This window comes from Bos indicus x Bos taurus, chromosome 10 (assembly GCF_003369695.1).
Source record: "Bos indicus x Bos taurus breed Angus x Brahman F1 hybrid chromosome 10, Bos_hybrid_MaternalHap_v2.0, whole genome shotgun sequence".
Lineage (NCBI taxonomy): Eukaryota > Metazoa > Chordata > Mammalia > Artiodactyla > Bovidae > Bos > Bos indicus x Bos taurus.
In genome coordinates, this window is record NC_040085.1 from 52,483,308 (window position 1) to 52,555,396 (window position 72,089).

Here is a 72,089-nt window from a genome sequence, read left to right on the forward strand (position 1 = left end):
CTTCCTTTTCTTATTCTTGTTCTCAAAGGAAGTACTTCTGATGTTTCACCAGAAACATCAGTGATGAGGTTTGTTCTGTGTTGTAGGCAGATATACATTAAACTTATTTTGAAGTTCTAGTTGAAGAAGGAAAAAAAAATATATATATATATGCAAAAAATTCAGTCTGAGCTGCAAATGTAGATGTTTAACTTTGGATTAGGGAGAAATCAGTATAAAATTCACAGGAAGACTAGTTATTTGGAAACAGTGCAAATCTATGTAGGAAAAAAACAACTCACAAAGAACTCTAACGAAATAATATCAAAAAAGCATTGATTCAAGCTGATTAATTTCTGAGAACTAGAGGAAACTTCTAGAGGGGCTTCTAGATGAGACTTGTAGCTAAAGGGGCTTCCCTGGTGGCTCACCTGGTAAGAATCTGCCTGAAATGAGGGAGATCTGGGTTCAATCTCTGTGTTGGGAAGATCTCCTGGAGAAGGGCTACCCACTCCAGTATTCTGCCCTGGAGAATTCCATGGACTATACAGTCCCTGGGATCACAAAGAGCTGGACACAACTGAGCAACTTTCACTTTCAGTTTCAGAGGAAACTCTAGCTTTTTGATCACAAAAAGGAATCATGGAGAAAATCCTGAGAATTGTGTTGAATTTATTTCAGACCATTTTATAACTGTTTTGAAGGTGTTTTATGACTTGGGATTTCTTAAGGCTGGAAAAATTGAAAATAACTAGGGACAGCTTATAAATTAGTCCTGATAAGAGAGAAGTGGGATGGCTTATGGATCTTTATACATTTTTGGTGTTAACTTTTCCCCTGCACTTATACAGAGGACTTGGTCATTTTATGAAGCAATTCAGTGATCATTTTCTGCCCCTTTATGTACTGTTCCATCTTTTGGGAATCTCTGATTCTCAAAGTCATTTTCCTGTTTCCTTATTTAGGCCTGTCTTTCCCCATTTTATATCAGCACTTCCAAAACTGTAGAAATTCTGAGGGAAAAAAGGGGGTTCCATGGTCAAATGAGTTTGAGAAGTACAGTGTCAAGCAAAATTCAATCGCTTATTTCACTACAGGACCTTCTAGAGCCTTAAGTATTCTAATGTGCATTGTGACTCTCCAAAAGGCAAATAGAGATTGCAGTGTTTCCTCAAGTAATTGATCATGGAACCCTTTCCAAAGAACATCTAATAATACTGATAGAACCCAGTTCATTAATCTTCAAATAAAGACTGCCGGTTCTTCGGTAAACTTTTCTTTAGTGGAAGATATGCTCTATGCAGCCTCTCTACTAGACTTCAACTCGGAGGTCAATTTCTCCTGTTTTCTTGAAATATTACCCGATCTCCTTTATATTTTGGAACACTTTGATCTCCTTTACATTCTGCCTCTTTCTTAGGTCCTGGGATGGGCACTCTGGATACCACCCAAGAGTTCAAGTTCATCCATAGAAGACTTTTGCTAAATAACCTAAACAGCTTTCAGGATCTTTTTACTCCACCTCAATTCAACTATCAATACTTTTGATGCTTTATTCAAGGCACTGAGCTAAGTGCACACTGCTGAAGCTAAAAAGGATAAATAAGATCTAGTTTTACCTCTCAAGAGTATATATAGAAGAAATAAGACAAGTGTAGGACACAAAACACAAGTTAAATGCTAAGCAAGAGGTACAAACCACCTTGGAGTTCAGTGGAGAAACAGTAACAAGTGGGCATTTGGGGGGCAGGTACAGGTGGGAAGAATCAGGAAAGATCTCATTTGGGGATGTATCATTTGGGATGGACCTTAAATTTTTCTTAAATGTAAACAGAGAGACTGGAGAAGGGTTACAAGCATAGGGTATAGCATATGCCAGGCATGAAGGTAAGAAGGAGGGCAAGTTCAAGTGCTTCTGTCTGGCGGGAGCATATGGAGTTTGCAGGATGAGTTGTAGATGGGGTATGGCTGGAGCGTGAACAATAAAAATGGAAAAAAGGAGTTGAGTGCCAATGTGAGTTATATAAATACTGTTGTCCATAGGAAATCATTGAAGAATTTTTGAGTGGGATGGTGATTCGGGGACCACTTGTTCCTCCCCATCTCTTATCCTGTCTTCTGAACTCTAGTTCCTTTGTCTCTGTCCAGCACAGCCACATATCGAAACTTCAGCCAATGAATCAAATCTCCAGTCTCCTAATCTGCCAATAGGGTACCTCCTCTTGAAGAGCTGTCCAGAGTACAACAGAATCCCGAGTGCTAGATTCTAATAAACGTCCACCCACTCTGTGTAGTATACTATCAGAAGGCAGAAAGTTGAGGAGAGGGTGTTTAGATAAAGAATACAGATAAGAGGTGAAGTTAGTGATAAAATTTTGGGGAGTCATGATTTCAGGGTATTAAGGAGGAAAATGATAAGAAAAAACAGCGGACAGGTGGTAAATTCTAAGTAGTGAGCCAAGAGAATGGACTGTAGCTAGGCAGACTTGCAAGGCAGCGCAGAACTAAAATTGGCACTGGTGAGCAGTGAAGAGTGAAACCAGAACGAGTGAAGGGTTTAGAGGTCACACCAGGCCTTAGAAGCACTATCCTCCCCGGAGTGTTGAGGGCACCGAACCCTGAAAGGCTGTTGAGATGGGCCTGGAGAAATTATGTGTGTTTAATGGTCTTAATTTTTCTGTGAGGTCCTGGGGTAATGGGGGCTGGGAGAAGTTGAAGATATAAGAAAGCTGAAGCCTGCTATGGAATCAATAAAGGAGCAGAACAAAGCTTTGGTGTTTTGCTTTGGGCAGAGTGGGGCTTTGTCGGCCCGGCGCGGGATTCCACCTCGGGACCGAGGGCGTCTATGGGGCCCCAGTGGCTACACTGCCGGGAGCCTTAGCGCTCTCCGCCTGTCGCACCGCGGGGCCAGTCGGGTGGGCAGGGTGGAGCCGAGCGGTCCGCGGGGCAGCAGCCGGAGCTCGTTTCGCTCTCCCTCCTGCAGGTGCGCCTGGAAAGGCGGACGCGGAGGAGCGGGCGGCCACCATGGCGGGCCCGTATCTTCCCACCGAGGCCTCCAGCCCGCCGCCCCCGCGGAACGGCCCTTCGCAGCCCCTGTGAGGAGGAAGAGGAGGTGGCGGCGGACGAGGCGCCGCCCCTTTGGCGAGCTTCCCGACCCGGCGGCCGCCGCAGGACCCATGGCGGATTCCTCGCCCGCTCCGTCCCTGCGGGCAGGCGGCCCCCGTGAGCCCCGGCCCTCGGCCCCCTCGCCACCGCCGCCGCACTCGCGTTTGGGCTCCGAGGCCGAGGAGGCCGAGCTGTCGCTGAGCCTGGCACGCACCAAGACCCGCTCGTACGGTAGCACGGCCAGCGTGCGGGCGCCGCTGGGCGCCGGCGTCATCGAGCGCCATGTGGAGCACCGGGTCCGCGCCGGCGACACGCTGCAGGGCATCGCGCTCAAGTACGGAGTCTCGGTGAGCAGGGCTGGCGGCCGCGGGCGGGGGCGCAGCGGCTCGGGGCGGGGCGCGCGAGGGGCCAGGCGTCGAGGAGCAGCCAGCGGACCCCGGCGGCTCGGCCTCGAGCCGCTCGCCCAGCGCGCGCTGCCGGGACAGCGACGGAAGGCTATCCCGGGTGGGCGCATCGAGTTCCCGATGCCCTGCTCACACTCGGATAGGATCCGCCGCGTGAGGAAGGCCAAAGAGGACCAGGGCATCGGCACCACCTGGACCCAGATTCGCCCGATTTTCATTCCGGGTCATACTGCTATGTAATATTTCCTGAAAGCCGAACTGATGTGTGGGTTTGGGCAGATAATTTTGTTTTCTGGGTAAACAAGCACTATGATGGGTCAGGAAGGGTACAGTTGTTCCCGCCGGATGGTTCTGGTTCTATTGATTATGCTTCTTTATTTAGAAGTGAAATTACACTCCTGGGCTCACTGGCAACTGTGAATGTGACACCTGTCGCTAAGCAGTGGCCAAGAATGTGGTCCAGGTGAGCTGGAGAGCTGTGTTTATTATAAATTTATAAGTGCAGGTGTGCCTGTGCCTTGGGCCTATTGCATTACACCTCTGGGAAGAACATGGAAACCCGAGGGAGCATATTTTTCATTAAAATTACTTATAATTAACTCTAAACTATGTGATAGCCTTTTTACATATGAGTTGTTACCAGTTTTCACTGTTCTTCCCTGAAGCACCCGAGACAGCAATAGGAAGAAAGGTGATCTTGTCTTTATCTTTCTCTGCAAGTGAAACTCTTTCTGGCTCTTCACCAGTGACAGAGACTGAGTCATCTCGTTTGCACACCCAAGCTGGTGTGTGTTTACCTGGCAGGTCCTACTGTCATTTAAACAGTCTGAGAGCAGGGATCTTGCTGTGCAGACATGTACCGAGGATTTCGTGCCGTGGTTTGTCCTGTTCCGCCTGCTTGGGAGTTTCTAAATGTGAACATAGAACTTCAGTCCTTATATTTGCATTCATGGGGACTGGTTTGAGCCAGAAGAAGCAGTTAGGAAGTTATCAGTAGCTACACCTTCTGCTGAGGGCCTGCTGTGTGCCAGGCATTGCATTTGTCCTGTACCATCTTGTTCTTACTCAGTTTGATTTCCGCTAAGGCTTGGAGATAGGTGTAATTAATCTCCTTTTTACAGAGGAGAAGTAAGGATATTTTCCAGTATTCCATTCCAATATTCCAATGCTTATTCATTGAGATTAGCTTGAATTAGCACAGTGATAAAACATTTGCTTTGCTCTAAGTATTACTTCTGATTTCCATCCTTATTTTTATCCTAGTCTTATCAAGAGCTATCTTGCTCATTTTGATTCCTCCAGAAGGACGGTCTTTTCTCTGTGGTTTCTGTGCATCTTTTCTATTCAATACTAGGCCAGGCTCACTGTACCTAGGAATCCAAGATATCCAGAGAGTGTCATTTCCCTGACCCCTACCCACAGCAGTCTCTCTGCTCCTCATTGCCCTCCATGATTCCATTTGGGTTGCTCAGAGCTCCTGAACATCTGTTCACTGCAGTTCTCCACCTTTGATCAAATGCTTTCTAATCCCTGTTTTCGCTGATGTAGAGCCTGTTCTTGATAACTTTATCATCGCTTCTCATTAAAGTATAAGTCAGATTTTTTATTACCTTTATAAAGACTTAATTGTATGATGTTAAGCTCAAATATAGTGAATTGGGAACTATAATCTGTAACCACAATCTATTTTAGTGTTTCTCAACTGCACCCCTATAGATACTAGGGACTGGATAATTCTTTGTCTCAGGGGACTGTTCTGTGCATTGGAGGATGTTTAGCAGCATCTCTGTTCTCTGCCCAGTAAATGCCACTAGCACCACCCCCCCACTCCCATCTAGAAATTCATTGACATAGTCCCTGAGAAACCCTCCCTCTTGGTTGAGTACCAATGGTTCTCATTTATTTTGGACTTTGAACTCCAGTTGATGAAATTTTTAGAGACTCTTCCCACTGGTTATACAGAACTAGTAAAAGTGCAGATACTCACCATAACAGTGAAGTGATATTATTGCAGTTATTAACTACAGATGTTTGGATTTATTCATTGAAAATTGGTTTTATGTGGAAGTTAAAAAGGCAGAAAGGTTTTTCATTCCTCAATTAAACAGAAAGAAGTTGAGTTAGTTAAGTTTCTCATATTGATTGCCAAGATCACCCACATCGTATTTAAATTAAATTGCTTAAAGGAGTAGGTGATGAGAAATTGGAGATTTAGAGCTTATCTCAAACCTACTGGATCAGAATATCCAGTAAAGGAGCCCAGGAATGTTCCTGTTTTATAAGCATGGCCCCTTTTCTCATTCAAAATGCACTGTCCCTTCTTGGGATCTTTGAACTTGCTGTTCCATCCATCTGTGGGGAGCACTTTCCCTGATAGCTGTGTGCAGGGCCATGTCATAGCTGGGGGAGCTGTGCAGTCACATAAACTCCACGCTTAGAGGAATCCTGCAGTTAATGCTCTGCTGTTGCTGTCTTTAAATGTTTAATAATTTGTTAACAGTGGCCCCACATTTTCACTTTCCTTGTGCATGTGTGCTCAGTCACTTTAGTCGTGTCAGACTCTTCGAGACTCTGTGGACTGTGGTCTGCCAGACTTCTCAGTCCATGGGATTCTCCAGGCAAGAATACTGGAGTGCCATTTCCTTCTCCAGGGGATCTTCCCAATGCAGGAATTGAACCCATGTTTCCTGCATTGCAGATGAATTCTTTACCAGCTAAGCCACCTTGGGACCTGCAAATCATGTGGCTGATATTGGCTTTGTGACCTGCTCTCTCACTGCCTTCAAGTCTTTGTTTAAATATCTCCTCCTTGAGGCCTTCCAGGCCACTCCATGTCAAATTGCAAGCTTCCTTCACCCCAGTGCCCTTCCTCTCTTTCCTGTTTCGCTTTCTCAACAGTGTTTATAATTCATCAGAATTTTTTTTTTTCTCCAGCTTCTACCTTTCTGGTGATACACTAGTGAATAACTAAAAGTTCTTATCCTCATGGAGCTTATATTTTAGTCAGTGGAGACAGTAAGTAAACAAAGTATAGTATATGTCAGGTACTGACAAGCAAAATGAAAAAAAAAAAATTAAGCAGGGAAAGGAGATTAGGCTGGTGGCTGTGGCTGCAATTTTAAATGTTGTGTCCATGGAAGACCTCAGTGAGGGAAACTGAAACTACCGGGGATGAATTGAGAAGCTATTAAATATAGTTCAGATCTCAGACAGACTTGCTGGGGCTGGAATTTCCAGGGCTGTGCTTATCTGCACTGAGACATTAAGTCCCTTCCCCTAACCCAGTATTCTGTATTTTGCTACAGCTTTTTCGGTGATGCCAGTTCCTTTCATTGGGGGCAAGCCTGTGAAGGGAACTGACCAATCGGGCAGCTGCTGGAAACTTTTTGGTTTGAAGCCCTGTGTATAACTAGAAAGTGAGTGAGGGGCAGCAAGGGCAGCTATTATTTGCACACACTTTGTCTTTTTTGTTTACCCCCTCACAACTTCCCTGACCTCTACCCTCTCCAGACAGTTGTGCCAACCCCCCACCCTGTGTCCAGAGTCACTTCCTGTCCAGTTTTATTCCTAGGGTCTTCTCTTTGTCTTCCAATGAGCTGTTGAGCCCACTTGCTTTTTCACACTTCTCCTATCAGAAATCACCTTGCTGAGAAAAGGTGAAATGATTTTCATTTTAGGGGGAACAAGTGCGGTGAGTTAGAAATGTAAGTGTATGTAAACTTCTGTGTTTAGAACTTTAGCCCCTTCTGCTGTTACTGGAAATTGTTGACTTTGCTGGTCAAAGGGGAGAGAACCATAAATAAATGGTATTGCCTGTTGTAAGAGGTATGGTACTAAGGTAGCCCTTAGTAGCTTTAGGGTTTAATAGATTCTCATGCCTTTTTTATTTAAAACCAACTTTATCAAAGTATAATTTATATACTATAGAATTCACCCATCTTAAGTGTACAATTCAAGGATTTTTCAAGAGTTGTGCAGCTGATCTCGGGTGGCCTTAGCCTGCAGTGGCTTGGAGTGGGGCTTAGGTTCCCAGTCAGAGATTGAGGCCGGGTCACGGCAGTGAAGGCGCCAGATCTTAGCTACTAGACCAGTGGTCAGAGACAAGGGCCCTGACCCTTCGGCTTTGCAGAAAAGAATTTCCACGGAGACAGAAAGTACTGAGGCAAGTAAAGTATTTATTAGGAGGGAAAAAAGAGTACAGTATGTGTGGATAGACACATGGGCAGATTCAGAGGGAGAGTCCCTGAGTTGTGCCCTCGTGGCAGTTTGAATTATTTTGGGGGGCCTTTTCTCCAGTTTTCCTTTGGCCAATCATTTTGATCTGCCTGGTTCACAGTCCATATTTGGTGTATCTCAGGATCCACCCATGTGTCTGCACACATCGCTTAGCCAGGATGCATTCTACCCAAAAGGTGTCTGGGTAGAACATCCCTTGACAGAATTCTCCTCTGGCCTCCAAGAAGCCTTTCTGCGCATGTATGGTCAGGGAAGTCTCCTGACTTCGAGAAATATGTGGTCTGAGCAGGACCCAGCCTCCTCCCCTTTATTGTCCTGCTATTCTTGTCTTCGAGTTTCCATCAATAGAGAATGAATCTCCAATTGCTTTACTCTGGGGGGCCCATCTGCCTCTGGCCTTCCAGCCGTGACCACAGTCCAATTTTAGAACATTGCCATTACCTTGCAAGGATCCCTTACTCCCTGTTCCCTTCCGTCATCCCAGATAACCATGAGTCTGCTGTCTAATCTCTAGGTTTGCCTTTTCTGGACATTTCATAAATGGGATCTCATATATTATTCTGAGATAACATGGAGAAGAAATAAATTCTTTTCCTTATTAGCACATGGCAAAGGAGAAGTCTGATCATCACTAACCCTTAGAATTTAATAGGAGACAGCCAGGTGAGGAGGTTGAATCCAGCACTCACTAGGAAATGATCTTGAGAGAATCCTTTAACATTTAAGTCTTGTTTTCCTATAATGATAATAATAATCAAATGAGAGTTGAGTGTATATGAAAATATTCCATAAATGACACAATGCTGTGTTAAATGTTTATTATGTATCCTGAAATGTTTGGGAGGGTTTTTTTTTTTTTTTCTTTTAAATGAATGGAGAGGAAGAAAAAGAAGCTTTGAATATTGCATCTCCAGTTAGGTAGGTGGCCTGATGAAGCTGATCCAAAATAGCCTTTGGGGAGAGTTCTTGTTCAGGCCCAACAGCAGCTACTGAGATCACTTTTCAGGAGACATTTTGTGAATTCAGAGTGAATTCACCTTTGCACCGTGTATTTACAGGGGAGTCATTTTAAACAAGTTGTTGATAGATTTGTTCCATCTGATTTTACCACAGTGGTCCTTGGGGCTGTCCTGTCAGCTCTTACTCGATTATTCCATAATCTGTTTCTTAGTGAGCAGATGGTAAATTTCACTGAGTCATGCTACTCAGTCCTGATTAGGAAAGACTTTTAAAATGAAAACATTTGGCTGCTGTATCTCCCCCTCCTAGTCATCTGCCCTCAGGAAACAAAGGGTTGTTTTGCATTACTCTGAAAAGGTCACACTTTCTATTTTTATCACTCATAGGGTAGTTGGAAATACTGAAGGAGGGCAGGTGGGAAAGGTGTAGAGTTTTTCAGCTCTTCTCGGATTGGATCGTGACTTTTCTTAGTTTTATGTGAGGTGAAATTCCCAGAACCTTAGACCCATCTAAGTTCAGATGAAAGTATAAAACATTCCAAAGCAAATTAAAATATTTCACTGTTTGGGATTATTTATATCCCTTGTCTGTGCTACTGCAGTTTCTTATATAACTGGGCTTCCTGTTTCAACTAACACCTCTTTCTTACCAATCCATTTTCCATAAAGTGGGATGATCTTCAAATCATTCCGCTCACTTCCTCCACACACCCTCCAATGGCTTCCCATCACATTTAAAATAAAATCCAGATTTTATTTATTATATGAGTGGCCTACAGCTTGCTCTTTACTCTACATTTCAGCCGTGAAATTTCAGCTGGGGCCTTGTAACTACTGTCTCTGGCAAGAATCCTTTTTTGTTTCCCCTGACTTTTTGCATGGCTGGTTTCATTCCTTAACTTTACTATTGGTTACAGAGTTTGGAGCCTATACTTGTAAAAAAAGAACAAGTTAAGATCAAATTAAATAGCTTTGAAAAAGAAAAAAACTTAATGCTGTTACCTTGGGGCAGTGACAACATGTTATTCATCTGGGATTGTTTATATGAAATTTTCTTTATATATTTTTACTTTGTGGGAGAAGTATTTTTTATTGAGAGAAAATTCCTACCTCCTTTTCATTTGCTGAATACATGTTAGGATCTGCCCTTGTTGCTTTCTCAGTTTTAACCAAATTTAATGATAGTTGCTAGCATTTTTAAGTGCTTCCTGTGTGCCATGCATTGTTGTAAATGTTTTACATGAATTAACCCATTTAATTGTCATAATAATCATATTATATAAAGTACTATTATTTTCCTTAATTTACAGAAAATAAAACAGACATAGGGAATGATTAGAAAATGGTAAAGCCAGGGCCCTTGTTTCTGCTTGCAACCTTATATTAACCTCATTTATCTGTTTTCACCTTCAGTTTCAAATCTGCCCGTCCTTAGATTGGTTCCCACCTTGATGCCAACTGTGGATGTTGCTGATGTTCTTGATGCTGGCATCTGTGTGTCATCTTAGAATCTAGATCATCAGACTCAACATATAACTTAAATACTTGCTGGCAATGCTGAAATGGAGGTGAAGCAGTCCCTGACCTGGAGAAGCTCATAGACTTGTTAAAAGAGGCAGTTCTATTATTGCATCAATGGTACAGTGGCTTGCACGAGAGCTGGGGGCCCAGCCCTCACTCCCTGGGGACTCCCTGGCTTTACCCAGCTGTGGACTCAGTCGCTTGTCTTGTGCTTCCTGTCATAAGCCCCTTGCCTGGCTATGATGGCCTTTCTTGCTCTAAGTGATAGATGTATCAGAGTCCCCAAAGACCACAGCTAGCGTACTCCAAGGTGTGGCCCTTGAGGGTTTAATGCAGAGACATTTGTAGAAGTGGGAATAGGATTAAGGGATTAAGGGATGGTAAAGACGAGCAACAGCAGGGAGACATTACTCCTAGGCCTGAGGGCCGGGGGAAGGAGTGTGGTACCCGAAACTGAGGAGAGTGGGAGGAGTGGACAATGGGGCTCCAGGCAGGAACTCTACCACAGAGGGATGCAGGTATGGGAGTCATGGTGTGGCCATGCTGCTGGTGGCCTTCTTTTGGAACACCGACCGGAATTCTAAGAACAAGGGGCCTTGGGAAGTGCAGTTCTGATGAGGTCAGCCTCCTGGGGTCAGAACAGGCTCAAGAAGACTGGGGTATGGATTGGAAGCTGAGGGTGGGTTTAAAGGAAGAAAAACCAACACAATAGGTAACTTACTACTGCTTTCTGGTTACTTCTCTGGGTTCATCTTTTAGGCCTATTTCTCTGCACACGTGCGTGCATGGTTAGTCATGTCCAACTTTTTGTGACCCCATGGACTAACCCACGAGGCTCCTCTGCCCATGGAATTCTCTAGGCAAGAATATGGGAGTGGGTTGCCATTTCGTCCTCCAATTTCTCTGATCTATGTTAATTATTAATCCATCCATCCTAAGCACTTAGTGTGTATATCTTTGCTCGACCTGGGAAGCTGTAGAAATAACAGGTCTTGTCCTGAGTATGGTTGATGTTCCCAGCCCATACTCAACAACCAGATCCTGGTGTTCCCAGCTGTTTCTGCCTTCCATCATTATTTCCAGATCACAGTGACTATTAGCAATTATAGGCCTCTGCCAATAAGTATTTCAATGGGTGCTGTATCAATGAGGTTCTTGCATTTATAAGTGACAGAAAACTCAAATTGAACTAAGCAAAAAAAACAAACAAAAAAAAACAAACCCCAAAATGTGGCATTTACTGGCTTATTACTGGAACTGAAGGGCATGGGGGTATTTGGGCTTCAGGCTTTGGTTCAGCACTCTAATGGATCTCCTCCAAGGTGACCTTGTAGTTAAGTTCCTTGTGGTAAAGGATGGCTGCCAGCAGCTCCAGACCCATCTCTTTCTCGAAGGAAAAATAGAAGTCCTTCACTTCCCGGACCCAGCAGAAGTCTCCTTGCATCTCTGAATTGTTCTGAGGTGGGACTGTGACCTGTCAGGACAGCTTGGGCACCGTGATGCTTCAAAGGGCAGGAATGAGTCATGTGTTCACCTTGGAGCCAGGAGAGGGCTCAGTGTCCTCGGAAGCCCTTGTACTAAGAGAGATGGAGGACGTGGTGAAAACAAGAGGCCCTAAAGGCAGACTAGGATATACCTGAACCTGCTCTGGACACATTTTCAAGTTCTTAAAGTGCCTCAAATCTAAGCCTAAACTAGACCAGAGACACTTAATAATTCTGAGATTTTAATTTTGTCTCTAAAATGTATCTGCATATGTTCTTTCTCACCCTTGCCTTCTCTCCTTTAACTAGAAACTAGAACATAAACGACCATCCTACACAAAAAATAAAAGATAGCATTGAATGTGCTATTTTGTGGATTCAGCTTATAGTTAGAAAGCAGGAGGAACAGGGTGTATTTTATTTGACTTATTTTTTCAGGCGCTTTGAAGTAGAAATCTAATTCTTTCACTCAATCGATTTGGCATTAAAGGATCCCAGAATTGGGTTCCATTAGTCATGTACTTTAATCTTGGTGTTGTATGGACTTCAGAGTCAGACAGAAATTCTGGCTTATACAGAACCATGTACACTTGGTCAGATCAGTCATCTCTTGTGCCTTAATTTCTTCATAGGAGAATGGAAAGTAAGTACCATTTACTGCTAAATTGTCTCTCCCTTTCACATCTATGTCTTTACATCTGTGTCTCTATCCTGTATGCATATTTACATATAAACTCCCATTTAATCCCTCCAACTACCCTGTGAAGGGTAGATGATACCTGTTTTATACATGAGGAAATAGGCATAATGAGAGAAGTAACAAATTTATGTTCAGTTTGTGTTGGTGAAGCTGGATTTGAAACCAGATCTTTCACATCCCCAAGCCTGTGTGCTTAGCTATTATTCCAAGCTGTCTTGTTGACATATCTCACAAGATCAGATGGTGTAGTGCATGCAAAGAGCCTACTAGCATGGTGCAAGTTCGCAGGCTAGTTGGCTGGAGAAGCCTGCAGATGCATGATAGTGTGGTGTGATGAACCTAAGCAGGTGCTTCCCTGACAGTTCTGCACCAGCACAGCCGAGGATGCTGTCTGCACCTACCTGCATTTGGGGACCTAGGCATGCCACTTCAATCTCTTGAGTCTCCCTTTCCCCATTTGTAAAAGAGATAATATTGCAGAACTGTTAGGAAGGTTAAATGAGGTAACACATACAAATTCCATTTCCCCTTTCATCCCTACCTTACATCTCCATTTCTTTGGTTTGGAGGAATTCACAGGCTGTGAAAGAGTTTGAAGTTTTGAAACCTGTATAAAATTCTGGCTTCTGCATCTCCCCATTGCATGATGATTCCATGGCATATAATCTCCTTATTTTGTTTCTTTTATTTGTAAAGTGGATTTTCAAGTACCTAATCCATAAGGTAGAGAAAAATAAGATACTCCATGTAAAGAGCTCCCTACCTCTTTCCTTACCTCTCCCACTTCTACCCATTCTTCAAGCCCCCATCTAAAGTCAAAAGAGTCAAAACCGGAACCCCCACCTTCTCCGTGAGGCCTTAATGACGGCAGTCCCAGCCTACACCATTCTTCCTAATTTTTGTACTTTCTTCCTTTACCACCTTCTGTGTCCATTAAATTTACCAAACACAATTCTAGAGATGGGAAGCACTCCATAAAGAAAATCACTGTACTGTGTAGTTTGTTTAAATCAGATAATAGAAATGTTAAAATATGATTGAAATGTATTAAATAATTGCTAAATATTCTACATTTTTTAACTTCAGGGATTTAAGTTGCTTGGTAAAAGCTGCCTTAGAGGGGAAATAATACAACTGGGGAAAAGTTAGTCTTTCTTCTTATAAAATTGTGAAAGAGAATTTTCTGGCATCTCTTGAAATAACTGGGGGTGTCTGGGAATCAAGAATCTCAAATCCAGAGAAAGCATATTTTGCTCATGAGTATTTTTAGCTTATGTTGTGTAATAAGCCCTACTTTTGGATTTATTTATATGTAACTGTTTTTTTTTAAACATTTTAGATGGAACAAATTAAAAGGGCAAATAAACTGTTTACCAATGATTGTATATTTCTGAAGAAAACTTTGAACATCCCAGTTATATCAGAGAAGCCTTTGCTGTTTAATGGACTTAACTCAGTAGATTCTCCAGAAAATGAAACTGTTGATAGTTTTTCTCATGAAGAGGAGCTGGTAGCGGCTGGGGAAGACGTCTCTCCTCTCAGCCCTCAAGAATTGGATGTTCAGCCCATGCAGCCTGAGGAAGTATCAGCCAGAGATTTTCTGCAGAGGCTGGACTTGCAGATTAAGTTATCAACACAGGCAGCCAAGAAACTGAAAGGAGAGAGCAGGTAAAAATACCCTGGAAAAATGTCAGAGGCTGAGTAAATTCCTCTCAAGATGTCCTTGCTTGGTCAACTTGTCTTTTTTTGCCTTTAAAACTAGATTTTAATGCTAGAAAAGCATTTTTAATGTATAAAGTGTAAACAGAGCTACTGCATTCTATATAAAGCATTGTCTGTTGCAGTGCTTTTATTTGTGGTACTTATAAAAAATTTACTTCTTTGCTTTAATAGCATAACTATCCAGCTAAGCAATTCTGGAGAGTGTCCAAGTAGACCTCTAGTTGATACCATCAGAGGAACCAGTGTCCTAGAGAATGCTTGTAAAATGCTGTTCTTTATGAAACTTGTCAAGGACATTGTCTATATTGGTTACCAGATGTTTCCTAAATAAGGTCTCATGTGAACTTTTCCCTTTATTCTTTAATTTGGTACTAAGGCAAAACTTTCTCTTATAGAATCGATTTCCTTCTTCCTTTATGATTCCTAGAATGACACAACTTACTGTGTTTTCTTTTTTGCCCTGGCTACCAGAAAGCTTGCAGCCAAAACTGGTCCTCAGTTCAACTAACCATTGCTGATGGTTAATGTATTTTGTTGTTATTTACTTGCTCAGTCATGTCCGACTCTTTGTGACCCCATGGACTGTAGCCTACCAGGCTCCTCTGTCCATGGATTTCCCAGACAAGAATACTGGAGTGGGTTGCCATTTCCTTCTCCAAGCGATCTTTCTGACCCATGGATTGAACCCGAGTCACCTGCTTGGCAGGTGGATTCTTTACCACTGAGCCACCTGGGAAGCCCTTAATATATTTTATCCTGCTTTCCATAGTCCTGATTTTTAATTTCTGTTTTACCCATCTTATTATATATATATGCCTTTTGTTGTAGGTACCTCAAATCCTTTTGACAAAGAGGTAGACTATTAAAGATACAAACAAATATAAATGTGAGTTTAATTAACTTATAATTTAATATAAATTTATATAGTATAAACAAATACAAATATATGATAAATACTATTCTTTATTCCAATAACTGAGACAGCAGTAAAATGAGGACAATGAAGTATACCTTAGTGTTTGCATTTTGTACAACTTTCAAGGCATGCATGATGTTATAAATTGATATAACTCCTACCCTGGATATTAAGTTGTACAATGAATATATGTATTTTCTGAGTACAATTTTTAAACACTGATTTATGCTGTGTTTCTTTTTTTTTCAGAGATGAAGAAGGTCTCTATACAGCTTCCCTTTATCACAGTTAGATGATCAGGGGGCATAATCTAACCTGGTTAAGAGATGGCTGGATCATAAAGAAACCAACAACAGATGATTCAAAAGCATCCTTTTGGATTCTCATAGCAATGGCACCCCACTCCAGTACTCTTGCCTGGAAAATCCCATGGACGGAGGAGCCTGGTAGGCTGCAGTCCATGGGGTTGCTAAGAGTCGGACACGACTGAGCAACTTCACTTTCACTTTTCACTTTCATGCATTAGAGAAGGAAATGGCAACCCACTTCAGCATTCTTGCCTGGAGAATCCCAGGGACGGGGGAGCCTGGTGGGCTGCCGTCTATGGGGTTGCATAGAGTTGGACACGACTGAAGCGACTTAGCAGCAGTAGCAGCAGCAGCATACATCTTTAAATCACAAGTAATTAGTTCCAGCTACGGCAGTTGCAATGAAGTCACTAGTTTCCTCAGGCTTTCTATGATTTTCAGTCTTTATTATGGCATGATAGCAAAACTGTGTCTTAATGCTCATCACTTTTGCGGGTGGTGGTAGTTTTTAGACTAGCTTTTGTAAATACTAGCTGACATAAAGCCTCAAAGACTATTTACATATTCAAGCTGAAACAATGTTTATCTCCTGAGAAATCCTAATTATGTGAAAAACATGGTTGCTGTTTAAGTGATGCTGATTTTGCTATGTGTTTATAACTTAAGTGCTATATATATATATATTTCCATATGTATGACTATAAAGCAAATTTTGTCTGCTATTTTGTAAAAATAAACTACAGAAGCCTGAATGAGAAAATAAACTATGTTTTCATAATTGCGTCTTCAGTTTTTTCCAACAAATGGGAATACTAGATTTTTAAATTACAGTTTTAAATGGTGACAGCTTCTCTAATGATCTTTATTGTTATAATCACAATTTTGGAAAAGGTTTCAAAAATCTAAAAGCAAATAAATTGCAATTACCAGTAACTTTTGCATCTAAGTAATATCTGATTTGTGTTTCAGATATAGTGAAAACATGGGATATATCAAAGAAGAAGTAAACAACACCATGACTAGACACACTGGTAAATTCTAGCTTAAATTTCATTGATAAGTCATGTTATAGAATGTTGCAGTCACTGTTGCTCATTTGAAGGACTAAGGACTTAGTTAGCTTTTTAGTCACATAATTTGTCTTTTATATGTGTACGAGTTACAGCAGTAAACTTTAAGCAATGCATTATTTATAATGAAATATTTTTTATTGGAGTATGATTGCTTTACAGTGTTGCATCAGTTTCTGCTGTACAATGAAATAAATCAGTGATATATGTACATATATCCCCTCCCTCTTGGGTCTGCCTCCTATTCATCTCCCCATCTTACCCCTCTAGGTCAGTATCACAAAGCACCGAGCTCAGCTCCCTGTGCTACGCAGCAGGTTCCCACTCCTTATCTATCTTACATATGGTAGTGTGTGTATATATGTCAATCCTAATCTCCCAGTTTGCCCGGCTCTCCCATTCCACTACTCCCGGGTCCACACACCCATTCTCTATGTCTGCGCCTCTATTCCTGCCCTGCACATATGTTCATCTGTACCATCTTTCTAGATTCCACATATATGCCCTAATATATGGTACTTGTTTTTCTCTTTCTGACTTACTTCACTGTGTATGACAGAACTCTAGGTTCATCCATCTCACTACAGCTGACTCAGTTTTGTTCCTTCATGTGGCTGAGTAATATTCCATACAATTAAATATTTTTTTATTTCAATGTCTATTCAGGAATCAGGTTAAATAAATCTTTCAGCTTCCACAAGAAGTCCTTGTATTTATCCCTCCTAAAAGGAGTCTTCTTTCTTCTTTCTGTGAGGCAGCAAGGACCTTTTTTCCCTCCTCCCTCTTTTCTCTTTGCTCATTTTCTTCTCCATCTGGCTTCTCCAGGTGTTCCACGAAAATGGAAACAAGTGCCCTTGGGGTTAGTGCAACAGAACGTGCGGTACCAGAATTGCACAGACTCACCCCTTAAGGCTGACCAACAGGGTATATTGTCACCCTGCTTATTTAATTTATATTCAGAGTACATCATGAGAAATGCTGGGCTGGATGAAGCACAAGCTGGAATCAAGATTGCCGGGAGAATTATCAATAACCTCAGATATGCAGATGACACCACCCTTATGGCAGAAAGTGAAGAACTAAAGAGCCTCCTGATGAAAGTGAAAGAGGAGAGTGAAAAAGTTGGCTTAAAGCTCAACATTCAGAAAGTTAAGATCATGGCATCTGATCCCATCACTTCATGTCAAATGGATGGGAAACAGTGTCAGACTTTATTTTGGGGGGGCTCCAAAATCACTGCAGATGGTGACTGTAGCCATGAAATTAAAAGATGCTTGCTCCTTGGAAGAAAAGCTATGACCAACCTAGACAGCATATTAAAAAGCAGAGACATTACTTTGCCAACAAAGGTCTGTCTAGTCAAAGCTATGGTTTTTCCAGGAGTCATGTGTGGATGTGAGAGTTGGACTATAAAGAAAGCTGAGTGCTGAAGAATTGATGCTTTTGAACTGTGGTATTGGAGAAGACTCTTGAGAGTCCCTTGGACTGCAAGGAGATTCAACCAGTCCATCCTAAAGGAGATCAGTCCTGAATATTCATTGGAAGGACTCATGTTGAAGCTAAAACTCCAATATTTTGGCCACCTGATGCGAAGAACTGACTCATTTGAAAAGCCCCTGATGCTGGGAAAGATTGAAGGCAGGAGGAGAAGGGAATGACAGAGGATGAGATTGTTGGATGGCATCATTGACTCGATGGACATGAGTTTGAGCAAGCTTGGGGAATTGGTGATGGACAGGGAAGCCTGGCATGCTGCCATCCAGGGGTCGCAGAGTCAGACACGACTGAGCAACTGAACTGAACAGGGGCATGAATGGAAAGCAGCTGTTTGCCCTTGTCTTAAATTTCTCGCTTGTTCATAATGTACGTAATCCCTCGTATTTTGGGTTTCGTCCCCTAATTTTTTCTCATGCTTTTTCTCATGATAACTGCTCATATTTTCTCACATTATTATTATTTTTGCTCTATGGTTATCTCTTGATCATGCTTTGCTATTTTCTTGCAGCCACTACTACCTGCATTATAGACAGGGAGTTGAGAAAGCAGAAAAGTGGAAGAAAAAAAATTAGGAAGGGGAACAGTCATGTAATAAGGAAAGGTCGAGGCCTCTTTAAAAAAAAAGTCCAGGAATTAGTTTTAATGTAAAGAGTTTTTATGATAAAATAATATGAAATTTGAGAGTAATCCAAAAGATGCAAATCCAAAAATGCCATCCAGAAGACAATTTGGAAATGAAGGGCACGATCTCAGGAACATTTTTCTGAGTGTTTTATTTTTGCCTAAGGTCTCTCTTAGCAATTTCTAGCCAAAACATCTCTTCCCTCATCTTCAAGATACTGAAAACTGAATTCACCGAGGCCATGGTCAAACTGTGCTGGACTAGAGTCCTTTAGTCACTGCCTTGCACACAGAAGCACTGTGGAGGAGGAACCGAGACAAGAATCTGGGTTCTAATTCCGGCTTTATCATTTCTTGGCCATCAGAGTTTGGGTGTGTCCAGTGCCCTTTCTGTGAACCAGTTTCCTCATGTATAAAACAGGACTGACCATTTCCTTCTGTCTTGTTTATCAATAGGAGCTAATGAATGTCAGTGTGCTCTGAAAGCTACAATGAACTCCCCTAGTAAATACCTTATTTTAAAAATACTGCATAGATATTTAGGTAAACTATTAGACAAGTGAACGGAGAAAATGTTTGGGTCACAATCAGTTAATTCTCTCTAATGTAGAAGCAGCATTTTTGGACTACAGGCCATGGTGAAATCGAGTCATTTATCAAAGATGAGTCATTCACATGATCTGACTCATTGTGCTTTGCCAAGGGTAGTTCAGGCAAAGATGTTTTAGTTCCTTCTCACTATTAACCAATGGGCACTAGCTTTTCTAAAACATTATGAGTTTTGTCTCTCTGTGTGTCAGGCTGTGGTTTTTGTTTTTGCAACTCTAGAGAAGGTGGGGAGAAGCAGCAGTGGTCTCCTCCCTGTGAAAACACCATTTGTAGCTTCTCTGTATGTCCCCCATTCCTCACCAAAAACTGAATACGAGGTAGGGGTGTTCAAGATAGGTAGCAGAAGCCATCTGAAGTAAGATAGCCGATATACAAAGCATTATGTTATTTTTATGATTTTCAACTGAAATATATAGAAAATATATAATTAATTTATACCGAATAATACATTTTCAAAGCATTCTTTGGTTTGTTAATTCAAAGCATTAACACTTCAGGAGGAAGCATCACTGTGTGTTGTTTCTTGACTGTGTCTGTGGTGGTGGTTGAGGAAGAGGGGTTGCAAGGATCTAACATTCGTTAACCTTATCCTCCAGGGAAGCTCATCTACAAGCTTTGGTTCACAGGGAAGGAAACGATTTTTTAAAAAAAAACTTTTTATTTTATATTGGAGTGTAGCTGATTAACAATGCTGTGATAGTTTCAGGTGGACTATCAAAGGGGCCCAGCCGTACATATACATGTGTCCATGGTCCCCCAAAGGAAGGGAATGATTTTTATATTTACCCTTCCAAGCTTCCCAGGTGGCGCTAGTGGTAAAGAATCTGCCTGCCAATGCAGGAGATGCAGGAGATGCAAGAGAGGTGGGTTCCTTCCCTGGGTCAGGAAGATTCCCTAAAGGAGGAAATAGCAACCCGCTCCAGTATTCTTGTCTGGAAAATTCCATGGACAGAGGAGTCTGGCAGGCTACAGTCCATGGGGTTGCTAAGAGTCAAGAACACACATCTATCTACCCCACTCCCTGGTCCTCTTGCTCTCTGTTGAGAAACCTTGGCTTGGATCAAATTCAGTTTGGATAACTTGAGCCTGGCATCAATTTTTACCTTGCTTTATGTAGTATTTTACGACCTCATTTGTCTTCTTGGAGAGTACATAGTTCGGTATCCCTCTTAAGAGAAAAACTCAATTTCTGAAATCCCACTAATAGGAAATGTTGAGAGTGGGGAGAAATGGTTAATAAATCCAGCAAATCCTATGCCTATTTTTCAGGTTCCTTTTTGTGCCATTGGGCCTGATAAAGAGCCAGCAGGCGTAGCCAAAAAAGCTGATAGCTACACGTTAAGCTCTAGAGGCTTTGAGGAAATGTGAATTTATTTCAGCTCCCCAAGTGGAAGAGGTACAGAAGTGACATCTTGTAACAGATAGTCTATGAGGTGCTTTGGTACCCAGCATGCCTTGAAAACAGCCCCCCAATTCTTCAAGGGGGGGTATTTGTATGTGTGACACAGTGGAATGAGGGTTCAGCTTTTAAGTTCACTCCATTACAGGCTTTTCCGAAGCAACATATATCTGGTTATAAAATGTAAATCTATAAGGAAATAAGAATTCTATATACAAACTCTCAGCTTACATACAACTTTACTTTTCAGATAGTATTTACGGCAAGAAAGCTATTGTTTTAACCACTTTTAAGAGTAACTACTGTAAATTCAGCACTTTCTAATAATCGTTGGGTCAAAATAACTTTAATCACAGAATTAGAAGTGTTTTAAACTACACTACATTTTCTGAAACAGTTAAAAGACTCCTGGGTCGTTTGCCATTTTTACAGGCTACTGTAAATACGCTTAATAGCATCGGCTTCTTCTTTATCAAGGATGCCTTTCTCCACATAAGCATCAGCTTGTTGGTTGATGAAGTCCCTCATCTTTGAAAGGTCATAATCTGGAAAATATCATTCGAGTATCATGAGCAAAGATCAGGAAAGCACAATCCATTACACTGATTACTATTGGTGAAGCATTTTGTGCAACGCAGTTACCATGCCCATCTTTCACAATGGAAGGCGTTTTAGTTCTTGGCCTTGTTGCAGTAGTTTACAGCTTCAAATCATGTTTATATGCATTCTATTATCCCATCTGCTTTTCATCACAACGTTTTGAGGCATTCAGGTGGGGAGAATAGCCCTCATTTGACCAGAAAGGGAACAGGTTCATAAACCAGGGCTTCACAAACTTTAATGTTTATATCAATCACCTGGGGCTCTTGGGAACTTGCAGATCTGTATTCAGTAGGCCTGAGTAGGGGAAGGGGACCATATTCTGCATTTTAAACAAGGTTTCAGGAGATGTTGATGCTGCCGGTCCAGGAAACACACTGTGGGTAACAAGACCCTAAAGCTTAAGTTCCTTATTCAAGGTCACACAGCTAGTAAAAGTTATGATCAGAACCAGGTGCTCTGACTTCTTTAACTTGTTACACTGGGTAAGCCCATGTTGCTATGACAACCCACTTTTTTTTCCATATTAAGAATTACCTTGATTTTCATGTTGTTTGAATTGTATGCAGGGAGTGAAAAGCGAAACCATAACCTCTTTGTGGTTCCTCTGTCCTACTTAAACAAAAAATTTATGTAAACCATTGAACCATCCACAAAAAACAAAGAGATCCTCAACCAAATAAGGAGGCTGCTGGTGGCATCTTTCTGAAGGCTTGGAAAAAAACCCCCACATCTTCCCTTGATGCTTTAAGTATTATATACTTATTGTTTTAAAATAGGGAAAATATAGAAACACTAAATTAGTATTTAAATCACCTGGATTCTATTATCATTGATAACCTCAGTGGATATTTTGTTCTGTTTCCTTTTAGCTTTTCAGTGTATATCTCAACACAGTTGTGATCACAGGGTACATTTAACCTTATATTAATAACTAATTCCCTTCACTCAATTTATACAGTGAACATTGATATTCCTCAGAAACATCATTTTAAATCGCTACATACAATACATCCTAGGGAGGCATCAAAACGAATGACACATGACCCCCATGATTGGGCATGTAGGTCTTCCACAACACCCCCCAGGCCATGAGCTGCCTGAGGCTGAGTTTCTTGGGTGCCATGCCATTCATCTTGGCTGTTGGCAGCTCCTGGAACAAAGGTCTGCCTTCTGTCAGTTTGTAAAGGGAAGAGAAAGGACGGTGGGGGGGTGCAGGGTGTGGTACAAAAGCTCTGAGCATTCCATGGCCACCTTTAGCTAGCCTGACCAGAAGCTGAACCTGGGTCGCCCGGGCATCTTTAAGCCTCTGCATGAAAGGAAAACCAGACCAGAAGGACCCCTTTACAAGGATCAGGTGTTTATCATATCAAGGGGAGCTGAGGCGCAGAGAGAGGTTGTTAGGAGGGCATTTGCTCCTTTTGGTTTGAACACGGCCATGACGACCGAAGAGACAACTAGCAGCACCGAGCATTTTACAACTGCATCTTATTTGCTCCTCACAAAACCCCACGAGGAAAGCGTTAGTGTCCTCATTTCAGAGATGAACAGACGGGACAGAGGAGGTAAGTCACTTGCTCAGGTTATGATAGAATCAGGTTCTGAATTCAGGTCTGTCTGTAGTCACTGCTTTGATCGTTCTATGGCCTTGAAGTACTGAATGTGAAGCATCTAACACATGCAGGACATTCAATAAGTGTTTTGTTTCAGTTTTGACTTTCCATTCTCTCAGGCACGAGTTACAGAATCAGGCTGAGTGTATATTTTGTGCGCACCTCTCAAGTGGCTTCCTGATGGACTCACAGGGCACCAAGAGGCACTGGTTCAAATTATTTATAACACTGGCTTTTCAGAACTGGTTCTGGGTCAGTATCTTTAGTGGGACAAAAGGCAAACTCCCCCAAAACATCTGTGAACAGATGATTTGAATAGACAAACAGGAAAATATTTTGCTTTCTTTTGAAATGGAAAAATGGAAAAAACTCTTCTTTATAACATGGCTGTCACTGTGTGAAAATGGGGTGGAAAACCAGCATGGTGCAGAGGAAAGGCTGTCGGAGCCGCTCCCAGTTCTGCCCTAGCTGGCGGTTAGAGGGCACCAGGAGTAGCTACCTTGCTAACTTAAAAAGGTTTTAAGGTTGTTAAGACTCAAAAAGGATAAGGGCTATTATTCGCTTTTTGAAAAGTACAGACTTTCTTTTTAAGCCTGCTTAAGATTTCATTATTCTCCTCATTGTCACATCGTGTGGCCCTCCCTTTCCTGAGTTTGGGAAGTAGATTCAGGTCACCCCAGGCCCCTGTCAAGCAAAGGGCATCTGCAGAGGGTAAGGAAGGTCAGAACCAATGGTAAGATTTCCTGTTCACAGTGTCCCAGCCACTGTATGGCTCTAGGAACTGGGTCTCCACAGGCTTTGAGAGATGACCCAGACCAGGCAGAGCACATATAAATGTAGTGGAGGAAGAGCTCACTGTTTCTGCCTTGAGAAGGGGGAAATGCATGTCTCCCTCACTTCCTAGAGGCAGAAGGAAGCCCAGACCCAACACTATCATTCTGAAGTTTATTCATAAAGCCTCCAATATGCAAGCACTAGCGTTCCATGCTTTACTAGTTGGTCATTTCTAGAACAGAAAGATTGAATTGCAGGATGTTGCCGGTTATGACCAGAAGTCAGATTTATGGGTTAATCAGTGAAAGAAAGAACATAAATACTATGGTTGGTGTGTACAATTTACACTGAATTTTGGTACATACTGAATGCATTTTGGTACATACTGTATTATACTGATGCTAAGATAAACTTTATAAAAATAATTTTAAAGTCTTTGCCATTATTAATGGCATGTTATAATTTTTCTTCTCAAGTGGTACATGAAGCGATGGTGCATTTTTCAATCAATGACAGATTGGTGAAATATGGTTCATGTGACTTTTAATGGAAATGACAGCTGGCTAATTCATATCATTTTGAACCAAATGAAATAAAATATGTGTAAAGGCCTGATAATAATTTCCACCTTGCTCGACTTGTATGATCACAGGCTAAAGGAGTGCTGAAAACACCTCTTGTTCCCACTGTGTTCTGTCTCATTGGTTCTCAAGCTTGGTTGTACAGTGGAATTATGGGAGCTTAAAAAATACTGATGCCTGGGTCCTGCCCCTTGAGCTTGAGTTAGTGGTCCTGTGGGCATTAGGAGATCTGGCAGGTGATGTGAATGCATTTTCAAGTTTGAAAAGCCCTGCTCCTCTCATTTTAAAAGCATCAGCTACTCTGGCTAGACTCCTGGAAATCATACTAGAATCCTCTCTCCATGTGGCTCTGGAGTTTCTCCTTTCTTCTTTCTCCCCCTGCCCTCACCTTGGTTTAAGCCCCATCCTACCTGCTCCAAATCCTTGCCTCCTATCTCTTGCCTGGTTTCTGAGGTTTTATTTTTTCAATCTGTAACCACGCTGCTGCCAGAAAGACTTCTCAGTCGTTAACCTAATTAAGCCCTGATTTAGTCTCCTCTGGCTAAAATTAACCTCCTTTGCAGGGTGCACAAGCCTTTTCCTGACTTGGACGCTGTCCATCTCCCTGGCTCTGTCTGCAGGTCCTCCCAACAGAGCACCCCAGTGCTCCTGGGAAAATGAATGGCTCCAGTTCCCAGAATGCATCACTCTCTTTTGTCCATTTATGTCTTTGTGCTCAGTGTTCCCTCGGCCTCCATCTCTCCTCACTCAAAAATTCTTCCTTGCCTTTTCAGCACAGGCTTTCCTGCAGCCCTTTCTCCCAGTGTAAAGAGATGTGCCCTCTCCTCTTATCTCTTCACCACCATGCTTATCATGTTAGTCCTGAGCGAGGCCCCCCAGAGCTTTTTGATGGCGTGAGTCATTTGGCAGGGGGTGGGGGGTGCTGCATCTTATGGTCCTTCATATTTCTGGCACTCAGAACAGAGTCTGGTTCTGTGATTTGTTTTGAGTGAGTGAGTGACTGCCTTTGTGACTGCAGGGTGCACGCAATAGGAGCTCAGGAAAGGTTTAAGATACTTCAAGAAAAGGGGTGGGGGTAGACAAAAGAAGATGGACAAAATGTTGATAATTATTGAAGGTGGGTGATGGGTCTGTGGGGATTTATTATACTATTTTCTCTGCTTCTGTTTGACATTTTTTCATAACAATGGAAAAGAAAATGCCTTTGCTTGAAAGGATGATTTAAAAATTGAGAGAAATGGAGGTCTGTTCCCTTTTGCATCTGAGGGGTGGTGCCAAGTCTTTTGGGCTGAGAGGGGACTTTAGCCTAATTTGACTATGAGGGTCTTTAATAACAGTTCCTGCGAATTCCCTAGTGGTCCAGTGGTTAGGCCTCTGTGCTTTCACTGCTAGGGGCCTGGGTTCCATCCCTGGTTGGGAAACTAAGACCCTGAAGGCTGCATGGCTAATAAAAAACTACAAAATAAGAGCTCCTGACAAATGGGTGATGTTTGCAATTAACAACCACACTAAATCCTTACCTTCTTTATTTTCCTTTTTGTTGTGTTTCTTCAACCAATCAATATTTTTTCTGATGGCTTCCAAATAGGCTTCTGTTTTCCCTGAAAAATTTAAGAGCACCTATATTAAACACTCATAAAAACTATCTGCATCTCTTTGTAAAGATCACACTTCTGTTAGAGACCATGAACAAACATTGGACTTATCGAGCACTTGGAGAGTGTCCCTAACAGGGATAAGCATCCAGGAGGCAGGTCCAGGTTGGTAATATCAAGGGGCCATTATCCCCCACACACAAATAAATACAGTTTATCTTGGCAAAGAAGAGTTTGATTGAGTTCACTGGATGGGTTGGTTCCTACCAGTCTCAGATTGGTTCATTTCCAGTTAGGCATGGTTCTTTCAAACTAAGGTGTATTATCAGGTCAAGAACTGAATCAGAGTGGCAGATACTTAAGAATTCAACACCAAATAAGTGATAAGTCCAAGTCTATGGCTTTGGATAAGCTGCACACAGGCCTTCGTCCAATCTGGGAGGGAGTGTGTAAACACTGAGATGAAGAGGAGACCTGGACCTCATTTCAAGGCTTGGATAGAGACCTTTAGAACTCATTCTAGTATTAAAACTCCCCCGGATGTAAAACTCTCTGATAGGCTTTAAGTGTGGCAGGAGGATATGGGCATCACTGAAGTATCCGCTCTGTGACACCCTGTAGATGCACTGTGTCTGCAGTGTGTAGGTATTGTCATCAGCTTAGAGATGAGGAAACTGAGGCTCAGAGAGGCTAAGTGATTTCCTGAGGCCATACAGGAAATAACAGAGCTGAAATTATGACTCTAGTCTGGCTAAGTTTCTGCTACCTGCTACTTATCTAAAAGAAAAGACTGTATTCAGACATGGATACTGATGTAGCCTTGTTCTGTATCAAAGAGTCAACCATCTCCTTAATCAGGTGAGTCCCTAATGCTTAGAGTGTCTGCATCAAGAGATCAGGTGACCTGAAGAATACTGGATGACCCAAGAAAAAAACGCCTTCAAAGTCCAGGGCCTTTGCAGAAGCAATAGCTGCCAGGGCTCAGTGCGGGCACCATCTGTTCTGAACCCTCTTTGAGCCCTGTTGCCTCTAGTCTCCTAACCAGACCTCTTGGTTGAGCTTCCTGTACTACGTGCTTACTATGTACCAGTGGCTGTGTTTTGTGTTCCCAAATACTTGGTTTCTTTTACTCATCACAACAACCTTTTGAGCTAATCCTATTTAATCCCCATTTTAATAGGTGAAGAAACTGAGACTTAGAGACAGAAAGTAACATGCTGAAGATCACAAGGCTAGTAAGAAGTAGAGCCATGCTTGAAGCTGGGAACATCTGACTATAGTCCATGAATAGTAACGTTGCCTTAAGATTTGCTGATGTTTCAGTTTCCACCACATTCACCTAAGTGACTTCCTGAGCATCTTCCTGATCTTGTAAGCCCACTCTTACCTCCCCACTGGGTTGCATGTTAACTGGTCCCCAAAGAAGCACAAAGAAACTCCTTTGCAAAAAAGAGATAAGTGAACAAAAGAAGAAAGTCACAATTTCTAGTCCCTATTCACTTCAATTGCCTGTGTAGAAAAAGCCTTGATTTTAATGCTTTTCTTTTAAGAATGTTAAAGCGCATGAAAGACCAATGTCCACCAATGGATGTCATAACATCGCAACACAAAATGTAGAGATTTTCATTGTCTATTGCCCTTTTGTAAGAAGAACATCTGGATTTGGTAACAACAATAACAACAAAACAAACAAACGAAATAAAACCCAAAACCAGTGTTCTCTATTTTGTATTCTGTTAGAAAAGGCATTTTGAACAAGGAAAGAAATCTTAGTGTAGACTATTTCTAAAGAACGCAATTTCATTATTTTTAATGAGTTTAAATCAATTAGTGTTTCTCATAGGGTTTGCTTTAATGAACAGTTAGTAATGATTTGTCATTAGCACATCAGGTAATTAGAATTTCTAAAACATTTGAGGATGTGTGAAAATAGTCTTGTTCTTTGAATAATTTTAAGCATTCTTCCCACAATCTTACCTGTGATATCATATCCTAATATGGAGAGCTCATTTTTTAAAATTTATTTTATTGAACCATAGTTTTACAGTGTATTAACTTCTGCTGCACAACAAAGTGATTAAGTCATACATGTAGATACTCTTTTCCATTACTGTTTATCACAGGATATCGAATATAGTTTCCTGTGCCACACAGTAGGACCTTGTTGTCTAGCCTTCCTATATGTAATTGTTTGCATCTGTTAATCCTAAACGCCCAACCCACCCCTCCCCTCCCCCCACCTTCGCCCAGCAGTGGCAACCACATCTGTTTTTCATGTCTGTGAGTCTGTGTCAGTTTCATAGATATTTGTATCATATTTAGCTTTCCCATATAAGTGATATCATACAGCCTTTGATTTTTCTCTTTCTGACTTCACTTAATACAATCTCTGGTCCATCCGTGTTGCTGCAAATGGCATTTCTCCATTCTTTGCAGAGCTGAGTAGTATTCCATTGTATGTGTGTACCACATCTTCTTTACTCATTATCTGTTGATGGACATTTAAGCTGTTTCCTTGTCTTGGCTATTGTGACTAGTGCTGCTGTGAACACTGGGTACGTGTATCTTTTTGCGTTAGTTTTCCCCGATATATGCCCAGAAGTGGAACTGCTGGATCATATGGCAGTTCTATTTTTAGTTTTGTAAAGAACCTCCAAACTGTTTTCCATGGTGCTTGCACCAATTTACATTCCCACCAACAATGTAGGAGGGTTCCCTTTTCTCCACACCCTGTGGAGAGCTTATTTGAGAAAAGGAGTATCACAGCTTAGTTTCTGTTTATATATTGCATTAAAAATTCTCAATTAGAGTAAAATATAAATATGAGGTTTTGACCATAGTGTAGCAGACACTGTTGATTCTCTACCCTCATGCTTCCGTTATTCCAGATATGCTACTATAGGAGCCCTCAGCTGAGGGTGGACAGATTGGGCAGATACACACCCCAGCTTCCTTGGGCTCATTCCACATGGTCCCTGGAGGTCTGAGTCTCACCGACCACAGTTGAAGTCTGCTCATTAACACACTGTAGGGGCTCCTTTGCCTCCCCTGTCTCATAGACCTGTCCCTCAGTAGAGCTTCCTGAGGTCACCTCCCAATTAAAAATTCCACCTCAAATCCCCTTCTCAGCATCTGCTTTGAAGGGAACCCAACCTAAGACAACTGGAAATTGGGAGACCCAGCATCATCTTGTCAGGTTGGTTTTGCTCAGTGACCAATAACCTATAAAAATGGTGTTGAATTTTAAAAGTATGAAATGCATGAAAAATAATTTTATTTACCATATTAACATTATCAATCCACAACAAAGAATGAATTTACTGCAAATTAAAGAAAACTAGATTGTAATTCATTAAAAGGCATCACTTTGCACAAATTCTTTTTGTGTTTTTTTTTTTTTGGTAATCTTGAGACTTCCCTGGTGGCTAAGACTCTAAGATCCCAATGCAGGGGTCTTGGGTTCAATCCCTGGTCGAGGAACTGCCACATGCTGCAAATAAGAGTCCACATGTCGCAGCTGAAGATCCCACATGCCACAACGAGGATGGAAGTTCCCGCGTGCTGCAACTAAGCCCAGGTGCAGGCCAAATAAAGAAATATACATTTTTAAAGAAGACTACTATTCTGTGGATCGAAACATATGGATTAGGCTAGTTTCCCTAACTTAAAATGGAACCCCCCATCACCCTCATTCCCATTTTCTGCTTTATTTTTATCCATAATACGTATCACTTTCTATCATATAATTTATTTATTAAGTTTATTATTTATCTTCCTCCCTTAGAAACAGTTCTTGTTTGTTAATGTACCCCCATGCCTAGAATAAAGCTTGACACGTAATAATAGACACTCAATAAATATTTGTTCAACAAGTAAATGGATGAAGCCTTCTTATATAGAAGCTAATCATAATCAGAAGATTGTTTTGTGAGCATGGAATCCAAACCAGGGAAACTACAATTTTAAAGAAGAATAAACTGTATAGGTCTTCCTCCCTCCCTGCCTTTTTTCCTTCCTTCTTCAAAATATGAATTGCTTATTTACAAGACTTGAAATTTAATGGTTCTGAATTTAAATGGTAGTTACATCAGAAACAATTTAAAACACCTATGACTGTGCTAAACAAACTATATTCACATGGCATTTAATCTTCACAGAGCTCTATGAAATCAGCGTTATTGGTCCCATTTCGCCCATGAGGAAACTCAGGCTTAGAGAGGGTAAGTGATGTGCCCAAGCAGACAGCTGAGTAAGGGTCAGAACCTGAACCAGAATGAATCTGGGGCCTCTAATGAATGGAATTGGGTAAAATTCACCCTTTAGACTGGAGATTTAGTGCCTGTTGTTGTTACCAAACTGGTCAAACAACAGGCAGTGTTTCTCCATCTTGGCTGCACGTTGGGTTCACTTGGGAGAGCTTTTAAAAATCCTGATGCCCGGGTCAACTCCTCATACCAATTACATCAGCATATCTGGAGGAGGGACTAAGTATCAGGACTTTTTTTTTTAAACAATCCCGAGTCAATTTGAATGCGGGGCAAAGTTTGGAAACCACTTTCACTCATACTGAACCCACCCGCCCCCCGCCACTACATTTGCTGGTGCACTGGAAAAAACAGGAATAAAATCAGGTGTCTCTCTGCCCTCAGAGAAGCAGCTAGTTCCTATTTACATTTCCTCTTCTCAGGAGCTGTAAAGCAGATCTTTTATTTACATAGTGTGCACTGAAAGCCCATGAGAGTCCACTTTGGAAAGCTGGCCTATTTTCAAATTAATTTCAGCTTCCTTTGGAAAAAAATAGCTCATGGCTGAGGTAATATGGCACAAGCCTTAAAACATATGCTGAAGCAGATGGGAAGAGGGCCAGAGTCAAGATGTAGCCCTGCTTTTCTGACTGTTCTGATTCTCAGCCCTGCAAGAGAAATATCCTTGTATATACATGAATTTGTTCTGATTCTGACATGCTCCTGTGATCTGCCAACATCCCCCTCCAAAAAAAAAAAAAACCCAACTCTGTAGAAATCAGTATGTTTAACCTACTGAATATTGGATATACTAAAGATATTAGATGTTCAAAAACAGTGCTTGTGAAAATTGTTGGATATATAGCTTAAAATTCTGTGCAGTAAAGATTGTACAAGTACAGGTTTGAACAGAGCAACTGATAGTGGTATCATGGATGCCAAGGTGGGTTCCAGAGCCATTCAGTTAAAAAATTTCGGTAGGAATTCCCTGGTGGTCAATCCTGGGGATTCCTGGTTCAATCCCTAGTTGGGGAACTAAGATTCGACAAGTTGAAGCACAAACAAAAACAAAACAAAAGAGTTTGTGCAAAGTGATGCCACTTGACATGCCTGCAAGATGCAGCATGGGATGCTGGGAGGGATGGGCAGTGGTGGGAGTCAAGGGACACAAGTTCAAGGCCCAGCTCTATCGCTGTTTGCCTATGAGCTCTTGGGTGAGTCAGTTCATCTTCTGAAACTTGGTTTGCTGCTGCGGCTAAGTCGCTTCAGTCGTGTCCAACTCTTTGCAACCTCAAGGACTATAGCCCGCCAGGCTCTCTGTCCATATGATTCTCCAGGCAAGAATACTGGAGTGGGTTGCCATGCCCTCCACCAGGGGATCTTCCCGACCCAGGGGCCAGACCTGCATCTCTTGTGTCTCCTGCACTGACAGGTGGGTTCTTTACCACTAGCACCACCTGGGAAGCCAGAACCTTGGTTTACTTATTTGTAAATTAAGGAGTAAATTCTGAAAGAAGACTCATGGTTCCTACACGTGGGGAGAAATTCTCCTTTGCTCTCCTGCACACTCTTGTGTTGGTGGTAGGTCTCTGGCCTGCCTGAGCTCCTGGCACAGGTGCTGACTCACTGGGAGAAGACAGCTTCAGTACTTTTGCTCCTTTCTAACAGAATGCCCTGGGGCTTGCATAAAGGCAAGACTTTTCTCCTCTCACGTTGCTTTAAACATAAAAGCATCCCCATGAGTTAGTCGACTTTACTATCAATTTATTAATTAAATAAGCTTCTTTCTCTTTTTTGGCTTCTGTAAAGAAGATAGGGGAGTGATAGGATATTTAGGGAAAAGTTATCTTAGAGATCATCTTTTTCAACTTAATTCCATTATCTAGCCATAAAATTGACAAATGATAGCACTGGAATGAGTTTATGGGTATGGTAATGCTTATTTCGCCCCTTGGATGATTTTAAAAAGGATTTTCAGTGACTCATAGAGCAAAAGTGAAAGAGTAAATGTCAAACTGGCAAAAAGAACCACAATTAGATCATGGAATAAACTTTCACAATTCTTCAGTCTCCAGAGAGCAATTTAATTGAAACATTAGGCACCTTTATAGATATGGCTGAAATTGGAGTAAATTTGATTTCACTGGCATTTCCCCATATTTAGGAATAATGATCAGATCATTCAAATAACTGCATCAACTAGAAATCAATATCTTAAAATATTATTCTTAGTGTGAGCCCCTGTAGAAAGCAAGAGTTTGAATAGGCTACAATATTTATAAAGATGGATAGATTATGTTACATAACTGGCAAATAGGATTTTTTTGCATTAAACTTGAAGTGAAATGCATGTGAACTTCTTTATAAGTTGAAGAGTGATATAGATGTATGCTATTTTTGTTGTTTTGGTATTATTCCCTTTCCTCACAGACCCCAGCATATGCTTGGCATGGTTAATCAATATTTGCTGTCGTTAGATGGAACCCTCACCCCATGTCACAAGACCAAAACAGACTTCCTAAAGATATTCCTGCCAATGTGTCCTGTTTCTAATTATTTCCTTAAGTGGTTTTAGCTGAGCCATTACCTCATTTCTCGTTCTGCTCTGAAAGTCCTCCAGCTTTCTCTCTGAAGGAAGCCTATTGTATACACTTGTGACTCACATTGTACTTGCCTACATATGACTTAAGAGCTATTCTTAGGTAATTTCAGAGCTGTCTGTGTCCTCAAAGGCAGACATTGGTCCTTAAATTCCTTCTGCAGCTTTCTGAGCATATTGAGCCTGCTATTGGAATAAATGTTTATTACTGAATAAATGTCTCAGGAAATCCAGCCAACCCTGCCTTCGCCCACATGAATTCTTTTATTTTTCAACCTAGAGACAACAGGTGTTTTCTCACTGAGTTTTATATCAGAGAAGAAAAGTAGCCTTTGAGAAAAGTACAAATAAAGCAACTATGAATACAAAGATGTATGTCATAATGTGTCTTTTCAGGCATTAATTGCATTTTTTCCAAGAAATGTTGGCCCTTGGCTTAAGCTCAGTTTGGCGTCCTCTAAACTGTACTAGAATCAGTTTTTCTTATTCCAGAGTAAAGAGGATAGCATGAATAAATTAAGTCTCTAAATAATGGAGCCAGGGCAGGTTGCGGGGGGGCGGGGGGGGGCAGGGGGGGCGGGGCGGGGGCAGGGGGGGAATTAATTTTAGCCCTGAATCCCTACTCTTAATGTTTCAGGACAGCCCATTGCAAGGGTTCAACACTAAGTGGATGGAGTTTTAACCTCTCTTCCCATTATTATCGAATGGAAATCCTAATGAGAAATCTAACCTCATCATTAGTCTCCACTTACATCCTAAATAGGAAGTAGTGAGCTACCAAGGATCAACTCCTGCATATTCCTTTTTTTACATAATGCCTTCTTAAGCAAAGAGACATGGGAGAACCCATTCCTAGGGATATTTGCACAGCAGTATAAAGTGTTGTCCTAAGCAATGAGCATGATTCCTAGATGATGGCACATGCTGTTCTAGGGAAGGACCGTCATCACACGTGGGTTGCTCCCAGAGGAGATGATTCCGGCACACTGAGCTGGAGTCCTCTGTGCTGCCCAGTTCCTAGCTCTCTAGCTCAGGCCACAGGACCATTCTTTTCTTGGTTAGCTATCTTTCAGAAGCTCACCACTCATCCATTAGGATGGCTACCATAAAAACCAAACAAACAAACCCAGAAAATAAAAAGTGTTGGTGAGGATGTAGTGAAATTGAAACCTTTGCACACTGTTGGCGGGAATGTAAAAGGGTGAAACCGCTATGGAAAACGGTGGTTTCTCGAAAAATTAAAAATAGAATTATGTGTATGCTCAGTTATGTCTGATTCTTTGCAACCCCATGGACTTATAACTTACCAGGCTTCTCTCTCCATGGAATTCTCCAGGCAAGAATACTGGAGTGGGTAGCCATTGCCTTCTCCAGGAGATCTTCCCAACCCAGGGATAGAACTAGGGTCTCCTGCATTGCAGGCAGATTCTTTACCGTCTGAGCCACCAGCGAAGCATATGACTTAATAATTCCACTTCTAGGAGTATTCCCCCTGCCCAAATTAAAGATTTTTGAGTCTTGAGATATTTGTATACCCATCAGTGCATTGTTTACAATGGCCAAAAGGTGGAAGCAACACAAGTGTCCACAAACAGATGGATAAAGTGTAGTATATACCTTCAATGAAATATTACTCAGCCTGATAAAAGAAGGAAATTCTGACACATGTTACAACACAGATGAAGCTTGAGAACATTATGTTAAGTGAAATAATCTGGTGGCAAAAGAACAAACAATGCATGATTCCACTTATCTGAAGTACCTACAGTAGTCAAACTCATTAAGACAGAACATGGAGTGGTGGTTGCCAGGGGCTGGAGAGGCAGAGGGAATGGGGAGTTACTATTCAATGAGTATAGAATTTCAGTTTTGCAAGATGAAAAGAGTTCTGGAAATGGATGACGTGATCATAGCACCGTAATATGAATGAACTTAATGCCACTGAACTGTACACTTAAAAATGCTTGGCTGGCTGGGCTACTAGATGCCAGCCTATGACTGTTTTTGAAATACAGAAAGAGGAAGAAGAATACAAGATCCTTACACTTTTGTTCTTTAGCTCCTACCCCTGATTGCAAGCCCCATCTATATGATCCCCCAGGCCCCTCATGAAGCAGGGGCACAATTCTTGAGGTATAAGCCTACTGTGTTCTCCCTTCCCCTGGCTGACAATTAAAGCCATCTTTCTATTTCTTAAAAAAAAAAAAAATTGCTAGGATGGCAAATTAAGAAGCTATTTGAAAAAGTTTATCACTCATCCAAAGTAGGCCTAGGGTTGAGTGGAAGTATCAAGGCAGCATGACTGCTCACCAAATGTGACACATATATTACCAATCCCCCCTTTCCATGCCCATGACAAACACTATTAATTAATTAATCATTGCAACATTCTTTCCTCCTGAGTCCAGATGCAGCCTCATAACCTTTTCCAACATAGGCTATTACCAAACAGAGTTGACATGTCAGCTATGGCAATGTAGAAGAAACTTGTGATGGTCTACGAAATCCAGCCTAGAGAGAAGAAAGGTATAATAATCTAAAACTTCATGAGATAGGAAAGATCAACATGAACCTCATATATTAAGAAAAAGTTCTTTTTTGGCCCTGTCTCAAAAAGTCCGAGCAACTGAAATACTTGCAGTACCCTTGGCGAACATCACCACTCATTTGAACCTGTATAACTTAGGTTTAATTTTCTATATTTTCTATATAAAGGATCCAGAATTCTTTGAAGGAGAATTGATTTCAAGTCCTGGGGCAGGAAACTTCAGAGTAGCTCTAGAATAGCCTGTTTAGGAATTTGTGATTAACAGATATGCACCACTATATTTGTTGTTATTGTTTAGTCAGTAAGTTATGTCTGACTCTCTCTGACCTCATGGACTGTAGCCCACCAGGCTCCTCTGCCCAGTGGGATTTCCAGGCAAGAACATTGGAGTGGGTTGCCATTTCCTTCTCCAGGGGATCTTCCTGACCCAGGGGTCCAACCCAAGTCTCCTGCATTGGCAGGTAGATTCTTTACCACTGAGCCATCAGGGAAGCCCCCACTACTATTAATATGTATAAATAAACAATACAGACCTACTGTATATCACAGGGAACTATAGTCATTATCTTGTAATAACCTATAATGGAAAAGAATCTGAAAAGAATATACATACCTATTTTGCTATACACCTAAAACTAATACAGCATTGTAAATTACTATACTTCAATTTTTTTTTAAAGGCTTTTGTTGCTAGAGAGCATAGATGCTTTAAAAACCACTGGGTACAGTGCAAAAGGGACAGAAGAACTTGGAGGCAGGGTTCCTACTGCCTAAGCTACACCAATTTAAACAGAAAAATCATCATCATCATCACCATTATTATCAACTGGAACAACTTACAAAAATGGAAAAACTTAATATAAGATATTAGCAAAGAGGAGACTGGTGGGCTACAGTCCATAGGGTCTCAAAGAGTCGGACATGACTGAAGAGACTTCGCATGCATGCATGGACATTAACAAAGAAAGTAGTATAATCTTTTAATTTCTTAATATAAGAGAGATAGTTTGTACTTTTATTGGTGTTAACTAAGTTACAAGGTAATACATAAATAGCTAGTTTCTTTTCTACTTAATACACAGACATTTTAAGCATGGGTCTGTTAACAAATATGAATGTGAACCTGTTTCTGTATGAGCAGGAAAGATTGGGAACTTGCATGTGGATCAGTCTCTTCAAAATTAAGAGCTAAGAGATGGTTGGATGGCATCACTGACTCAATGGACATGAGTTTGAGCAAACTCTGGGAGTTAGTGAAGGACAGGAAAGCCTGGAGTGCTGCAGTCCATGGGGTCGCAAAGAGTTGGACACAACTTAGTGACTGAACAACAGCAAATCTGTATGACGAGTCCCTTCATTGTTCATTTGAAAGGATCACAACATTGCTAATTGGCTATATCCCAATACAAAATAAAAAGTTAAAAAGAGCTATATCCCAAGAACATGATCAGCTTTTGTGGCCTTACATTACAGCAAGAAATAAGCAAAGTCTCTCAGTTCATTGCCACTAAGGATTATATGTACTAAACAATGAAAAAGGACCCCAATGACGTGTTTCTAGATGATAAAATAGTTGAATGTCATCCTTGCTACCTTCACCCCCAATAGAGCAATGATCCACTCCCTCAGCTTCCAGGGAATGAAACCTCTAGATGACCCAACTAATAAGATACAGATAAGATATAAACAAGGTTCCAATTATACCAAAGAGTTCAATATATCATAATGACAAAAAAAAAAAAAAAAGTAGGTTTAAGCCATCTGTTCACAACTTCTGGTAAAGACACTGAGTTTCAGAAAAAGAATATCTGAGAAACAGATACAAATTTTCCATGATATAACCAGAACACTTTGTAATTAAAGGGGCTCAAAACACTGGACTATGCATCCAGATCCTACATAATGACCTGAAATCTGGGGGTTAATGATTTTGAACTTGCAACTTAACAGAGTACCTTTCTTTGAGGGTATGGTAATATGTCTCAAAACCTAGGAGGATTATATAGACTTACCGCTGCTGCTAAGTCGCTTCAGTCGTGTCCGACTCTGTGCGACCGCATAGATGGCAGCCCACCAGGCTCCCCCATCCCTGGGATTCTCCAGGCAAGAACACTGGAGTGGGTTGCCATTTCCTTCTCCAATATAGACTTACTAGAGTTGAGTAAAAACTGACCCCCAGGAATGTGTAAGAATAAGGATAAAAACAGGTTTTATAATTACTTAGCTAGTTTAGTGTAGTGCTTTTTTTTTTTTTTTTGCCTTTTTAAAGTATTTAGGTTATTTAAGGAAATTTGATATATTTGATTTATTTTTAAACAAGTTTTTGAAAGTTTCAGGTTGCAATCACTATAAATGACTAAGCAAATCTGCTTTGTTAAATCCGTAAATTTTGATGACTTTGTTGAATAAGTAGTATATGACTGTTTAGAGGAGTGTCAATTATGTTTAAATAAAAATTGCTTAATTTATAAGTTCAGAAACTAGACATTGAGCAATGCACAAATGGTCATGAATGTTTCTCCCCAAGCACAGAAGCCCACTGGACACTAAAGACCATCAAAAGATGAAACCAATTTGCCATCCCAGAAGACTCAAGGCCATTAAAAAAGATTTCTATTCAAATAAAGTACCACATGCTAAACTCTTTCTATACAGATGGTGCTAATTTCTCAGATTTGGTGGGAGTTTGCCTTTCGGATCAAACTTCAAGTGAAAGTTTTTGCTTCCCCAATTTAATTGTCAATTTCGTACCTTTGTGCTCATCTGTCTTTCCTTTTGGGTTGGAGTCATCATCTTTTGTGGAATCCTTCAAGGTTCCATATTCCTTTTCCATCTTAGCAGCTTCTTCCTTGGTACTGTCTGTTTCTTCATGACTCTTCTCTGATGGCACTGTAATCAGATTGTACACTGTTATAACCCTATTTCATGTATTAATTCCAAGTGTAGAAATAAATTTTATTGAAAAAGTATAGTTTGAGGTCAGACCATTTTTTGAGCTGGAAGGATCTTACTGATTACCTAGTCTGATTCCTCTCCCTCCTCATTTGACAGAAGAGGAAACTGAGGCCCAAAGAGAGGAGAGATGTGCGGAAGGGATGTGCTAAGCCACTGAGTTGACAGAAGAGCTGGGCCAACTCCCCCACTCCCAGTTTTCTGGATTCTGGTTGTGTTTTTTTCATTCTATCACACTGTGTTATTCTCCTTATTTTAATCAACAAAGATATTCAAGTGAGATATGTCAGTTTCCAAAGTACTGAGTCTTGATTTCAAATGAAAATAACTGCAGTTGCCCCATCTCCTCAATGTTATTTTTGAAGAACAGTCTGTTCGAATAACACATAAGGGTTTGAGGCTGTGGCTGGACTTCTCTCCTGCCTCTTTCTTCACACTTCTTTACCCCTGGTCACCCTAACACAAAGAAGAAAGTTGGACCCTTGCTGTCAATAATAATCCTTGCTCATTTCTCACTTAAAAGAACTGTATTTCTGGGATTTCCCTGGTAATCTAATGGGTAAGACCCCCTGCTTCCACTGCAGGGGACAAAGATTTGATCTCTAATTGAGGAATTAGTATCCCCACAATTTGGTCACACAACATGGCCAAAAAAACCCTATATTTCTTTCTAAAAATGCTATATTGAATTAAAGAATCAAACCATGAAGTAAGTAACCCCTTGAAAACAACTGTAATGCATTACTGTGGTCAGTAAACTAGGGAACACCAAGCAGTCTAGTGATAAGCTTTTTTTTCAATAAAAGGTTTATTACTACAGAAAAATAGGAAAAAAGAAATCAGTTATTGTCTCATTTTGTAAAATATCCACTACTAGTTTTGTGGGGTAGTGTGTCTATATACGTATTTTTGGATGCGTAATTTTTTCCTAGTAGTACAATTTTGTTCCTTGCTTTTGTCATTAGCATCATTATGGAACAATGTTTCCAGGTTACTAAAAATTGCTTGAAAACATCATTTTAAAGGGGTATGTATTATATCAAATATATGTACATAATCTCTGTGGTAGGGACACAAAATTAAAGTATACACAAAATTATAAGAGTTTGCAATCTTTTCTCTTTTTGCCCATCTTGCATCCCTGAAAGGCTACCCCATGGCATTTGACATGCTAAGCAGGGTGATGGGTGGAGATGCAGGGGTGAAGAAACCGAGACAAGGGCATAAGTCACACCACACAGGGCACAGACTGTCCCAGAGGAGAGAGAAGGGGACAGCAAGGAAGGGAACAGCAGAGAGGGGACAGAGGGTCCAGGACAGTGGTCTGGGTGATGGTGATCTGGGCAGAGAAAAAGATACCTAAAGGAGAATTTTAGAAAGGATTGTTTAACTCATGACACAGTTCTCATCTTTATTCACAAACCACCACCTAAAAGTCTTCAATAAAGCCTTCATTTCTTTTTAGTGCTTCTTGGGATCGGATTCTGTAGTGAAACTGGCCAAGGTTATAGCTACTTAATCCTATGGTTGGATTTCAGATGTTCAAACTTTTTGAAATCTGTAATTCTTTACCAGTATTTACTGACATTTATGATTTACCCCTCAAAAGGGTTATTTTGATAAAAGCTGGAAAATAAATAGTAAAATCATACCTGCGAAAAGTTTGCTCTTATTGTCAGTAACATTTTTTTCTAGTTTATTCTTGGTCTGAAGAGCAATTGTTTCATCCAGGTTTTCTGGAAGAGGGAGGAGAAGAAATAAAATGTTATGTCTTGAAAGATGATTTCAAAATTCTACTAAAAATGTTTAAATCTCACCCCAATTATCACAATAGTAATTCCACAATATTAACAATGCTAGTTGACTTCACTGGTGGTACAGTGGATAAGAATCAGCCTGCCAATACAGGGGACACAGGTTCAATCCCTGATCCAGGAAGATTCCACAAGTGAGGCGCAACTAAGCCCATACACCACACTACTGAGCTCTTGTGTTTAGAGCCTGTGCTCTGCAACAACAGAAGCCAGCACAATGAGAAGCCCACACACCACAGCGAAGAGTAGCCCCTTCTCATCACAACCAGAGAAAGCCTGCACAAAGCAAAGAAGACCCAGTGCAGCCAAAACCAAAATGAAACAAAAAAGCAAAACACTGCTAGTAAGATGCTTTGATATGGATTATATTTCTGGAAATCATTGACTCTCAGGATGGAAAGGCATATAATTAGAGGTCCTCAAGTTCAGCATCCTAGTCAGTCAGTTGCAGAAGTCTCTTCCACATTTCTGGCCAGTGTTAGAACACATCCAGGGTTGGGGACTGTACTGAACACCTGTGGTTTTGGTCTACTCAATGCCTCCTGGTAACTACATCTTGATTTTCCTTTGGAAAGCCCACACCTCTCCCACTCTCAGCATATTTGGCTCTAGTGGTGGCTGAATGGGCTTCCCTGGTGGCTCAGATGGTAAGGAATCTACCTGCAACGTGGGAGAAAGTGAAAGTCACTCAGTCGTGTCCGACTCTTTGCGACCCCATGGACTATACAGTCCACGGAGTTCTGCAGGCCAGAATACTGGAGTGGGTAGCCTTTCTCTTCTCTAAGGGATCTTCCCAACCCAGGGATCAAACCCAGGTCTCCTGCATTGCAGGAGGATTCTTTACCAGCTGAGCCAACAGGAAAGCCCAGACCCCAGTTCAATCCTTGGGTTGGGAAGATTCCCTGGAGAAGGGGATGGCTACCCACTCCAGTGTTCTTGCCTGGAGAAATCCATGGACAGAGGAGCCTGGTGAGCTACAATCCATGAATAACCCAGGTCTGCCTCCCCTATCCCTTGGGCTATAGTTCAAGGAGAAGCAGATAACTCAAGCCAGGCCAATGAGATGCAATTCTAGGAGAAAGATGTTCTCTTTCCATGAGGATTGGTATACCATGAAGATGTAAGCCTGAGGCTGTGCCAGCCATCTTGTTTCATAATGGAGTTGCTTATGTGGAATAAATCAATATTCAGAGAGTCAGTGAGATGGAGAAGAAATGGATTCTCACACTTTGGTGGGCTTCACAAACGTGAAGCTAGACTACCCCACCCTTGGACTTTTTGGTTACATAAGGAAATAAATTCCTTTTTTGCATAAGCCAAACAGTTGGATTTCTGTCACTCAGGTCCCTCACTATGAGGCAGCTAGTTCTATTGTTAGTCTTAAATTTTTTATTTTCATTAAGATAGAGCACTGTGTAAGTTTAAGGTATACAACATGCTGATCTGATACACTTATATTCTGCAAAATGATTACTCCCAAGAGTTAGCTAAGTCCTCCATCATGTTAAGTGTCTTAAGGGTGAGAATTTCTCTACTCATATTAAGCCAAAATCTGTATTCTTGTCTTTGTCCTAATTCTGCTCTTTAGAGTAACATCTTGTAGGTGTTACCAGATAGGAGTCTAGACTCTGACCACTTCAAGGCAGTAGTGAATTTGAATCCATACTCTTGGTATTCAGTTTATTAAACCAGTCAGATATCCATCTCACTAGTAGGACAGGACTATGTGCAAACAAGCATTTCTTTACAATTAGTCTACAAAGATTCCATTATTTGTGTTACTTCGCCTCAAGAAAATTCTTTCTTCTACCCTACCCCATCCCTTTTTGAGATGAAAATCAGTATATTCTATTGTGTGATGCCTTCTGCTTTCTTTTCTGAAATAGCAACCACAGCTGGCAACCTTTGTAGTCACCACATACTGTTGGGACCAGAACAGAAGTGTAGACCACTGATCGTTGTCACATGCTGAGATGGAGGAGAAGTTAGTTAATTCTCTCCCTTCTACTCATGCTGCATCTGAGCTCTCAGGGGTCTGAGAGTATACCTCCATGGCAGTGGAGGCCAAAAGCCAACATGCTTGTACAGAAAATTCTTTACATACAACTCATTTTCTGATTGTAAAAGTTATACATGAAAATGATAAGAAAATTGTAAAGAAAAAATAACACTTATTTTGCTCAGATCATATTTTGGTATATTTCTTTCCAACTTTATGTATGTATGTCCATTTTTTAAAATTTATTTATTTTTTATTGAAGGATAATTGCTTTACAGAATTTTGTTATTTTCTGTCAGACATCAACATGAATCAGCCATAGGTATACATAAATCCCCTCCCAGGATATCCATTTTTTAACACCAGAATTAAGGTTATGTTCTAAATGGCTTTAAGCATACAACAGTATATCATGAACATTTCCCTTAGTCTTTCTAAACCATATTTATTGTTTATAAACATACAATTATTAAAAACACAAACATTAAAAATAAAATTTAGTCTAAGTAAGAATAAATAATAATCTTGTGGGGTAGCAAGATTATTTCCATTGTTTTGTTTCTATAAGCCAGTGCTGTCCAATAGAACTTTCTGCAATGATGGAAATACTCATTTCTGTGCTATTCAATATGGTAGCCATAGGCTATCTGTGGCCTTCAAATGTGTCTAGAGCAAATGAGAAACTAGATTTTAAATTTTGCTTAGGTTTAATTATTGTTAATTTAAAGAGCAATATGTGACTATCACATTGGACAGCATACCTATAAATAATAGTGGAATAAAAATAAAAAACAAGGTCGGGGGGGAATACATGTATACATAAAGCTGATTCATTTCCCTGTACAGTAAAACCCAACACAACATTGTAAAGCAACTAAACCCCAATTAAAAAAAAATACTTCATTTGTTGTAATTATACTCTTAAAGGGTAAGAATCAGTGTTCTTGCTGATTCGTGAAACTGTAGTTCAGTGTTCACAACTTCCAAGAAAAAATAAAATCTTAAAAATTGAAAAAAAAAAAAGTAGAAATACCTGGCTTGCACACAAGACTTTGTGGCAGATTTAATTTATTTTCATAGGATAAATGACTTACGTGTGGAATTTTTGAGTCACCAAGTATTAACATGAAACAGTGGTTGATTTGGAACAATGTTTTTGATCTACTATTAAGTGAGTAAAGTAGGCCACAAAGCATGGTGTGTAACTTAAGCCCATTAAAAAAAATAAGAAAAAATTAAAAAATGACATAGGTATGTATGTGTGTACACACAGAAAAATATCTAGAAGGATATAAATCAGAATGTTACCTGGATGCTAGTATTATGAGTGGTTTTTCACGTCTTTTTAGCATCTTTTTGCATTGACTATTTTTTAAAGATAAATATATTCTTTTATAATCAGAAAAAAAGAGTAAAACTAGTTTTCATGTAGGAAAAAATGGCATTTATACAGAATAACTCTGGATTACTCTGTCCTATGATATTTTCTCTTCCATTTAATTCTCCATCCCCTGTCAGTGATCAGAGTAAGGGGCCCTGAATTCATCTTGCCCAAAGGACATCTAAGATGAGTGGTATTTGTTAATTAACTAAAACAAAGCAGGAAAACAAAAGGCTTTTTTTCTTCTTTTCACAACCTGAATGCAGAATCAAAGATTGTTTCAGCTTATCTATAAAGTTCAAGGAATCAAGGGTCGACAAACATTTTCTATCAAGGGTCAAAGAGTAAATATTTTTGACTTTGTGGGCCACACAGTCTCAACTACTCAACTGTCTCTGTAGCACAAAAGCACCTATGGTCAACACTAAAACAGAGGAACATGGCTGTTCCAGTAAAACTTTATTTACAGATGCTCACGTCTGAATTTTATTTAGTTTTCTCATGTCACAAAATACTATTCTTCTTTTGACTTTTTTTCAACCATTAAAAAAATGTAAAAGCTATTTTTAGTTTGTGTGCTATACAAAAATAGGTCATGGGACAGATTGGGCCCATGAGCAATAGTTTATCAGCCCCTGATATAGGTAACAGAGTCTTTGATCTCACAGATACAAGACTGAGGTCCAGAAAGATGGATGCTCTCCTGGGCATGACAGACATGGTCTGAGGCAGAGCTGGGAGCAGGAGGCAGAGTTTCTGCTGCCCAGTCCAGTGCTCACCACACACAGACCCCACTGGTTAAAATCAAGACATTTACTCCCAACCATGTGAACACAATTGAAAAAAAAGACAAATTTTAATTCTATCTCTGAGAAAATGATTAGAAAATGTTAGTAAAACAGAGTACAACAGATGTGAAATGTTTGTAGTTGAACTGGATCTATAAAGAACTGAAAATGTCAGGTTAATTTTATTTGTATACATTGTCAAGCTGGGCAATTCTGGTAACCCAGATGAGTCAGGCTATTTTGGTATAAATGATCAAGTTAGTAAAATAATTATTCCCAAATCTCTCATTCATTTTGGACAAAGAAAACTAGCCACTGTGAAAACAAAAGAGATAGGACTCTCACCAAGATAGGAGACGCCTTCTTCTGGAGATATGGTGCCATATTTTACCATCATCTTCACAAAGTCAATCAAGGTTTTCATGATAGTAATCAGGGTTTCTTTCTCTTTTGCCTCTTTTTCTATATAAAAGGACAAAATATTTTTTTTTAATGGTGGCATATAGTTTCATCTTTTAATGTTAATTTATGAAGTACAGCATCTTATTGAAATAGTTCTCCCTACATTTATAGCTAAGCCATTTATAGCTAAAATACATTTATGAAAAGCCTACATCATGACTGGGAATATAGGACAATGTACTGATATACTTAATTTTTTCACAAATGAGTAGTTATAACTTTTCCAAAGAGGTTTACCATAATCTAGAATATTTTATTGATAAAGTTTGCAACCAGGAATAATAGAAACTCAAAGGAAAGTTAGAAGATTGGTAACCCAATAACCCTTCTCTACTCTTATGTTTTTGAGGGCAAGAATGACCTCTTTTCATTAATCAAGCTTAATACTTGAAATAGGAACACACATGTATGTTTAGTTTTTAAATGCAAGGTTGACTTTTTAACAGGAGTATATATTGCCTTCAACCTCGATTTCATTTCAAAGAATATACACAAATCATGAAAATATTCCAATGGTACAGAAGTAAAAAGTGAACACAATATTCTCTTCTTCCCCCTCCCCGCAATGCTTAGTTCCTATGGGCAAAACCACTATAGATTAACTTCCTATAGATTAACCACTGTTAACAGTTTCTTGGAAACTTCATATTTGACATACTGTTCTGTATCTTGATAGAACAAGGTGACCAGTGATTCTACAGTAGTTCAGTGGCTGCATTAATTCTGAAATCAGGGGGGAAAAAATCTATTTCCTTGAAGAAAAGAAAACCTATGTTGCTAGAGGACAGCTTCCCTACTCTTTTTGCTGCCATGAAGGATTTTCTCTACATACTTCTTCTAGTCTTTCCCCCCACCTTTTCAGCCTTCTCACAGATGGGGCTGGTAGCCAACAGCCATCAGTCTACATTTCTTGACTGATGGGCATTTGGAATCTCCTTTCCACTGCTTTGCAACAGTGGAAGGCAGGGACCTGGAAAACAGGCCTATTTTATAAACTCCAACCATTTTAGGACTAGAGCTGTTCTGAGAGGTAGACTGAGGGGTAGGGAATAGGCAAGCCCACCGCTGGTTCTCACACTAAGCTACATTCTACAACCTAGTGTGTATCAGTATTGAAGATACTTTCATTTTCTGTTTAATTATTTCTCAATTGGTTCAGACCTTGAGTGAAAAAGATGGGTAGTATCAAAGCCCTCAGTATAAGTATTTAAATTAAAAGTTTATAAAAATAAAGGCAAGAAAGAATGGGGTCAAGGAAACTGAAAAGATTAAAGCACATAAAATAAAAAATATTTCATACGATGGAATCTGAAAATTACCATATAAAAGTCACAAACTTGGGAGAGAGGAAGGTGGGAGAAGAGATGGAGGAGAGAAGTCCTGGGAAGTGCAGGTGAACAATAACTTCAGCAGTCACATTATTTTCTCAAGGTCATATCCATAAAAATATTTAGTATCATGCTGATGCACTTCACTGACAAGAAGTGACTCACCAAGATGACAGAGGTTCTGAGCTGGATATCTGCCAACCAATAGGGCAGGATGGCTCAGAATGGACCCTCAAGATGCATAAGCCCTGCAGACACCAGCAGGGGGGCTGGGTGCCATCTGGTCAATGTCTGGGACTGAAGGACAAAAGGATGTTCTCCAGAAATGAAAGCTCACTCTAAGGTCACTTTGGGAAAATACGTTACAATTACAGAAATCTTTATTACGAATGTTCAGTCTGGGGGATGAATCTTTAAATAGGAGGAAGAAAAGCCATAAGTCAGTACAGGGCATCTATCTAGATAATAACAACAGAGAATTGGCACATTATTATCCTCCTTGCAGATTAACCAAAAATAAACATGAACTGAAATCTTCAGTCAACTCATTTTGGTGCACTTAGAAAAGAGAACACTACATTAAGGATTTCATTTTTTAGAAAAGCAAATCATTTCCCAAGTGCGTTTTGAGCTCCTGACCTTTATTAGTCCACTTCAATTCATTTGAAGACAAGTTGAAAATACTTAAAAAGCAAAATTCTATATAATTTAAAAATAATAAATTATGTTCCATACACTGTTCTACTGAAGGAGGAAAATAAAACCTTAAAGAGGTTTGCAATAAAATCTTTGGCTGAACTGGGTCAGGCTGGGAATGCTCTCTGATTCATCCCTACATGGGTACAAGGTTCTCTCCAAAACCAGGAATACAACATGTGTTCAATACCTGTTTATTGAACAAATAAATGCACCCTCTGTTAACATGAAGATTAAATTATCCAGAAATCCCACCTTTCCTGATTATCCTTTCCTAAATATTTCCATGACTAGTACACTTCTTTTGAAAAAAATCAACGAGAACCATTTTCCCCGAGGCCATAATATATGTCATTGACGGTTGAATTTAGAAACTGAAAACAGGAAGAAAAAAAACCCACCCACACATTTCCTGGAATTACTGTTTCTGTTTCACATGATCAGAAAAAAATGTTTACCTGAATCAATACTTTTCAGTAGTGCATAGAAGTTTGGGAAATACTGGAGTTCCTCAAAGTTGTCTTCACTGTAGGTTTTAGTTCTCCTTTCCAAGCCGTTTGTCAAGGTTAAGGTGTTAGATACTGTTTCATCATTTTCTCCATTAGTAAAAGCATCTTGAATTGCTGCCATTGGAGTCTCCAGTTGTGGGGAGGGGGGCGGAAATCAGTACAAAATAAACATTTTGTTAGAACTAATGGACACTCGTCTGTGGTGCTCTTGAATTTTAAAGTGCACGAACACCTCTTCTTTCACAAGATCAAACTCTTTTCCAGGCATGTGGGCATCAAGTCACATGGGAAGGGCATTGAGATTTAGAGACAGGTGCTTTACCTGAAGACCCTGAATCCTGCTCCAGGGAGAATAGGCAGGTTCCTGTTCTGGCCAGGTTTCCCTTCACCAATACTCATGAGTGTTTTTTCACAAAATTGCCTTTCACTAAGGAAAGGAACTTTGAGTTTTAGAGTCTACCAAGAGGGATGGTGCCAAGATACAGGAAAGCCTGTCACAATGTCTGATACTAGCAGAACGTCACACCTTAGGGATTTCTGGGTGACACTTTAAAGCCTGTCTGGGAGGGTACACAGGATTTTTTCCCCAGACCTGATGTGTAGACAATGTTCCCTCTCATAATGATCCATTCTCCACTTAGTGAACTAGGCAGAAATGTAAGAGCTTTGCTTGCCTCTTCCTCTTCATTTCCCTACATTTGATCCATCAGTAGCCTTACTGGCCACACTTTCTAAGTTTATCCCAAATTTATACATTTCTTGCTTCACTGCCGCACTCTGGTCCAAGCTGCCTTAACTTCTTCCCTTCTAACTGGTACACAACTACCTTCTGATGTATTCCCATCCCTGCATTTTCCACGATGTAGCCAAGGTTATCTTTTTTAAAAATACGTAGTAGCTACACTGTCTGGTTTCAGTCATTTGGGTACTCCATACATCCTTCTCTTGGTTGCCTTTCATGCTCACAAGTTAACTCCTATTCAGTTAGTAACAAGTCCTGCCCTTGTTAATTCCTATTCAGTTTAGTTAATGCCTAACTTCAGTTTTTGGCTCAAGTCACCTCCTCCAGGAAGCCTCCCCAACCTAAGTCCAAGATAGGTTCCTTTTTTATGAGGTTTTACAGAACCATGTTTCTTTTCTCAGAGCATTTAACACAGTTGCAATTAAAATACATGACTTTGAAGACCATCTACCTCTTCCTTTAGACTTTAAGCTTCATGAAAACAGGGATTATACCTTTCTAAATGAGCATTGTAACCCCAGTGCTTGGTACATAGTTGGTATCTCAATAAATATTTATTGGAAGAATAATTTTGTTTTCATTAATGCATATGGACATTTTAGAGGTGAGAAGTAAGGAGTACATAATGGGAGTGAAGGAAGAAAATTGCTATGTCAGTTTTACTTCAGACTGGTAAGCTTGAATGAAAGCCATGAGTTATGTGATAAGTCTAGAAAATTTTTTTATGGTAGATGGATCTTCCAAAGCTGTTTTAAAAGATGACAGATGGTGGAGATTGGAAGTAGGGAGAACAAAGGAGAGCTTTTAACCTAGCTGGTAAAAACAGAACAATTCATAACAATTTCTGTTCTCTAGCCTCCCCTAAAACAGGACCATAAGTCCATAAGCCACTTTTCCCTTGTATTTGTGATCAGGTGTTGGAGGGGATGAGGGGTCATGGGGTGTGGGCACTCTGGTGAAGAAAATGAAAGGAGAGGTGAGGAGTTTGATATTCTCTTATACCCCCTATGGTTGGCTCCAAATAGAAGTTTAAAAGAATTCGAGGAGGAGTGAATGATTTTAGTAGCTTGGCTAAGGCCAAAGAAAAGATGAAGAGGTAAGGAGTCCAGGGAGATGAAAGATTTCAGGATGACAAATCTCAGTAAAGGATGACACAGACCCCTGAGTCAATGGAAGGAGGAAGCAGCAGGTGGAAGGGCACAGGGTAGACGGAGAGGCAGCGTGAGGCAACTAGCTCTGCAGAATAAAAAGTTGGTGAGGCCTGCTGTATTTAAAATGGATAACCAATAAGCTCCTACTGTATAGCACAGATAACTCTGCTCAATGTTATATGGCAGCCCGGCTGGGAGTGGAGTTTGGGGGAAAACAGATACCCGTATATGTATGGCAGTCCCTTTGCTGCCCACTTGAAACTATCACAACATTGTTAATCGGCTATACCCTGATACAAAATAGAAAGTTTTAAAAAAGCTGGTGTGGAAAAATATCAAATCAATCCAGTTTTTTTTTTTTTTTTATGGGGGGGGTGTTGAGGGCAAATGATGACATCCACTGTGAACAGAAGTTGGATACCAAGAGTTGTGAAACATTTGAATCCAGTGCACTGGGATTATATGAATTGTACGTGAGATAACCATTTCACATAATATGTGTTATTTTACTCTGGGGTATAGGACATAATCTTTACTATGTAATATAACATGACTTTTTACATTATTTTCAAAGCGGAGTTCATTTATATCTTTTAACTCATTGGTTCATTAAAATATATTTTAAGTGGACTAAAAATTTCACATACCCCAAATCTTATTTGGCACCAGCTAAAGTATTAATTACACAAGGATTGTATTAATTATGGCAGAAATTTCTTATGGCAGAAAGTGAAGAGGAACTAAAAAGCCTCTTGATGAAAGTGAAAGAGGAGAGTAAAAAAGTTGGCTTAAAGGTCAACATTCAGAAAACGAAGATCATGGCATCTGGTCCCATCACTTCATGGGAAATAGATGGGGAAACAGTGGAAACAGTGTCAGACTTTATTTTGGGGGGCTCCAAAATCACTGCAGATGGTGACTGCAGCCATGAAATTAAAAGACGCTTACTCCTTGGAAGGAAAGTTATGACCAACCTAGATAGCATATTCAAAAGCAGAGACATTACTTTGCCAACAAAGGTCCGTCTAGTCAAGGCTATGGTTTTTCCAGTGGTCATGTATGGATGTGAGAGTTGGACTGTGAAGAAAGCTGAGCGCTGAAGAATTGATGTTTTTGAACTGTGGTGTTGGAGAAGACTCTTGAGAGTCCCTTGGTCTGCAAGGAGATCCAACTAGTCCATTCTAAAGGAGATCAGTCCTGGGTGTTCTTTGGAAGGAATGATGCTAAAGCTGAAACTCCAGTACTTTGGCCACCTCATGTAAAGAGTTGACTCATTGGAAAAGACTCTGATGCTGGGAGGGATTGGGGGCAGGAGGAGAAGGGGATGACAGAGGATGAAATGGCTGGATGGCATCACCGACTCGACGGATGTGAGTTTGAGTGAACTCCGGGAGTTGGTGATGGACAGGGAGGCCTGGCATGTTGCGATTCATGGGGTCGAAAAGAGTCGGACACGACTGAGTGACTGAACTGAACTGAACTGTATTAATTATATACAAATCCAAGTACACACATCCATGCACACGTGTATACACACATATATAATTGATGCATATGTATTTGCATATACTTACCACTTTCTCTGGTATTTTCCCAGTCTGACTCTCAGTCTTGCTTGTTGGTTTATTGAGTTCCTCTTCATAATTATTGGCTTCCTTAGAGATCAATTTTTGTAAAACCTCTGCAACTTCATCTTCCAATGTGTGTGCCTGGCTTTCTGTAATCTGTTACAAAAAGTCAAAATATATATAACTTAGTTCTATTTTTGTGGTTTAAAAATACTAAACTCTTTAGCTGAACACATATTTTTAAAAGACAAGAGAATGTTCTGGTCCATCTTCTGAACATCCCTTGTTTATGCCCCTAGTACACACTGACTGTCACAGTGACTGCCCAGCACTCCTGGGAAGAGGCCGTCTTTACTGTTGGAACCCACAGAAAACAATCCTCAAGTTGTTTCTCAACCCTCAGGTGCAGGTCATGGTAGGCAACTGTTGAAACCTGCAAATTTAGCGCCCTCCTAAAGTCTGCCATGGATAAGGCAATGGCACCTCACTACAGTACTCTTGCCTGGAAAATCCCATGGATGAAGGAGCCTGGTAGGCTGCAGTCCATGGGGTCTCGAAGAGTCTGACACGACTTAGCGACTTCACTTTCACTTTCATGCATTGGAGAAGGAAATGGCAACCCACTCTAGTGTTCTTGCCTGGAGAATCCCAGGGATGGGGGAGTCTGGTGGCCTGCCATCTATGGGGTTGCACAGAGTTGGACACGGCTGAAGTGACTTAGCAAAGCCTGCCAGGACTGTGTTAATGTGCCTGGGAACCAAGATGGGGCAGGGGCAGGGTCAGATTAGATTGTGTAGGGCTTCCCAATCATTGCATGGCTTTGCACATCTTATTTCCTTCTCAGCTCACACATTTTTAAAACATTTCTGCTGGTTAAATCCTAACCATCCTTCTAAACTCACTTCAAACACCTCCTCCTCTGAATCTTTTCCTTATTGCTTAATTGGATATAACCCACCTTCTGGCATACTAAATCATGCTGATGGTTCTTACACAACTTGTAGTGTGAGAATGTGTGTGCTTGTCTAGTGCCTCTGCTAAAGCATAAATTCCTAGAGGGAAAGAATGGAGTCTTACTTGTCCTCGAAACTCATGGTGACTGGTATAAAGTAGACACATTATAGACATTTGGCTCTTTGAATCAAGTGGTTTGGCTTCTTAGCATGTTCCAAACTGTACGAATTTGGTTTGTTCTCATGCATATGACTTACTAGGCCAAGATTCAGCAGTTTGGAAACGATCCTGTCAAATACTCCTCTGTCGTTTTCCTCATAAATCCTGGTAGCAATTTTCTGGACAATGTCTTCAGCAGTTAAAGGAGTGCCATCAAGTTGATGAAGGCCATCTGGGTCATCTAGACAGAACAATCACAACTTCACATTGTGGTGATCACAGGCCTGTTTCTTGGATTACATTAGATTTATAATTTGAATCTTGTACACTCAGGTATGTTTGGAATATACTTAAGGTGAGGCTTTGTCCATGTAAACTCTTGGTTTGAAATAAAATTTGACTTCAAGAATCTAGGATGGTAATGGAAATTCTGAAAGCTTCTTATGCGATTATAAAAGGAAGATCTGAAGACAACATTTTTAGTGCTAATAGTACAAAAGTAAAATACCAATAGATAATATGCCATATTGTTCAAAGCACTCTTCTATATATTACATAATTTGATATTCCATTTCCACACAAGGAGTAGGCTGGTATTATCTGCACATGTATTCCCTTTGCAGGCAAATTCCTGGGCTGGGGGAGGGGGAACCTGCCTCACACCCAGAATCAAAGAGTATGTACTGAAGATTTTGTGACTTACTTGGAATAACTGTTCACTTGTGAACAGGTATCAGGGCGCCTTTATGTAAGGCAGCTTAATGTGACAGCTCTTTCTCCAGAGAATAAGGAACTTATTTTATGTCCCTGAAATTTAAACTTTTAAAATGTGATAACAGATTTGCACAATACAGTATGTAAATCTATGGAAACCTCTCCAGATAAGCTTGCTGACATGTGTGCTTGGCTTTCCTGGGGGTACGTTTAGCAGGACCACTCCAGACTAAAGCAAGGGCCCATCCTGAGGAAACGGAAGGATACAGTAGAGTTGGTGGCAAGGAAGAATGGCACCATGTCCCACAGAGCACTCCCAGGAAGCAACTGGTCTTTTCCAATCTATATTACATCATTGACTCAAAGGACATGAGTTTGAGCAAACTCTGGGAGACAGTAAAGGACAGGGAAGCCTGGAGTGCTGCAGGCCATGGGGTAGCAAAGAGTTGGACACAACTGAGCAATTTGAACAACAGTCTATACCCCCTGGAACAGGATAGTCATATGTGCAAGTTTACAAGGCACTTAACTCCTCTTGTCACCTCTAGGCAGCTTGGAAAGATCAGAAATGTAGCTCCAATGATCTCTCTTGTTATTTATGTATTCTTGGACCACTATAAAGGAAGTTATTAACAGCACGTATTTCATGGGATTCTGAGGACCAAATGAGATAAGATGTAAAAGCACCTTTTAAATTGCCAAGTATCATACAAAAGTTAATGTAGTTGTATTACTATGGACAGTGGATTTGCACCTGAAATAAAGGAACTGCAGTTATCTTCTAGAGAAAATAGACATTGAATCCCTAGCCAAATTCTGTCCAAAGAATTCTGAACATATCCACCCAAAGAAAGAAGAACCTAGTACATAATTCTATTCTGGTTCTATCTTTTTCTTCTGTAGCTCGTGGGGATTCATAGATTTTTCCAGACTCTGCAAAGATGGAAGGGTATGCAGCCTCAGGCAGGATATCATCTTTGTGTTGTTTGGAAGGAAGCTTAGGAAAGTGAGCAGGGTGATTACCCATGGAGGGCTGGGAGTGCTCTGACAGTGTATTATTGCTGAATCGCAGGCCAAGCAGTAAGCTGCAAGGCCTTTGAGTCCTATGTACGAGAGTGACTAACAAGCAAGAAAGTCCCTTAGAAAACCCTGTAAAATCAGCTCCCCTCCTGGCTGACTGAAAATTGGGTTCCTCATCCATTTTTTCCAGAGCAGAGATTCACTGTCACTTAGGTCTGATTTGTCCATTTGTGGGTTGCAAGTCAGACTCTGGGGAGTAAGTATAGCAGAAACTACCCAGGCCTAGGGAAAGGCAGAAGAATTTATTTCCCTTCCCATTTATCCCTTGGGATCTGAAAAAGGAAGAATAGTGATTGCCTGCTGAAGCTGGAAAATAACTGCAACAGCTGCTTTTAAGTTAATTTAATTCACTACAGAGAGAACATTAGCAAGACTCTAAAGAAGTAGCCTCTTTCCTCCACTCTAAAGAAGTAGCCTCTTTCCTCCCCGCACTGCTGGATTCTCTGGAGCCAAGAATTCAGATCTCCCCTAGTGCAGGTTGGCTAGACGGGGTTAATAGCTGAACTGTGGGGCAATGCTCCTTGCCTTCTGTGATTTCCCCTGCTCCTCCACAATGGAAAGAATTACTCAGAATGACTTCTCTACTGCTCATGAAGGGGTATTTCACCCTCCTATATAGACCTCAGAGGGGAAGCAAACATGAGTTCAACATTTATAACTTTTTAAAGCAGCTCCAGTTCTAAGTGGATATAAAAGGGCCTTGTTCCGTCATCTGCCCAGTTGAGTTTGAATTTTCAGCAACTAATATGGCACTTAACATTCATTTATTCAATATGTTAGTATTAAAGTCTTAATAGGGGCTGAGACTGGAAATACAGTGATAAATAGTTTAGACATGGTCCCTAACTACACAGAGCTTACTGTCTAGCTCATAGTCTGATAATTAGTAATTTCTCAATGAATATTTGTTTGGTAAATGCACAGAGAAGCCCCAAAGCAATATTTCTTAAAAGAAACTTGGAAAAATCCTAACTCACACATACTGCAGAAAACACCAAGAAGGAGAGTTGTTGGGTTCTCCAGCACAAGCTCATTCAGAGGTTTCCTAAAGGTGTAAAAGTGCCCTGCAGAAGTTAGGCCCCTCGGCCTCTCTATTGGATGAAAGTTTGCACGTCTGAGGCTCTAGTCACCTGGGTGGTCCCAAACCTTCTGGTTCCAGGATTACCAGGGTATGAGAGAAGATTAACAATTTACTCATAAACCATTCTCTCCAAGAATCTTCTATATATACTCAAGTGGACTTAAAATGACCTCTAGGGCAAGCATAGAGCCATCAGCCTAGCATTTGATAGTTTAGAATCTATTTGGGATGTTAATAAAATGCTGAACAATGTTAAAAATAAGGTGCTCAGTTAGTGATCAGATCACAAACAGATCTACCTCTGTCTGCATGCACAACCCATCTGACCAAAAAACAGACAAACATTAGATGATTTTTATATTTTTATTAAATGGTCAACTCAACCCAAGTGGTTGAATCTGTTTCACATGCAGCTATACCCAGTACCCATTTATTGCTAGCCCAAATATTTTAGGTTAAAAAGAGTAGAATTCAAAAAAACTTTTTCATGTAGTACACAACATGAAATGTATTAAAATACAGACCATCTCCCCTACCCCATACATATACAACACAATTCTCCTCAGGCTATGATAGCCTATAAAAGTCTAATTAGTAGTTGTTTTCTGGCAGAGATAATCAGTATATTTCTCTTGTGGCCCATGGAAGAGAATTAAGACACATAAGAAAATCTATAGTCACTCCTAAGAACCAGTACTCAGAATGGAAGACACACTGAGGAATTGAGGCAGATCTCAATGCCTCAGGACAATATTTAATTTATTCCCTCATGTATTCCCTTATTTGTGCATTTGTTCATTTATCAGTTCATGAGCTCCAGACACTGGGACTATAGTCTTTCTACTCTCACTGAGTTTTCAGTTTATTTTAGGAGACAAAGATAAATCATAAGTAGTCACACTCAGGGATGTAAAATTACAAACTGCGATCAGTGCCATGTTGGAAAGAAACAAGGTTTCTATCAGATCATGTGCTGGATAAACCAGAGAAGTAGATAGTCCAGGTAAGACTGTAGATGACACATTAAGGATTTTCGGTTTTATCCTGAGAAATGGGAATCTATTAGCAGGTTTTATGCCAAAGAGTGACACGCTCATATTTGTGTGTTGAATAGATCACTCTGGCTGCTACATGAATAAGCTGGAGGGGGTCAGAGCGAATGCTGGAAGATCCACTAAAAGATTTTGCTGTAGTTCAAGTGAGATATGATTGGAGCTTGGAAAAGGAGGCAGGTGATTAGTAATAGAGGAAAAAAATTGAGATTACACATAGGAAGTAAAAATGATACGACTGATGGATTAGAATGTGAGGGGTAAGGAAAATAATGGTTGGACTCCTAGATTTGTCTTGAAAAATAGGATGTATAGTAGTGCCTTTCCTAGAGGAAAGAGGGCTAAATTATAAGGTTTACAGAAATTATGAGTTTAACATTGGACATGTTAAGTTTGAGGTGCTTCTGAGACTTCAAAGGGAAGATGTTAAGTTGGTAGACAGTTATCGGTCTATAGTTCAGAGAAGTCTGGCTAGTGATATGAGACATCAGGATATAGATGGGAACTGAAGCCATGGAAAGGTTAGAATGCCTAGGGAGACAGGCTATAGCTAGGAAGAGAACACTGGAAAGGGAGTAATAAGTATTTCACCTTGAATTGTGTGTGTCGGGTATTTTGTTGATTTAATTATATGGGAGTTATGATATTTTGTATTTATAGTTAAAATAAATTAGAATGTTAAAATGAACTCAAAGGACCCTTTAAAGAGACAATAAAACCTGGGCTTCTGTGGAGCTGGAATTGTGCATGATATCAATTAAGTTTGGGCATGGACTAATAAAGGATTGTGAGTGTGTAAGAGAGATTTTCAAAGTATAGGACTTTCTCTTACCTATAATGGGAAACTACAGATTAGAGAAAATAGATAGCAAACATTCTTTTTCTTCATTTACCTTGAAATTTACGGTCCAGTCCACTCTTAGTAGAATCATAATCATCAATCAGTCTTCGATTCTTGGTTGAATCAACATCTTCCACATTCAATTTATTATCATTTGGGGAAATTTTTACAGATTGTCTTTCTTTCTCATTTTTTTCCTTTTCTGTTATGGCCTTTAGCAGGTTCAAGTTATCAACAAAGGAAAAATTGCTTTCACCTGGCTTGTTTTCTGGAAGAAAAGCCCCCAAGCCCAGCACATCCATTTTAGTTAAGCTTCTCACGGCCTACATTATTTAAATTAACATCAACTAATTTCTTATTACCTGGAGGGTACGTTTTTTTAATCTCGTCTGCTTCTGCTTCAGCAATCTGTGAAACAAACAGGAGATAGACCCGGTTTTAAATCATTGCTCTACCACTTACCAAATATGATAGCTAAATAATTTAATCCTTGTGGGATTTAGTTTTATTGTTTGTAGGATATAAATAATATTTTTTATCTCAAAGTATTGTCATAAAGATTAAATGAAATAAAAGAACAAATGGTCTATAAATATTAATTCCCTTCTCTGATAATATTGGTAAAAGATAAATCTCTGATAAGTTAAGAAATCTTACAATAGAGTGGATGTGATGTTGAGCTTACTGGATTTTTATGCAGTCAACTCTTTGTTTTATACAGAACTCTCTATATTCAACTGTCAGGATACAGAAATTACCAAAATTATATTTCCCATCATAATTTCAGTCAGTTTATTATTAAGTTTTGAGGTCTGTGAATTCAAAATGGCTAAAAGGTCACAGCATGATTACATTAAATAGTATAACTAAAATAAAATGAAATAACATTTACTTCTGACCTACCTGCTCATTCAAAGGTCTTTCTGCACTTAATTCTCTATTATGTAGGGGTTTGTCTAGAATAAACACACACAAATGCAAATTTAATTGTGTATTCGAAAGACAATGTGTCTCATTAAATAAAATCTTCAAAAAAGAAAATAGAAATATTTTTGGATGACTGTGAAACAAAAATATATATTGACAAAAATTATAAGATTATACAATAAAAATGATTATCAGCGTTGCCTTGCTTATTATCCCAGTGTATAGAATTACACTTTTTTTTTTTTTTTTTGCTGACCAGAAATCTAACAGTTCTAACACTTGGTTTACCAGCTGTTTTCAAGGAGACAGAGCATAATTTGGATTGGAATTGTTGGCACATTAAAAGCTTTTTTTTTTTTATCACACATTGAACATGTTATGAACAGAAAATCTGAGAAAGGTTGTAAGATGACTAGGGAAAAAAACAAACAAACAACGAAACCACTTTAATAGACGGAAAAGCCACCCCCTCCCAATTTCAAAATAAGATTTTTCAAAACAATCCATGTTACTGCTCTATCATTTAAAAAGTGAGGAAAATCTGTCTTCTGGCTAAGTTCTAACCGATTTCTTTGTCAATGTGCGTGGATATCATGTGATCAGAAAATGAGGCACGGTGATATACAGCTCGCGCATTATATCAAGCTTTACCTTCCGTAGCAAAATAGAAAGGAGGTGGGAAGAAAAGGGTCCACGTACCTTGGCTACCTGCCGGTTTGGGGAAAGCCTGAATTGGGCTGCTGTGGAGCATCAATACCACAATCCAAGTGCCGGTCCAAAGGAAACCCATTCTTCCACGCTTGGCTTCGGAAACAGCCTGGCGCCGGGCTCCTGGAGCTGTAGCTTTTGTTATGAATGAAAAGGAGGAGTAAAAACAGGAAAAGCTAGGAGAGTGGGCGCGGGGAGGGCTAGTGGCGGGGATCTGCGTCTAGTGGAGCTCTGCTGGGCTCCGGAGTAAAGGGATTAATTAGACAGTGGGCGCTCGGGACTCAGGTCTCCTCCAGGTGGAGGAGAGCGCTGTCCGTCCCGTGGGTGCTGAAGTTCCTGTGACAAGAGCGGGCAGCGGGTCGGCTTGGGCGTCGCCTTATTCTCGCTCCCTCCTTGAGAGGAAGTGAGGATGGAAGCGCATGCTCTCTGAGAGTCAGAGGCGGGAAGGGATGGCGTCAGCAACTCCAAAGCTACTCCAATTCTCTCCACGAATGGAAGCGGGGGAGGGACGACAGACGGGCTAGCGTATTTTCTGTGCCGCAGTCCTAGAGCTGATCCTGCAATCAGGGTCGTGGACATCATGTCCTAACCTTGCAAGTAAATGTTACCTCAGGGACCAAGTGCCTTCTCTGCCTGTGCACCTGTTAAGGAAAGCTAGATAACCTTAGGCAAAGGGTTCTGCTTTGAAATTATTCTGGGATATCTTCTCCAAAAAGTCCTTTCCATTCCACTGTCTGTACCTAAAAGACAGATATAATTCTTATATTCTTAGAAAAGCTGTGCCTTTTGTAATTTGGGTTGACATACCAGGGCTCTCTTGGTGCTCTTGTCTCAGCTCTATGGAGTCTTTTTAATTGGGATATTTAGGGAACGTTCTTTCAAATAGATTGCTGCAACACAGTCACTCTCCTAGATGCTGAAACAGAACACACACACACACACATCATTGCCTGTCCCCCCCCTACACACACACACACCATTGCCTCCCCCCCACACACACCATTGCTTGTTCCCCTAAGAGTGAATATCCTCAACACTCAGGGGTAGGTGAGCAGCAGGAGGAGCCAATTTCGATAAAAAAAATTTCCCTTTCTCACGATGGGAAACCCCTCTTCAAAGAAAGAAAGGAAAAAGGGGAAATGGGATGGGGGTGGGGGGGAGGAAGCTGCACTTCTGTAAAATTCTTCCCTGGGATTCAATTATGTCTAAGAACTTGGTTGTTTCAAGGTTCCTTGAAGAGACGGGATAGTCATGAAAAGCATTTTTCATCATAACCAGGTCAGGGAGGTGCTTCCTATATTTCGAGAATATTTCCAGAAGCCTAAGATTATTGCATGAAAGGAGCTAGCAAAAAAAGACTTTAAAATAATGAATACAAGCAACACTAATAATGTGAGCAGGGTGCTGAGTAAGTTGTTTAGTCTCTGAGTTTTAAACAGATCTTGGACCCTTTCCTTTGGACTGTGGCATGCTGGGAACTAGTCTGAATAATGATCACAGAGAAGAATTCAGCACAATCAGGCCTTTGATTTCTGTATCCCTGCTTTTCAAGGAGCAAGTTAGTTGTTCAAGTACCTAAAAATAAATAAACAAGCAAGCAAGCTAACAAACAAATCTCCCTCATTCTGAAGGGCTTTGGGTTTGGATATCACTCAAATACTTTAAGAATCTAAAGAGTACTTTGGATCTAGCACCTACTTTAAAACAAATAGTTGTCAAGAAACAGTAATGCAGCCTTGGGGGCAGGGTCCAGGTTCCCCCTCAAGGGAAACACATAATATATTTGAGATCGTCTGTAGAACTAAAAACCCCACCAAATTGAAGATGTTAACTACTTGATGGAGCACTCTTCATTCCAGAGAAGGTCACAGTTCTCCCATCATCACCTGATGCCCCATTTGCCTGGCAAAGCAATAAAGCTATTTTTTTTTTTTTTACTTTACAATAAATAAATAAAGCAAACAGTTGTTTCTTGGCAGTAATTACATAACATTAGTATCCCAGTAGGCCGCATTTGAAAAAATTAAATCTCCCAATTTGAAATCCTATCCAAGTGAAGGGTAAATTTCCTTATTTTCCTCTTCTTTAAAACAGAGGTGGCAGGCTCTGTTTACTTTGCAATGTAATTGTGGAGAACAGTTGAATACATGTCTTGATCAAATCATTTTGTTTGTTTTTTTAACTTCATGGTGCGGCATGTGGGATCTTAGTTAGGGATCCAACTCTTGCCCCCTTCTTGGAAGCACGGGGTCTTAACCATTGGACTGCCAGGGAAGCCCCTTGATCAAATCATTTTATGCCAGGAATGTTTTGACACAGCCTAAAAAATAAGTCATGAAGTATTTTTAGCTTTTAAGAAACATTACCAAAAATTTGGTGAAATAGCCATTCATGGAGACTTACTCTGTCGCTGATCTAATCCCTGAGCTCCACTCCATCCTATGTCCCATCCTTTAACTTGCCTTTCCCCATAATGTATGTTTGCAGTTGGGAGGGTCTCAGGATACAACTAAGGTAAGGGATGGCTATTGGACTTCCCCTGTGGTTCAGGTGGTAAATAATCCACCTGCAATGTGGGGACCTGGGTTTGATCCTTGGGTTGGGAAGATCCCCTGGAGAAGGGAAAGGCTACCCACTCCAGTATTCTGGCCTAGAGAATTCCATGGACTGTATAGTCCATGGGGTTGCAAAGAGTAGATCGACTTTCACTTTCACGGCTATTGAGGACATTGCATTGCTTGCCAAAAATGAAAAAAGTATTTGGCTTTTCCCTGTCATTTGCACTCAAAGTGTTAAATCTAAGAGTGTGTTTCTGACCAAATGAACTGTGGAGCATGGGGTAAACTCTAAGGCATGAATTAATTTACATTTCTAAGTCTTATGGATTTTTTTTATCAGACTCAGCATAGGTCTATGAGTAGAGTAATCCTAAGTTTCATTTATTCATTCATTCACTTAAGGGATATTTATTGAGCACTCAGAATGTACCAGGTATTAAGATAATTGCCAAGTATACAAAGATAAGTAAGATATAGTCACTGCTGGTTTTGTAGCCTGGGAGAAATGACTGATTATAACAAGCACCACCGCAACTATTTACTTGAATGCTCTTCACGTGCTACACATTGATGTCACTTAAATATAAGTGAACAAATAAACACAAGAGTGTTTATGGGTTCCCTGTGGTATATGCAGAGTTCAGGTGGGGTGCAAATAATGGAGTGAATGATCAGGAAAGGTTTCAAAGAGAAGATCTCTTGTTTTAATCATAAAAAGATTAAAATATTCAATTGTTATGTAAAAGCACACCAGAAACATTGAATAATATAAACAAATATATGTTGAAGTTGCAAGACAAGTATCACTGAAGCAGATCAGGTGATTGTGAAATAAACAACATACAAGGCACAGTAACTTCATCAGTGTTACACATGGATTGATCATTCAGTATAGAAGATGCCTTTCGAGCTTAGTCTTGAAGATGGAGATACTTGAAGTTTTTTAGAGAAAATTTTATATTATTATTGCATGTTGTATTGTAGAAAGTCTCAGACAAACACAAAAGGAGTAAAAATATTGAAACAAAATCCATGAATTCATTACCCAATTTCAGTAATCATTAACTCATGACCACTGTTTTTATTTTATATTCACCTGTAAAAATCCCAAACTTCATATCATTTCACCCACAAGCATACCAGTATGTTTACCTAAAAGATAAGAGTTCTTTTTTCCTAGCATTATTGTCATACCTTTATCATATCTCATAATAATAATACTTCACTATCATCAAATATTCAGCCAAAGTTCAGATTCCCCACTTGCCTTATAAATATTTTTACAGATGGTTTGCTTAGATCACAATCCAAACAAGGCCATACATTGCATTTGTTTGGCTTGTGAAAGACACATATCAGTATAAGATATTGCAAGATTTTCTGTTCATTTCCCAAGACATGTTGGTTGCTTCTTTAGAATACTGTGCACACTTCCAATACAGCATGTGTCTTATTGTGCTGCTCTTTGTACATGATTCTTTTCATTTCAAAAATAATAAATATACATTGAAGGAAAAATTCTAAAAATACAGTAAGCTAAAAGGGGAAAAATCATCTAATAGAGGCAATCCCTGCTAACTTTGGGCATATTTCCTTTTGGTGCATGTTTTTCTAAGAAAATGTTTTGTACATATGTTTATAAAATCTTATTTCTCATTGTATACATATCTGTCTATCCCACTAATCTATGAACTCTCCAAGGGGAAAGGTCTTATCTTGCTCACCCTTCATTTCTCAGCCCTTCTTACAGTATCTGGAAATCTGCTTGCTTAAGTAAATGAATGAAGTGATGGAGGCTTGTCTGTTTACCTTTGCTCTTCAAATGCTGAGACCTTGATGGCTGCCCCACATTGGAGGATCATGACAGTGTTGCAGTTCCAGGAGCTGCCAGTTCCTTCAAGAGCTGTTAGCCACTCTGTCAGCGTGATTATCTACTCAGCATTTTCTTAACAAAGGAGAGTAGTCTTGCAGAAGAGGTATTCACGAAAGGACTAAGAATAGAGAGACAGAGCTGGCAAAAGCTTTTACAGCTACAGTTATAGGCATGGATTCATTGCTGTTAAAAAGGCTGACACAGGATGCCAACACTAGAGATGGCTGTTGGTGTGGCTCAGACGAGAAATGTGGAATCTGGAAGTTCACTATGAGATGGAAGTTGAAGTCATCAAGGATGATGAAAATGAGCAAATAAGACAACTGAAACAAGTGAGGACTTCCCTGGTGGTCCAGTGGTTGTGAATCTGCCTGTCAACAGGGGACATGTGTTCCATCCCTGGTCTGGGAAGATTCCATTTGCTGCAGGGCAAATAATCCTGTTTGTCACAACTACTGAGGAGCCTGTGCACCACAGGAGAAGCCACTGCCATGAGAAGCCCGCTGCGTTAGTGAAGGGTAGCCCTGCCTCTCTGCAATTAGAAAAGCCCGAGGGCAGCAATGAATACCCAGCACAGCTATACATAAACAAAACAAGGAAAGTGAAAGCATGGAAATGAAAAAAGTATATGAATAAAGAAAATGGGCCCAAATGACAAAATGTGATAGGTCACCTACAGAGAGCAAAGTGCCAGCACTGAATCTGAGTGGGAAGGAGGAGAAAGTGGCTGGATGGCAAAGTTTTCTGTTGTTTGCTTACCTTGTTTGTACGATGACTAAACCAGATTGGGTCAATCATTTGCTCCAGGGGTCGTGGGAGGAAGAAGTGAGTCATACAAGGGCTTTCTCCAGGACAACAATGGTAGAGCAATTTCCCAGAAGGAATAGGGTGAGCGAGTAAGGCAAACAAAACAACAGATGTTCATTACATTATAGAATGTAGTATTTAAGATAGGTTAAACATTACTGAGTAAAAATATCAAGTTTCCTGTTAGCAGTATGATTCATATCATAAAAGTTGTGTACATGTGTGTGTTCATAAATAGTGACTTGAAAATTTTATTTCCCATTATGTTTATCCCATTATGTCACTCCTAAAGGAAATCAGTCCTGAATATTCATTGGAAGGACTAATGTTGTAGCTGAAACTCCAATACTTTGGCCACCTGATGCGAAGAACAAACTCATTGGAAAAGACCCTGATGCTGGGAAAGATTGAAGGCAGGAAGAGAAGGGGACAAAAGAGGATGAGATGGTTGGATGGTATCACCGATTCAATGGACATGAGTTTGAGCAAGCTCTGGGAGTTGGTGGTGGACAGGGAAGCTTGGTGTGGTGCAGTTCATGGGGTTGCAAAGAGTCAGACATGACTGAGCAACTGAACTGAGCTAAACTGATTATGTTTAGAGTGGTTGCTAGGTTAGGACTTTTTCTTTGTTAATTAGGCAGCTGTAAATTCCTTGAATTTTCAACATGTGTATGTACTGGTTTTATAATCAGAAAAAAACTCAATAAAGCAATATAATCTGTATAAATAATTTTATATACTAAAAGATATTCTATTATGTTTCAGACAATTTAAACGAATTATCTTCTGGGATGTGAAAATAGAAAGTGATAAGATCAGCAAGAGGGGAATGACAATTCAGTGAGAGGGTTTTTTGTCTTTTATTCTGCTACTACTCAATACCATTCTAGGTGATTTTCACAGTGCATGGTCATTGTTCATATTTTCTTTTTATTGTGACCTCTTTGAGAGGAGGTGCTGATGAGGACTCACCTTTCTATCTTAGTGCCTAGGGTACTGTAAAGAAGTCAGTTAATGTCTGTTGAATAAATTTTATCACCTTATGAATCTATCCACAACAGTCCCTCTTACATGAGACTTGACACCTTTTCCTAAGCCACATGTGTACCTCAAATAGCCAAACTTTGCCAGACATCATCCCTCTCCATCAGCCCTGCTAATCCCCTCCCATTGCAGGGGTAAAACTGCTACCTGGTCAGGGTCATGTCTGAGGTGGGCTAAGGCTTCCCAAGGGCTCCTCAAGTTAGTATCCATCCTACACCCTCCCAGGTCCTGCAGCTGGCTTCTGTGGCACCAGGATTTAGGGATAGGGGGTTATCCAGGCTTTCTCCCTGTTCTGTAGTGGTTTGGGGTTTGTGGGAAAGGAAGTTAAAGGATACAAACCGGGATTCCTTTCTATATGGTCCATTCTAGGACTTGCTGAATTACTGAGAGCATGTGCTTCCTTGTGGATCTTCACAAGGTACTAGCTGTAACACGTGTTCAGCTGGCATGAAGTCCAGGCCATTCTTGACTTCCTCAAACACAGCAGGCCTACTTCTGCTGCAGGGCCTTTGAACTTGTTTTCTCTTCTTGCAATGTTCTTCCTCCAAATAGTTCCAGGGCTTAATCCCTTAACACAGATCATATCTTTGCTAGAAATCATGGTCTTGGGAAGGCCTAGTGTCTCAGGTTGAGTTCCCTGAGAAACAGACTCTGAAATGGAGATTAGCATGCAGGATAGTCTCTTGAATCAACACCTATGGAAGGGAAAAACGAGAAGGATTTGCCAGTGGAAAAAACTGAGCCATGACACAATATCAGTGGAGGTTTTAGCCAACCTTGCAGGGGATCTAAAGATGAGATGATCCTTCAGAACTGTCTGGAGTTGCGGCAAGAGATGTAGGCCTTTATACTCCTGAATAGATCAGTCATTGAGTATAGGCCTTACCAGGAAGCAGTCAGGACCCTGGATGAGGTGGTTCTTTTCAGCAGTTGCTGCTGCTGCTGCTAAGTCGCTTCAGTCGTGTCCGACTCTATGCGACCCCATAGACGGCACCCCACCAGGCTCCCCCATCCCTGGACTCTCCAGGCAAGAACACTGGAGTGGGTTGCCATTTCCTTCTCCAATGCATGAAAGTGAAAAGTGAAAGTGAAGTCGCTCAGTTGCGTCTGACTCTTAGTGACCCAGTGGACTACAGCCTACCAGGCTCCTCCATCCATGGGATTTTCCAGGCAAGAGTACTGGAGTGGGTTGCCATTGCCCTCTCCATTTCAGCAGTTGGGGGGATAAGATTTTCAGTTCTGAAGTGGCATCTGAGCAAGGCATCCCAATCTTCACCACACATACCCTGACCCCCTTGTTTAAAGCTGTAGCCACTGCCCCTGCATTCTCCCCGCCCTCCCTCTGCCTATATTTCCCCATTGCTCTTACCACCTAACATACCAGATAACGCACTTGTTGATTTTCTTTATCTTTCTCTAACTAGACTGTGAGATTTTTGTGGACAGGAATTTTATTTTATTATTATTATTTTTTTTCACTGCTGAATCCAAACACCTAGGATAGTGTCTGACATATAGTAAGTGTGCAAGCCATATGCATCCCTGGAATATGCTTTAAAACCTCAGGAATGAGAACTCCCTAACTGTCCAGTGGTTACAACTCTGCACTTTCACTGTTGAGGGTCCTGGGTTCAATCTCTGCTGGGAGAACTAAGATCCTGCAAGTCAGTGCAGCCAAAAAAAAAAGCAAAACCAAAACCAAAAATAGGAAAAAATATATAGCTAGATTAAATAGAAAAAATAAGATTGGCCATTAATTGATCATTATTGAATCTGGGTAATGAGTACACATATACAGATTCAATATACTAATCTCTAATTTTGTATATGCTTGAAATTTTTCACAATAAAAAGCTTTAAAAGAAAAGGGTTATTTTAAATTTACTGCCCATCAGTAGAGACAGCAATAAGAGAGATTGTTCTTCTTTCTCCTAAAGGTGTATCTGAAAATACAGTTAAACGTCTTTCTTAGTGGAGCAGAAAATCAATAGCTTTGCTCTGGTGCTCCGAAGCCCATCCTCCAGCCATCCCTGTAGGCATGTTGATGTCATGGGGACCCCGGATGACTTGGCTGCCCATGCACCTGAAGGGTTCGTGGTAAAATTTCAGGTTTCTTCTCCTTGGATATCAACATTTTACAGACGTTGGCGAATGAGGCCAGTATTTCCTGCTTGACAGACATTGCATAAACACAATTAGACAGGACTCATGCATTCTGAGAAACTAAGAGTGATTATTGGATTTCCCCTCCCATCAATCATGGAAGAGTGGGCACTAGGAGGCTGGGTGAGAGTGGGTTGACCCACAGAGGAAAGCAGTTCTCTCTTCTCTGCCCCATCTACTCCAAACAAACCTGCAGGGAAGCCCTGCATGGTCTGACTCCTGTAGCCTCCCTGACCTCATTCCCTTGCACGCACCCCCAAGCCCCTGAGCTCAGTCTACACTGGCCTCTGCTGTCACAGGCACAATCAGACATGCCCTCACACTGGTGCCTTTACAGCGCCTTCCCACTCTGCCTGGAATATTCTCTGCATGGCTAATCTCTTCACCTCCTCCAGACCTTGGGTCAAGTGTCACCTTCTCTGTGACAGATTATTTAAAATTATACCTATGTCTGCCACCCCTGTATCCCTACCTTATTACCTCGCTCTACTTTTTCATTATTTCTTGCCACTTTTCTGTTTTGACATACTATTTAATTTTTGATCTATCTATCCTGAGTACCCATAATAGTGCCTGGAACATAAATAATTATCAAAAACATTGAATGAATGAGTGAATGGAGCTCAGAGTCATGTGTTTCTCAGCCAGTGACCACACATTAAAGATTTTCAAGGCAGTCCTGGTTTTAACTCTGTTCCTGATAGGATTTCTCTGCTTGCCTTCATCTTGCTCTATATCTACAAGCCTTCAATTCATATTTTAAAACAACCAGAGTGATTTTTTAAAAGTTTAAGTCAGGGCCTTCCCTGGTGGTCCAATGGGTAAGTCCGCCTTCCGGTGCAGGAGATGCAGGTTTAATTTCTGGTCAAGGAACTAAAATTCCACATGCCATGGGACTACTGATTCCATGCGCTCTGGAGTCTGTGGGCCACGACTAGAGAGAAGCCTGTGCATGGCAACTAAGACCTGACAGTTTAAGTCTGATGGAAGGTACGGGTCGGGCTTGGGCAGAACAACATGGAGAGGTGTAGTAGCCTGCACCTGGTCACAGGTAGGAGACATTACCACTAAGGCCTGGGTCTGGTGTGAGCTGACAGGACTGTGGCTTTTGGTAGAGGATGCAGCCGAGATGAGGCAATCTATTAATAACAGGGAGGGAGCCAAGGAAATAAATCTCCTGGCACCACTTTCCTTTCTTCCAGTCATCTCCTACAAGTGTCCCCGGTGGCTGAAATCAACCAGAGACCAGAGGGCAAGGGAGTCACCGAGACAGTCCTTGGAAGTCAACCTTCTTGAGTACAGAGCAGAGCGCACCGTGAATCCAGGGCAGGGGCGGGGGAAAGAAAATTGAAAATATCCACCTTATGTCTTCTTTCATGCTGCCCCACTCCTATGGCCCTTCACATTGTTCCCAGAACATGGCAAGATTTCCCTTGACACAGGATTTCTGCATGTGCTTCTGCCTGGAGTGCTCCTTCACAGACCCAGCTCCTTCTCATCCTGGCAAATGTCCCTTCCTTAGACAGGTCTTCTCTGATCAGTGTCCTCACACAGCTGTCCCCTGTTACATCATTCTGTTTCTTTCTTAGCATTTATTACAACCTTTAATAAGTTTGTCTCATTGTCCATCTCCTCCTCCAGGCTATGCAAGCTCACTAAGGGCAGGAATTTTCTTTCTTCTATTCTGACACCTGAAACAGAGTCTGGCATCTAGTAGGTGCACAATAAATATTTTTTTAAATGAACAAATAGATAACCAAGAAAATTCTAAAATAAAATGAAGGGAAATGTCTTACACATACTAAATTATAAAGCTACTGTAACAAGAACATTTTGACCCTGGCACAGGAAAACAACACTATAGTGCAGAAATAGAACCACTGCAATAGCTTCCTGCAATAGTGATTCATTATATGATAGAAGTGTCACTTAAAAATCAGTGGGGAAAAGACAATTCATTCATAAATGATGTTGGGATAATTCACTAGCAGTATTGAAAATGATAGATGTATTCCTTATAACTTCATTGAAGTAAGTTGCCTATAGATCAAAGATTTAAATATGAAAACATGAAAAATTACGTGACTACTTTTATGACCTTGAGAAGAGAAATGCTATTCTAAATATTACAGACAAAACAAAACATAAAGGAAAAGAATGATACATTAACTACCTAATTAAATTTTTTTTATAAAGTATGTTATCACAAGTTTGAAAGCTGTGGAAAATACTTGCAAAAATAAATTTACATAATATATTAAAAGTTATTAATAGTCAATAATAGAATAAAAGTGGGTAAAGGACACAAACAGGAGCTGGCTTGAAGTAACCCCCAATTACAAACTCACAACAATTTTAGCATCAAAATAAAGACACAGGAAAACTAAAAGTAACACACATGACAAATAAGCCATGAGGCCATAACAGATACTTAAAGTAGGAGGAGTTGAAATCCTTCTTTACAGAAGAACACAAGCTAACAAATTAGAAAAGAGTACTAGAACTAGAAAATCATCACTCTGCAACCTCATATTGCAAGAATTATCAATGAATTCTAAAACAATTATGTGAGGACATTTCCAAGTTTCTATAATATTACTGCACAGATTACTTGCTAATGCAAAGAATATGTTTACCTTTAAGATAGATTTATTTGGTAGTTACCAGTTTAATTTGGTGGAGAAGGCAATGGCACCCAACTCGAGTACTCTTGCCTGGAAAATCCCATGGATGGAGGAGCCTCGTAGGCTCCAGTCCATGTGGTCGCTAACAGTCAGGCACGACTGAGCAACTTCACTTTCACGCATTGGAGAAGGAAATGGCAACCCACTCCAGTATTCTTGCCTGGAGAATCCCAGGGACGGGAGAGCCTGGTGGGCTGCCGTTTATGAGGTAAAACAGAGTCAGACATGACTGAAGTGACTTAGTAGTAGCAGTTTAATTTGGCGGTGAAACTTAGCATCACTCATTATGTGACTTGACATTATATGCCTCTTGAAGGGATGTAAAATCAAGTCCACAAGCACCACTATCAAGTGTTCATACTATTTCCAAAGACGCTGGTTTATTTTGCCCGGAGTAGAATCTGAACATTGGCACTGTAAGTGTTAAAAAATTCACTGTAGTCTGCAGTCAAGTTAGACGGCAAATCACTAAATATTTGAAAGGTAAATATTGATACCTGTATGAATTATTTTGGAATTATATATGAGAGTCCTAAGAACATTATTGCAATGGAAAATCATCTTCCTGATTTTTGCAGAGTTTCTCAGCCAATCTATCTTTTCCAAAGATCATCTCTCTCCTCTTTTGCACTATTATAAGCTTTTAAATGAATATGAACCTTTAAATTATATCATAAAAAGAAATTATAAGAAGTTCTATAGATCAAACATAAATGTTATTAAGGATTTTTGACATAGTATTTTAATTAAAAAATGTGTGCATCTGTCCTCTCACTGTCTAATATGAATACTATTAGAAAAGGAAATTTCACTGTTGAAGTAATATTTGATGTGACAGATTACTTGCTAGTCATGGGGAAAGGAAGGATGCATTGTACTATGCAAGAATCGGGATGTCACCACATACTGTGTGATTCTATGTGAAATGACTAGAATAGACAAGCCTGAGACAAAATAGACTAGCGCTTGCCTAGGGCTCGGGGCTGGTAGTGGCTGGGAATTGGGGAGTTACTACTAATAGGTATGGGTTATCTTTTGGAGATTATGAAAATTACCTGAAAGTCATTATGGTAATAGTTATACAACTCTGTGAATATACTTGGAGAAGGCAACGGCACCCCACTCCAGTACTCTCGCCTGGAAAATCCCATGGACGGAGGAGCCTGGTAGGCTGCAGTCCATGGGGTCTCTAGGGGTCGGACATGACTGAGGGACTTCCCTTTCACTTTCCACTTTCATGCATTGGAGAAGGAAATGGCAACCCACTCCAGTGTTCTTGCCTGGAGAATCCCAGGGATGGGGGAGCCTGGTGGGCTGCCATCTCTGGGGTCGCACAGAGTCGGACACGACTGAAGTGACTTAGCAGCAGCAGCAGCAGCAGCAGCAGCAGCAAGCTTTTAGATATAAATTCTAGGGGATCTTTAATTCTAGGAATAAATTCTATATTTTTGTGAAGAAGCAATGAGACACATCTAAATGGAGAAAAATTCTACCAGAAAACTCTTCTAGCCTCCCCAGCAAGTCATTGTTATGGAAGGGAAAGTGGATAGAAATAGTTTCAGATTTCACAAGACTTACAACATGTAACAAATGCAATAGATGCTATTTGGAGCAAACCAACTAGGAAGAAGATTTTTGATACAATTGAAAAATTCAGGAATAGAATGGGTATTTTATCATATAAAAAGAAGAGTATTAATAATTTGTTAGAGATTGTGGTTATATGTACTTAATTTTTACAGATGTCCACTCTAGTATTTAAGGAGTGAAATGTCATAATGTCTGTAATTTAATTTTTTTAAAAAATCAGAAAAAATGTAGATAAAACAAATATGGCAAAATGTTGACTACTGTTAAATCTAGGCATGTATGGGGACTTCCCTGGTGGTCCAGTTGTTAGAACTCCACGCTTCCACTGCAGGGGACCTGATCCCTGGTCGGGGAAACTAAGATCCCACAAGCTATGTCGCGCAGCTAAAAAAGAAAAAAAAAAAAAAAAACAAAACTAAGTGGATATATGGGGGTTCATTTTACTAGTTCCTCTGTCTTCCATTTGAAAATTGTCATTAAAAAACTTTTAGAGCCAGGAAATTGTGAAATCTGTAATGATAATGCAAAAGAATTATCCAAAGATTTTTTTCCTAAGAGATATTTGAATAAGAAGTATAAATAATTTTTAGCAATTCTGAATTCTGTGTTAAAGTACAGGTGGCTGGGACTTCCCTGTAACCATCTTCTAATGGTTAAGACTCTGCTTCGAACGTCCGTGGTGGTACAGTGGATAAGAATTTGTCTGCCAATGCAGGGGACAAGGGTTCAATCCCTGATCTGGGAAGATTCTACATGCCATGGAGCAACTAAGCCCATGCACCATAACTATTGAAGCTGGTGCACCTAGAGCCTGTGCTCTGCAACAAGAGAAGCCACCCACAATAAGAGGCTAAGGCACCGAAAGGAAGAGTAGCCCCCACTCGCCGCAACGCCCTGCTTGCTGCAACTAGAGAAAGCTCTCCTGGCAACAAAGACTCAGTGCAACCAAAAAGAAATAAAAATTTAAAAAAGGACTGCGCTTCCACTGTGGAAGTCACGGGTTGTTTAATCCCTGGTTGGGGAACTAAGATCCCGCATGCTGTACCTCTCAGCTAAATAAAGTATAGGTGTTGTATCGACTTCGGCGGTAGACGTGTGTGTGACAAAATAACAACCCAAATATTATTGAAATTTGTATTGCATTTCATAGAATACTGTTCTTTTTTAAATAAAGGGAATTTAAAATGTATGTAACTATGTAAAACTTCCATGCACATAAATTCACATACTAGGAAATGTCCTTTATCATATTATGATCCCTACATTGGGATCACAAAATACAGCAATGTTAACCGCATGTTAAAAGTTAGAAGCACTGTATTCTTAAAATTTCAGTAGGAGTCAGCAGACAATAGTAAGAAAAAAGAAACTTGTTAATTT

At 40.4% G+C, this 72,089-nt stretch overlaps 2 protein-coding genes across 4 annotated transcripts; one reads left to right on the forward strand and one right to left on the reverse strand.

The window, feature by feature from the left end:
- The first annotated feature begins 2,877 nt into the window (after window positions 1-2,877).
- LYSMD2 (LysM domain containing 2) lies at window positions 2,878-16,112 on the forward strand. The gene is made up of 3 exons (XM_027554005.1): window positions 2,878-3,431; window positions 13,728-14,056; window positions 15,276-16,112. Exons 1-3 carry the CDS (start codon window positions 3,156-3,158, stop codon window positions 15,316-15,318), a joined length of 648 nt encoding a protein of 215 aa, XP_027409806.1. The 5' UTR covers window positions 2,878-3,155; the 3' UTR covers window positions 15,319-16,112.
- A 4,363-nt stretch (window positions 16,113-20,475) lies between these two features.
- On the reverse strand, window positions 20,476-58,403 carry SCG3 (secretogranin III). Of its 3 annotated transcripts, XM_027554008.1 has the most exons (13): window positions 57,982-58,403; window positions 57,259-57,311; window positions 56,718-56,763; window positions 56,408-56,623; window positions 51,686-51,828; window positions 50,481-50,630; window positions 46,963-47,140; window positions 44,364-44,480; window positions 39,689-39,772; window positions 37,836-37,973; window positions 25,619-25,699; window positions 21,668-21,742; window positions 20,476-21,075 (listed from the first exon to the last, which is right to left on the reverse strand). In XM_027554008.1, the coding sequence occupies exons 1-13, from the start codon at window positions 58,070-58,072 to the stop codon at window positions 20,957-20,959; spliced, it is 1,491 nt and encodes a 496-aa protein (XP_027409809.1). In that variant the 5' UTR covers window positions 58,073-58,403; the 3' UTR covers window positions 20,476-20,956. The 3 variants fall into 3 exon arrangements, with proteins under 3 accessions (XP_027409809.1, XP_027409811.1, XP_027409810.1); XM_027554010.1 differs by lacking the exon at window positions 56,408-56,623; XM_027554009.1 differs by lacking the exon at window positions 21,668-21,742 and having other exon boundaries at window positions 57,982-58,402.
- Window positions 58,404-72,089: the final 13,686 nt, after the last annotated feature.

Excerpts from the sequence above, each read along its gene's own strand:
- LYSMD2 (XM_027554005.1), top strand. The coding sequence starts at position 3,156 with ATGGCGGATTCCTCGCCCGCTCCGTCCCTGCGGGCAGGCGGCCCCCGT. Across the intron at positions 3,432-13,727 it reads CGCTCAAGTACGGAGTCTCG|ATGGAACAAATTAAAAGGGC; the intron begins GTGAGCAGGGCT and ends TAAACATTTTAG. Across the intron at positions 14,057-15,275 it reads AAACTGAAAGGAGAGAGCAG|AGATGAAGAAGGTCTCTATA; the intron begins GTAAAAATACCC and ends TTTTTTTTTCAG.
- SCG3 (XM_027554008.1), bottom strand. The coding sequence starts at position 58,072 with ATGGGTTTCCTTTGGACCGGCACTTGGATTGTGGTATTGATGCTCCAC. Across the intron at positions 56,624-56,717 it reads TAAAAAAACGTACCCTCCAG|AAAACAAGCCAGGTGAAAGC; the intron begins GTAATAAGAAAT and ends CTTTTCTTCCAG. Across the intron at positions 25,700-37,835 it reads AAAGACAGATGAGCACAAAG|GGAAAACAGAAGCCTATTTG; the intron begins GTACGAAATTGA and ends TAAATTTTTCAG.